This window comes from Hibiscus syriacus, unplaced genomic scaffold (assembly GCF_006381635.1).
Source record: "Hibiscus syriacus cultivar Baekdansim isolate YM2019G1 unplaced genomic scaffold, ASM638163v2 tig00014304_pilon, whole genome shotgun sequence".
In the NCBI taxonomy this organism is placed as follows: Eukaryota; Viridiplantae; Streptophyta; class Magnoliopsida; order Malvales; family Malvaceae; genus Hibiscus; species Hibiscus syriacus.
The window spans coordinates 534414-594731 of NW_024062321.1; the positions used below are offsets into that span (position 1 = coordinate 534414).

General features: G+C 35.0%; 9 protein-coding genes and 2 pseudogenes across 16 annotated transcripts; 3 read left to right on the plus strand and 8 right to left on the minus strand.

Moving 5' to 3' along the window:
• Positions 1–12169: 12169 nt before the first annotated feature.
• Positions 12170–12724, minus strand: LOC120207100 (transcription factor EGL1-like). Its single transcript, XM_039206623.1, has 2 exons — positions 12524–12724; positions 12170–12412 (listed from the first exon to the last, which is right to left on the minus strand). Exons 1-2 carry the CDS (start codon positions 12634–12636, stop codon positions 12205–12207), a joined length of 321 nt encoding a protein of 106 aa, XP_039062554.1. The 5' UTR covers positions 12637–12724; the 3' UTR covers positions 12170–12204.
• A 1330-nt stretch (positions 12725–14054) lies between these two features.
• On the minus strand, positions 14055–22013 carry LOC120207093 (transcriptional regulator ATRX homolog). Of its 4 annotated transcripts, none has more exons than XM_039206612.1 (9): positions 21897–22013; positions 18084–18233; positions 17122–17184; positions 16264–17022; positions 15981–16112; positions 15810–15893; positions 15393–15452; positions 15212–15298; positions 14055–14674 (listed from the first exon to the last, which is right to left on the minus strand). In XM_039206612.1, the coding sequence occupies exons 1-9, from the start codon at positions 21927–21929 to the stop codon at positions 14261–14263; spliced, it is 1782 nt and encodes a 593-aa protein (XP_039062543.1). In that variant the 5' UTR covers positions 21930–22013; the 3' UTR covers positions 14055–14260. The 4 variants fall into 4 exon arrangements, with proteins under 4 accessions (XP_039062543.1, XP_039062542.1, XP_039062539.1 ...); XM_039206611.1 differs by lacking the exon at positions 21897–22013 and having other exon boundaries at positions 14055–14358; positions 14509–14674; positions 18084–18476; XM_039206608.1 differs by lacking the exon at positions 21897–22013 and having other exon boundaries at positions 14055–14433; positions 14509–14674; positions 18084–18476.
• LOC120207098 (LIM domain-containing protein PLIM2b-like) lies at positions 18205–23055 on the plus strand. 2 transcript variants are annotated; one of them, XM_039206621.1, is made up of 6 exons: positions 18205–18233; positions 21897–22095; positions 22203–22293; positions 22376–22398; positions 22489–22578; positions 22726–23055. In XM_039206621.1, exons 2-6 carry the CDS (start codon positions 21961–21963, stop codon positions 23011–23013), a joined length of 627 nt encoding a protein of 208 aa, XP_039062552.1. In that variant the 5' UTR covers positions 18205–18233; positions 21897–21960; the 3' UTR covers positions 23014–23055. The 2 variants fall into 2 exon arrangements, with proteins under 2 accessions (XP_039062552.1, XP_039062551.1); XM_039206620.1 differs by lacking the exon at positions 18205–18233 and having other exon boundaries at positions 21863–22095; positions 22726–23051.
• Positions 19515–20687, minus strand: LOC120207010 (annotated as a pseudogene).
• Positions 23056–26163: 3108 nt separating the features above from the next.
• Positions 26164–50185, minus strand: LOC120207097 (general transcription factor IIE subunit 2-like). 3 transcript variants are annotated; one of them, XM_039206617.1, is made up of 8 exons: positions 50174–50185; positions 46295–46300; positions 35413–35417; positions 35260–35264; positions 27985–28312; positions 27023–27154; positions 26803–26919; positions 26164–26631 (listed from the first exon to the last, which is right to left on the minus strand). In XM_039206617.1, the coding sequence occupies exons 5-8, from the start codon at positions 28249–28251 to the stop codon at positions 26290–26292; spliced, it is 858 nt and encodes a 285-aa protein (XP_039062548.1). In that variant the 5' UTR covers positions 28252–28312; positions 35260–35264; positions 35413–35417; positions 46295–46300; positions 50174–50185; the 3' UTR covers positions 26164–26289. The 3 variants fall into 3 exon arrangements, with proteins under 3 accessions (XP_039062548.1, XP_039062547.1, XP_039062549.1); XM_039206616.1 differs by lacking the exons at positions 35260–35264; positions 35413–35417; positions 46295–46300; positions 50174–50185 and adding an exon at positions 28581–28644 and having other exon boundaries at positions 27985–28288; XM_039206618.1 differs by lacking the exons at positions 35260–35264; positions 35413–35417; positions 46295–46300; positions 50174–50185 and adding an exon at positions 28481–28573 and having other exon boundaries at positions 27985–28288.
• LOC120207094 (inositol-tetrakisphosphate 1-kinase 1-like) lies at positions 30304–41549 on the plus strand. The gene is made up of 2 exons (XM_039206613.1): positions 30304–30313; positions 39968–41549. Exon 2 carries the CDS (start codon positions 40158–40160, stop codon positions 41268–41270), a length of 1113 nt encoding a protein of 370 aa, XP_039062544.1. The 5' UTR covers positions 30304–30313; positions 39968–40157; the 3' UTR covers positions 41271–41549.
• On the plus strand, positions 30756–31853 carry LOC120207096 (E3 ubiquitin-protein ligase Os04g0590900-like). Its single transcript, XM_039206615.1, has one exon. The coding sequence runs from the start codon at positions 30899–30901 to the stop codon at positions 31844–31846; it is 948 nt and encodes a 315-aa protein (XP_039062546.1). The 5' UTR covers positions 30756–30898; the 3' UTR covers positions 31847–31853.
• On the minus strand, positions 32208–33103 carry LOC120207020 (annotated as a pseudogene).
• On the minus strand, positions 48457–50080 carry LOC120207095 (thioredoxin reductase 2-like). The gene is made up of 2 exons (XM_039206614.1): positions 49042–50080; positions 48457–48635 (listed from the first exon to the last, which is right to left on the minus strand). Exons 1-2 carry the CDS (start codon positions 50063–50065, stop codon positions 48577–48579), a joined length of 1083 nt encoding a protein of 360 aa, XP_039062545.1. The 5' UTR covers positions 50066–50080; the 3' UTR covers positions 48457–48576.
• Positions 50186–50391: 206 nt separating the features above from the next.
• LOC120207025 lies at positions 50392–52209 on the minus strand. 2 transcript variants are annotated; one of them, XM_039206550.1, is made up of 4 exons: positions 52108–52209; positions 51315–51497; positions 50751–50960; positions 50392–50666 (listed from the first exon to the last, which is right to left on the minus strand). In XM_039206550.1, exons 1-3 carry the CDS (start codon positions 52171–52173, stop codon positions 50757–50759), a joined length of 453 nt encoding a protein of 150 aa, XP_039062481.1. In that variant the 5' UTR covers positions 52174–52209; the 3' UTR covers positions 50392–50666; positions 50751–50756. The 2 variants fall into 2 exon arrangements, with proteins under 2 accessions (XP_039062481.1, XP_039062480.1); XM_039206549.1 differs by lacking the exon at positions 50392–50666 and having other exon boundaries at positions 50711–50960.
• A 2100-nt stretch (positions 52210–54309) lies between these two features.
• LOC120207101 lies at positions 54310–57432 on the minus strand. Its single transcript, XM_039206624.1, has 4 exons — positions 57313–57432; positions 56960–57136; positions 55018–56337; positions 54310–54677 (listed from the first exon to the last, which is right to left on the minus strand). The coding sequence occupies exons 1-4, from the start codon at positions 57325–57327 to the stop codon at positions 54645–54647; spliced, it is 1545 nt and encodes a 514-aa protein (XP_039062555.1). The 5' UTR covers positions 57328–57432; the 3' UTR covers positions 54310–54644.
• Positions 57433–60318: the final 2886 nt, after the last annotated feature.

The following is a 60318-nucleotide window of genomic DNA, read 5'->3' on the forward strand; positions in this document are numbered from 1 at the left end:
TTTGAGTTGGATATCCTTCGTCGTGAAGTTGAAATCCAAGTAAGTAGCATTGTTCCAAGTCCAATATCCTCCGTCGTGAAGTTGAAATTGGCTCTGGAACCGGGAAATTGTTTGTTGACAACCAGCCTTCCCTTCGTTGTGAAGTTGAACTTGTGTTGTCTCGAGTCCAATATCCTTCGTTGTGAAGTTGAAATTGAATCTGAATGAAATTTTGTTGACAAGCAGTGGTCCCTTCGTCGTAAAGTTGAACTTGCGTTGTCTGGAGTCCAATATCCTTCGTTGTTGAAATTGGCTCTGAGATTGGGAAGTTGTTGTTGACAAGCAGCGGTCCCTTCGTCGTGAAGTTGAACTTGCATTGTCTGGAGTCCAATATCCTTCGTTGTGAAGTTGAAATTGGCTCTGAGATTGGGAAGTTGTTGTTGACAAGCAGCGGTCCCTTCATCGTGAAGTTGAACTTGCATTGTCTAAAGTCCAATATCCTTCGTTGTGAAGTTGAAATTGGCTCTGAAATTGAGAAGTTGTTGTTGACAAGCAGCGGTCCCTTCGTCGTGAAGTTGAACTTGCGTTGTCTGGAGTCCAATATCCTTCGTTGTGAAGTTGAAATTGGCTCTGAAATTGAGAAAGTTTGTTGACAAGCAGCGGTCCCTTCGTCGTGAAGTTGAACTTGCGTTGTTTGAAGTCCAATATCCTTCATTGTGAAATGAAATTAGCTCTGAAATTGAGAAGTTGTTGTTGACAGGCAGCGGTCCCTTCGTCGTGAAGTTGAACTTGCGTTGTCTGAAGTCCAATATCCTTCATTGTGAAGTTGAAATTGCGTTATCTGGAGTCCAATATCCTTCGTTGTGAAGTTGAAATTGGCTCTGAAATTGAGAAGTTGTTTGTTGACAACCAGCCGTCCCTTCGTTGTGAAGTTGAACTTGTGTTGCCTCGAGTGCCACGATATCCTCCTTCGTGGAGTTGAAATCGCAGATGGCCCCTTCGTTGTGAAGTTGAGCCTTGACTTGAATATCCTTCGTCGTGAAGTTGAAATCCAAGTATTGTATGTTGCGGGTGGACACAATTCCCTTCGCCGTGAAGTTGAAACCGTGGAGACCCCTTTATTGTGAAGTTTGGCTTCGAGCTAGATATCCTTCGTCGTGAAGTTGAAATCCACTTTCGAGCAAATCGTGTCGCTTTGAATTCAATATCCTTCGCCGCGAAGTTGAAATTGACTCTACCTAAAACCTGAAAAAGTTATGCATATATGTGATGCTATGGATGCAATGCTCTTAGGTGTGCCTAAAATGCATATGTAACATATGTTATCTTAGGGCTCTGGAGAGAAATCTCGATCTCCAGTTGCCTATCTGGAATCTTTATTCTTGAATCTTCAAATTTTGATCCCTGATCTTGAATTCTTCAAATGTTCAAATCTGATGTGCACATTCTATTTTTGATTTGAGAAATGCTTCTCGACCATCTCAAGTATGCCTGAGCTGAGTGTAACGGTTCAGATGATGCTTCAAAAGAAGTTGTCTTGAAAGAGATAGAATTCGTTTCAAGGGAAACGATCTCAAAGATATATGTTGTTTCATGAGAAATGGTCTCAAGGGAAACAAAATTATGTTTTAAGGGAAATAAATTTGAAGATTTTGTGTTTCAAGAGTAACTGCCTCAAGGGAGACAAAATTTGTTTTAGGAGAAATAAATTCAAAGATTTTGTTTCAAGGGAAACTGTCTCAAGATAGAAAATTGTTTCAAGAGAAACTGTCTCAAGAGAGACAAAACTTAGTTCCAAAAGAAACTGTCTCAAGAGAAACGGTATTTGTTTCAAAGAAAACATATTCAAATATTTTGTTTCAAGGGAAACTGTCTTAAGAGAGACAAAATTTATTTCAAGGGAAACTGTCTCAAGATAGACGAAATTTGTTTCAAGAGAAACTGTCTCAAGAGAGACAAAATTTGTTTCAAGGGAAACTGTCTCAAGAGAGACAAAACTCTTCTAGTGAAAACGATCTCAAGCGAGACAAATCTTGTTTTAAGAAAAACATGAGTGAAATAAATCTTCTTTCGAGTAAACAGTCCCAAGTGAGACAAAGTCTGTTTTTAAAAAAGCAATCTCAAGTGAGATAATCATCTGCATTAAATGAGATTGTCTCAAGCGAGACAGAATTTATATTGGAAATGTCGAATCTGAAAATGAATGTCGATCTTTCTATCTGTCGAGTTGGTTGAAGTGTAGCTTCTTGCTGCTGAGCTAAGCAACCGACATCAATCTGTAAAGGTGCTTTTGAATCGAGTATCCTTCGTCTTGAAGTCGAAACTTGACTCTAAAATCTGCAAAAATTATGTATGTGGGAAAAATGATGCTCTAAAATGTATGCATAAGATGCATATAACATGAATTGGTTATTTTATCTCTTGAAAAGGCCTGATAATTCGCATTAGGATGTTGAATCCCCAAAGATGCCCAAAAAAATACCCCAATATTTCATGTTGAATCTTCAAAGATGCCCAAAATGTTCCTCATTTCTTGCTTCAGCATTGATTCTGAGCATGAGTTTTGTGTCTAAGAGTCACATGTCATTTACCAAGATCCACTCTAGAGAGACTGTCTTGTTTGAAAAAAATGTTTTTCTTTCTCTTTTAATATCAATTAAAAGAGTTTCAAAAAATGTTTAATCCCAAGTTTTAAAAATATTTCCCCTTTCACGGTTTTACAATTGAGACGAATCATAAAGCTAGAGTTCATTGGATATCAAAGAATTAATTACAATGTTAATCCTTCAATAAATTATAGCTATTTGACAAGTGTCAAGATCAAAGCTATCTTTGAGAGATGGTCAAGTAAGGATAAAAAGTCTCAGGTCATTGTGTTTGGTCAAAGGTTTCGCATTTGATGCTCAAAGGTTTGATATTTGATGCTCAAAGGATTGATGGGGTAGCTTGCATGCTTCTCTACTGGAAGTGTTCTCTGACTCCCAACCTTCGTTGTCACACTCGGATTGTGCGATGCCTTATCAAGGAATTTGTGTGATCTCTTCAGTTGCACAATTTTTATATTCGAGCCGCCTTTTCAGGTTTTCAACTCGAATCCTCCTTTGGGTTTCAAGACGTTATTCAGGATTTACGTCTTGAACCCCCCTTTGTTATTTTTCTCTACCATACATTAATTACATTGTTTTTTTTTGCAAACAAAGATTAATCCTGATGGGCGGGATGAAATCTGAAGATAGTCTCTTCTGTTTAGAAATCCATGTATGATTAGAAGGGACTTTTAAGGAACGTAATGTAGGCCAGGGTTCGTGGTTATGAAAGAAAATGATAAATATGCCCAAATAAGTGTTTCAGGGTATTGAACCAAGGATCAATTCATTCTGATGCCATCGATCTTGTCTTGCTCAAAATGTCTCTTTCTCTTGATGCTCTATGATCTTTGAGTGAAGGGATTCAGTGATTCGGGAATGATTGTGCTTGATCAATCTCATTGAAGCTTGATGCACCATTTGTCTTTAGGGAATTTTTGCATGTGTTTTTTGTTCCCTTTTTTATTTTTGTTCTTGTTTTTTCCTTTTTTGCTTCTTTTCTTTTTTTCTTTTTGCCCTTTTTGTTCTGATTGAATCATCGCACTTGGCATTTGGTTCACCTTTCGGTATCTCATCTGAATCAATGTCTTCACTCATGTGAGCAGATTTTCTCCACCTTGCCCCCCAGTATGGAGGGTGATCCTTGGTTAGGGTTGAATCAGAAGAAAAAAAATACTATAGGCTCAAAAGAGGACGCAAGGGATATATATTTTCTCCTGTTGTGAAGGGATAAAGAAAGAAAGCCGTTCATCATTTCATACATATAAGTCTTTACAGAAGAGGTATCCCCAGGGGGATAGAATTTTAGGATTAATTATATTCACATGAAAACAGTGCAATTAATGCATGATATAATTATTTCAAATGAATTGTTTTTTCTGCTCCTTGCTCCCATCATGTCTCAATGTTCAGGCTCCCGGCGAGATGCCCCAAATTATCTTGGAAGAATGCTCATGTTCAAAAACAACTCAATGCCTTGAGTTTTAATGGTAAAAAAGGTTAATTTTGGGTCTAAAAGACAGTTGTGTGATCTTACTCAAAGAAAGGTATGGGTGTATCATAAAGGTAAAGGCAATGTTTCAAGAATTTAAAGGGATGTAATGTCAAATTTGGTCTTTTTGATCAGGGTATTTCATTTTGGGGGTTTGAGACAGGATAAGAAAGGTCTAATCTTGTCATATGTCAAAAATCTATAATTCTTGAAAAATTAAAAGAATCCTTAATTCATTTAATATTCGAAAAATTAAAGATTAAAATTTGTTCAATTGCTCCACCTTAGAAAGTAGCATAATTCAATCGTTTAACAGATTAAGCGAAAGATCAAAGACGTGTTCAAACAAAACAATCCTCTAAGTGCAAATGGTATATGCCATGCCCCTTCTTCGGCAAGCGCCTTAGGTTTCAGAGGAATTTTGGGGCTTCTTACGTGGTAACAGCTAGCAGCTTCAACATCGTGGCCCTTAGGATATGGGGATTCTTTTCTTAGATCATCCTGGCAAGCTTTGTCCTACAATCAGCTGATCAGGCTCCTACTGTTACAATCTTGCTTCCATGTGGTTAAATTTGCTTCATCGAGCCCTTCACGACTTAATTTCATGTTTGTGAAAATGCTTAAAATGTAGATGAAAATGCAAAAAGGCAAAAATGCAAAATACAAGAATGCATGAAATGTTCGAGGCATTGATCCAGAAAAGTGTCCATTATTATAAATAATCCTTATTCAAACAAAAATGTTTTATCTTGTAAGAGACATAAAAACAATAAAAGGTATGTTCGGACTAAATCTTCTAGACATCCATCTGAGATACTTTCTTCCATGACTCGACTGCTTCTTTGATCATCTTCTTATAACTGTCACCGTGATACATAAACTCTGATATAGATAATCCATATTTTGCTGGGACAAACTGATGTGCCCCATACTGTCTAAGTGCCAACAACAGAGCATACCCAACTGCACCTCAAAGTCCAAATAGGGTCATAGTGTCAGAATTCCCACACTTGAAAAGAACATCACTGAGGAACAACCAGGGGGCTCTCCAGGTAATATCCCAGTCCTGAAGATGAGTGAATACTTTCATCCATTTCTCTTTTGAAGCGCCTTCATGTCCTGTCATGGTGATGAACTCTCTCAAAGGTGAATACGTAGTGCTAAATCTACAGTAGGCAACCCCATTAGTCTTCCAAAAGTGGATGTGAATCCAGACTTGAAGGAATTGAACACATCCAATGAATCTACCTCCGCCAGCTCTTCGGCAATGGTTGAGAGACCAAAAGGTCTCGACTGAGATAGTCGGTGCTGGGTTGACTCGTTTCGGAAGTTGCTCAACAGTTCCACCACGGCTGCGTCAATGCATCCCAAAACCTTCGAAAAGATGATCAAGCCATACAGACCTAGTGCAAAAAGGTCTATAGTCTTCCATTCATCAGGTTGGTCCTTCATTAGTTCCCTTATGTGGATCCACTCAATTCCTTGCCCGTTACCTTTGTTTCGGAGTCGGTCAGTCACCCATTTTTCATCAACTCCTATAATCTTAGCCAGTCCGTTCTTGAAAGGCCGACTCTTGATGTGTTTGATGTAGGCTCGCTCCAGTTTAATGCTTTCACAGTGCAATAGTGTAGTATACTCCTCGATGGTAGGTACCATGTCCTCCTGGTTAAAAGTGAAGCAACTGTATCCCAGGTTCCAAAATTGAACCAAGACTCTGATTAAGGGATCATCGGTTTTAACATGAAGCAAAAGTGCAATGTCACCATACCGCTGACTGAACTTCTGTTTCCGATCATTCTTCCAATTATCTCAGATGTCTCGAAGTTCTTGCACATTATTCTGTTTTTAGGCTGATAGAGGCGTAACTAACTAGCTCTGACACATAGCTTCCTTGAAGACTATCTCTCTTTTCCTTCTGAGTCTTCTCGGACCATAATCGTACCTCGGAGTTTTTAATCTCTTGTATTACAACACCTTTATCCATTAATTCAGATTATTTTGTGTAACAATACCTTTTTAGGGATCAATAGCCTCTTGTTATGATGCAAATGATGAAAAACAAAAAAAAGAGGACAAAAAAAAAATTAGTGAGGTAAATCAAAATAATAAAATGAAAAATCCTACCCCACATGATATCTACCCGAACATGCTTAGTATCCTACTCGGACATGATCTCTATCTCGCATGCTAATTTCAAACAAATCCTAACCGCATATTTCTAGTTCACATGCTTTGAACAGAAAGTAAAGCATGAAATAATTCTGGCATCCTAGAATTGAAATGAGGTTTTGGGGTAAGCTCTAATTCTTCAAAGTCTCCCGGTTTAGGTGCTAAAAAAACGGTACCCGAGTTCTCCTTGCTGGTGCCCCCTTGGGCTTGCCAGACCCTTAGTTCTAAACCCATCACAGGCTTGTGTGGACTAAGTTAAACTCGAGAGGACACATTCCCTTATGTCTATGCGGAGAATAAATTCACACGAAGACAGGTATATGAATCCCGAAGGCTACTTGCTAGGCATATGCGGTGAATAAATTCACACGAATGCGTCGCTTTCACCCCCACTTAAAACGGGTTCGGAGCTCGAGTTTATAGCCTTAGATGAAAAAAGACTTTAAGGGCTGAAATCATTGAGAAAACGGTTAGTACAACTATTTACTCGAAAAAATATAATCAAAAGTAAGCAATAAGGATCGAAATGTTACCTTAAAATTTAAACTTACCCTTTTCGTTAAAAAGACAACTGAAAATTACCTTAGCCTGACTCACTTGAGAATCCCCAGCGGAGTCGCCAAGCTGTCGTAACCGTCTTTCGGTTGGTTCCCGAAATTGGGCTTCGACTTAGAAAAATGTGGATTGGAGTCGCCACCGATCATTTATTTAAAAATAAATGGGTTGATCGGATACCCTATTTCTACCTGATCTGCGTCTTACCAGAAATATGTCGGGCTCGGGAGTCGGTTACGGTTAAGGAAGGATTAGCACCCTTGAACCGCCCTTTCGGTACTACGTAATTTCCAGTTGTCTTAATTAAGAAAAATTACAAGTTAAATTAAAATGTAAAGTTTCAATCCTAATTACTTACCCTTGATTAATTTGAAAATATCCTTTAAAAAGAATCGAGAAATGTGTTAGATAAACAATGTAAAGAAAACAAATAAGATACAAGGGAAAAAAAATAATAAAATAAATAAGTAAAAAATAATAAAAGTAATAATTATATATAGTAATATTTGAAAAAAGAAAAAAAATATAAATATATATATATATATATCAAAGTATTAATAAAATAATAAGCTATATATACACTAAATACTTAAAAATAGAAAATCTACCCTCCCAATTCACCGAAAGTGGGGGGCTTTAGTAAGAAATAAGACAAAAAAAATGGACCATCTAGGTTAGTAGTATATAATATAATGTTTAATAATGATAATGATAAAGACACAATATTTTTTTCAAAGAAAATATAATATAATAAATGAATAAAAAAACAAAAATAATATAAATAATATAAAATTATAAAGTTATAAGATATATTACATAAATAAAGAAATAATCTAATAAAAATAATTAAGAATATATATTTAATAATAGGTATATAAATAAACTATTAAAAGTATAAAAATATACGACTAGATAAAGATAATTATAATATATATATAGTAATATTAGACTTATAAGTAAAATATTAAATAATATATATATATAATAATAATAAAATAGTAAAAAATAAATGAAAATAATTTTATATATATATACATATAATAATAATAACATGAATAATAAAAATAAATGAATAAAATATTCATATAATAAATAAAGGGACTAATATAGATTTTTTTAAAAAGTTCTTCCCCTCCTTTAACCGAAAATCAAACCGGTTTTTAAAAATAAGCCTCGGGGTAGATCTAGGTTCGAAACTTCGAAACCCCACCCATTTTGGTCATCGGCGCAACCCACGTTTTGGGTTATTCGAACCAAATCTCAAGAAAAATAACGTGCACATGCAAAAGAAAGAAAAAAGAAAATGCTACCTTTTATTTATTTTTCGAATCCTTTACAATAGTTTTACCTTTGTATCTTCCCGTGCTTTCCTCTATGTTTTATGTGTAAATCGTCCGTTACAATGGTGAGTTACAATGGCTATTTATAGTGCTTGTGGATCCTATCTTTAGGAATTTAAATAATAGTAGAACTCTATCCTATTTTTAGGAGTTTGAATCCTAACAAAATTTCATCCTATTTTTAGGAGTTTGAATCCTGAAATTCTATCCTATTTTTAGGAGTTTGAATCCTAGTAGGACGAAAAATGTGTGTTGACACCTTGCTATTAGAAGGGACTAATGATTTGAGAGTCGTAAATCGTTCATTTATTTTTTTTTGGTCGCCTCCTCTCCAACAAGATGTGATTTCCGCAAGTATCGTCTGCCTCCGGTCTCCAAGCTGCATCTCCAACATCATTATCATGTGGAGATTGAAGCAATTCTTTATCAGGCATCCTAGGAACTTCGAAAAATATCTTCTTCGGTAACTTTTGAGGGGTTTCATCTTTTAATTTCTGAGATTTCACCAAGCCGTTTGTTTTCCAGCTGACAAAGCTCGATTCCTTATTCAAGTTTCGGACGTGCAGTCCCAAAATCAACTGGTGCGAGGTCTTTAACAGGGCCGACAGAACGGTTCGGTAATGTAGATCATCATTTACAGGATCTAAAGTGGCCAGTTTTGTTCGACCGCGCACTCTCCGACTTCTTTCAACCCGTTATTGTTACCATTTTCACCCTGGCACAGAGGAACATTGTAACAACCCGAAAATTTTAAAATAATATTTAATTGGGAATTGAGGTTTTAATTGAGTAATTGGTGAAAATTTGGGGACTAAATTGGAAGTTTTTAAAACTTGAAGCTTGTTTAAGAGTTAAAGAAAATTCAGGGACCAAACCCTGAATTTACCCTAAAATGTTAGGTAAGGGCTATTATATACGTGAATTGGTTTCTGATTTCAGAAACCAATTCTTCCCAAATTCCCTCTCCCAACCTCAACTGCCGACGATAATCCCGACGCCGTCCGAATTCCGATCGTCATTTTAAAACCACCATCGTGTTCATCATCAAGCGAGGAACAAACCCTTCAATTTAATTGAAGCGAAACGCTGCCAAACGTCGTGAATTTCAAGTTAAAGCATCGACGTTTTTTTTTAAGCTCAATCGCCTAGAAAATCCTAAATTCATCGCCGATCGTTGCTCCTTTTACGACACCTCCCGCACCATCGTGTTCCTTGTGCCGTTCCGAGTCCGCCGGTGTCATCCTCGATCTCCGTTGACGGCGGCGCGTGGGGAGGTGGATCAGTCAAAGATTCGGCCGAGTCGAAATCGAGCTCTCCGCCGTTCAAAAATTTGAACCGATCTTTGTAAGTATCTCGAAATCGCTCAAAATAATTTTTAGAAATTTTTCCGTGATTTTTAGAGCCCCGGAGGACGTCGCACGCGCCCACACGCGCCGCCGCAGGCGAGTGAACGCTGGAAACCGGTTTTGACCGGTTTGACCGGTCACGACCCGTTTACCCGTTTACCCGACCCGTTGACCCGACCCGACCCGACCCGTTGACCGTTGACCGGTGCTATTCTGGGAATTAATTCGGTTTTGGTGTTATTCTGGGAATTAATTCGAAATGGGTGCTATTTTTGGTAATTTTTTAAAAAGGGTGCTATTTGTGTAAAATGTTTGACAGTTTGTTGACTTCCTTTGACCAGAACTTTGACCGGCTTTGACCAGCTATTAGACGACCTTTGTTTTGACCAAGATACCTATCCTGATAGTTTTCGACGTTCCGAATCCGTTTTTGGGGTCCGTTTTGCTAAATTCAAACCCGAAAGTCTCCAAATCGTCAGTCAACCCCGTTGACTTTAATTTTGACCAAGAATTCGAAATTTCGGAAGGTCATACTTTATATTTTTTGACGTCCTGAATTTGATTCCGAAGTCCGTTTTGCCAAATTCTGACCCGAAATTCCCGAATCGAGCTTGTAAACCCAAAAGGCTTAATATTTTAATATTTTGATTATTTAAATGAGATTTGGTCAAGGATTTATTCAATAAAATATTTTATGAAGGTACTCGTGTTTCACCTGAACAAGGATCAATTAGGTCCGGTATTATCCGTTCGTTAGATCAGCCTGAACCGCGTACTACGAGAATTACCCGTAGGTTTCTGTATATATTAAATAATATTTAGATTATTTATATTAGGATTCCAATATGGATTTTTCCAATTCGTAGGATCTAGCGCTGCAGTAAACGTGATCGACAGACCCAGCAATAGGCTTCCCTATCTGATTTCTCAGACTGTTACAGGTGTGTTTCCGACAGTGTTAATTATTTCTGTTTTAAAATATACATCTGAACATTATGTATATGACATCTGATTTGCCACATATTTCTGAAATGAATTCTGGTTACGGTATTTTATACCGATCTTCTGAATATTGAATATTCGATATCTGAAATTCTGTACTACTGACTTGTCTTCTGATTTCCGTATTTCTGTATATTATTGTTAAGCATGAACACTTTATGTTTTAAAGATTTAATCATTGTTTTCATTCAAATACATTCTGAACATCTCCATCATTGGGGGGTATCGTTGAAGGAAGTATATCGTAGGTTCCTCGGCTTTGGCTCAGGGCCTTATTTGTTGTGTGGGCTGGTGTATGGTTCTGGGGAACCTACACATTCTGTTGTGATGGGCTGGGGGTAGTGTTCATATTTTTTTTTACGACATGATTGCATAAACCGACTTTACTGGAATATTTTATCAGTATGTTTTTATATACACTGTATGGAACACACTGGGCTTTTAGCTCATTCTGTAGTTTTTTTACCATTTTTCAGATAACAGCAGACCATAAGCTAGCAGATTTGGCATCAGGAAAATCAACTACTTTATTTGTACGAACATATTTTCTATATGTTTTTTCGGTTTGTTTGGTGACATGTATTTTATTATCGTTTTGGACATATTTGTATTATTAATATTATGTTCTATATTATATTTATCGTCCTATAAGTGGAAAAAAAAAACCTCTGAATGGGATATGTGACCACTTAGGTTTGGGTCTAACTCACAGACCGGGTCTAGGGGGGTTACAAACATCTCCAAGATCCGCCAAGGTTTGAGATATGAAGTCACTGGAATTCAAGGAATGGAGATCATCCATGAATTGCCAACTTTGTACCTGAGAAGTCCTATCATTTATCCCATCAATCATAAATGGATCTTCTGCTGGTTGGTTTGGCTCGATTCCATCTGAACTGTTGATCGGAGAAACCATTTCTAGTTGCTCACAGCCTAAAACAGGACTCAGTTCAGTATCGAGAGCCGAACAAGCAGGATCTTTCTTGTTCCGAATTGTTGCATCAACTCGTATGGATTTATTTGGAACAATCGTCTGTGGAGAATCCAAGAACAAACTTTTAACGCGATGAATGAGACTGAGGTCTTCCGGTACCTACAGAATGCAATCAACATAACAGCATGCCTTGAAATAAAACTGCATCGAAGCAAACCTTCCCATGGCAATAAACAAAATTAAAAGTATAGCCGAAAAGTTACCAAATCTACCACACCAAGCTCAATTACACCTCCCGCAAATGGAAAGCATACTACTGTCTGCAAATCAATACAAACGTTAAGGATTTCAGAACCATGCTACTGTCTGATCACTTGTAACCTATGTTCGTTTTCATATCGGAAAATGAGAATAAATTAAACAGACGGTGAAACTGGATCAACACTGAATAGACGCACTCTGAGAGAGCCGGTTGACAATATTTCCAGGCCATGGAAACAAAAACCGAACCGACATTTACAAGCTTATCAACTGATATTTATAATCTAGCCAAGAATCGAAGCACGTGAAAATGAATCTACCTTTGCAACCAGTGAACGACACCACCTTACTCTCTGCATACTGAGCATTGCAAAGCCAAAAGGATGACCACTTGACAATGTTCTTCCAGGCAATCTAACAACAATTTAGACTATGAATCAACAATCATAAACATTGAATGTTTTCAGTTATTAGAGAGATTGAAGAAAGATTTCCCTTGGCCGATATCGAACACCAACGACATACGAACTAAGTAATACCACTAGGCATCAGTGAGATCTTCTGGAGATAATGCAGCTGAAGGTCTTCTAGCTTGAGGGCTGCCTTCACCAGCTGAAAGGGACTCATAGAGTTCTCTCAGCTGCTCACTTCTCTGCAAACCTAACTGGTCAGCTTTGAGCTCCAAAGGTTGAACTGTTTTCCTTGTCCTTATATCTCCATTGTAATAACCATCTCCCCACTCCAAGACCCTGATATTGCTCACATTGACAGCAAGAACATGGAGATTCATGTTTAAAAAAGACAAATACCTCAAATGCTTTTAGGGTTTAAAGATGGGGCAAAAAGGGAACATTTTGTACCCTGGCTGACTAGCTGATATGGACCAGAAGATCCCATAATTCCATTGGATGTTCCTCACAGCAAGAGCAAGCTGTTTCCTCAAGCTCCCTTGATTTTGGAACCAAGTAGCCATTGGAAAGATATCTTTGGTTGTGGAAATTTCACAAACACTTTATCAGCAAAAAACATGAACTTCAGTTGAAGCTCGTGATTCTTTTATCTAACTACAATGCTCTTGTTTTGTTCATCACAAACAACCCAGAGATCCAAACCAACAGTTCTTTGTTCTTAAAACCATAAAGATGGTTTTTTATTCTGGGGGTAGCTATGAAGCTAGAAAAAGCAGATGAAAATGGGGATAGATGAAAGTGGGCCAAGTTGCAATTAAGTTACTGTAGTTGAGTAAAAACACCAGATCAAAGGAATGAAATTTAGGGTTTGATTCCGTGAAGAAACAAAAGTTCATCGAGTCATTATGTGTCCATTAAACATTTTTCAAGTTGTCGTCATGAATGACTTCATGGGAATGATAAAGAAGAGACAAGGAACAATTATTATGGCACGAGGAAGTGTGATTTACAACAACAAAAAATACAATAATTTCAATCCATATCAAATCTCTTTCAACCAATCTTCAATGTTCAAGCACTCGGTGACTATCTAGTGGTGGATCTAGAAATTTAAGAATGAGGTTTAAAATTTTAATTTTATTTTCTTAAAAATAATAAGTATGTAAAAATTATAATTTTTCTCCCATAACACATTAAACTAAATTTAATAATTTTTTCAAAATAATAAGATATACTTGACCCCTATAGAGATTTAGTACATCCGCCATTGGGGCTATCGTGTTTATAATCATTATGGGATGATCTAATTTTCGACCCATGAATTTGTTAAGTTAATACATTTTGATGCTATAATTTTGATCACCTTTGTTGTAATTTTGTTCAATAATGATCACCAAATTTAAAAATTCTTTTTTTTAAGATTTGATATTCACAGTCGGAGATTTTTACCGTCACAAAAAAATCTCAATAAAGATTTGACATTTACTTTAAATTTGTTCTATCTACTTTTGTTTCTTTTGTTAGTTTCATGTTTGTAAACTTTTTTTTCCTTGCAGTTTTTTAGGTTGTGTTATATTTTTTTTTACAAATTACAATCTTATCATGTTATTGGAGATTTTTTAGATTAATCCCGCTAAAATTTGAGAACAGAAAATGGTTTTGCCGTTCTCCAATAATAGGTGCAAAGTGAATTTGAAGGGGGTTGGATTGACCGGCTACCGATTGCCATTGAGATTAAGACTATTGAATATGGATTGTATATTAAATTTAGGTTACATATTGGATTTAAATTTTAACTAAATATATTTTTTATTTTATTTTGATTCGATCTTGATGAATGAAATTTTAAATCCCAAAAAAACTAATATTTATAATAGACATTTTTAGTTATCTTTTGGGCATAAATAAATCCAAAGTAAGCACACAAAAATTTAAATTAGACATAAATTAAATTTAGACTGAGAACATATATAAAAAACAATTCTTAATAAACTAATTTTAAATTCCAAGGTGGGCACGTGTCCACCTGAAAATCATATAGCTCTGCCACGGTTTGAGAATATAAACCAACAACTCTTGATGAAGCTTATCACTATCCTAACCTTCATATAAATAAATGTAAACATTTATGACTATATACTTCCAACAGATATGCAAACATTCAACTGTACAAAAGGTCAAATTTCCCTACTCCACATTTTTTGTAGATTCTGATTCGCGGGGGCTAACCGGCTTCTTCTCGGGAATTTCAGGCTTCGTTGTTGCTGGTTGTCCAGAACCAACACCTTTAACAGAAGGGCTAACTGGCTTCTTCTCGGGAATTTCAGGCTTCGCTGTGGCTGGTTGTCCCGAACCAACACCTTTGACAGAAGGGGTAGCCGGCTTCTTCTCAGGAGTTTCAGGCTTCACTGAGGCTGTTTGTCCCGAACCAACACCTTTGGCAGAAGGGCTAACCGGCTTCTTCTCAGGAATTTCAGGCTTCCCTTTGGTTGGTCGTCCCGAACCAAGTCCTTTGGCAGAACTTGATGATGGCTCTATTGTAAGTGAGGATGCCTCGTCCCTAGAAGCATACCAGGAATTTCCACATGCAATACATTCCAACTGATGCAAATGGAAGTTTAAGGTTTAACTGTTAAAGATGAAATTACCTAGAATTTATGCATGCAGTTACCTCGAGATTTCCAGAAAATGTGGTCTGATATAATACTTGTGTCCATCCATTTCAGACAAGAAAAAATTATAGTACCATTTTGTACGTCTGGTATATACTTTTTTCTTTAATAAAAAAAAGATATATACTTTGTCTATATTATGCTCTGATAAAAATGTAAATTCTATCCAAAAACAGTTTCCTTACTTAACATGGTTAGTGAACTTTTATGTCGGAAATCTTGTACAAAGACGAATGCATGATCAAGTTGACAACATTGTGCATATGGATCACAGATAAATGCCTGTAGTTTTGGTTATTAGTATCTTGTACATAAACAAGTTCAAAAACTAGTGCATGTGCATGTCTAGCTAGAGTGAAACACAATCAAAGTACGAGCTCAATCAACTTAGCACACCATCAGAGCAGTCCAAGCTTACACTAAATTAGTAACAGTGATGGAATCAGAGATGAAGATATGAGATAACCTGGTAGCGGTCTCCATGTCCTGCTTGGATAATGTCTCTTAGACAGACTTTAAATTCATTGCATCTTGAGCACCGGGCGTCAGTCATCTGCTTTAAGAGTAACAGAACAATCAGTTACATATCAACCATGTTAACAAAGATGTTATCGGATTTTTTGTATGAATTAGGTAGAGAGAACGACCTGCATGCGCTCAAATTCATCAGGCTCTTTCTTGGCTGTCTCTTCAGCAGTTAAACCCTCCTACAGTTGAAATCATTAATCAAGTTCTATTTCCAAATTGTAAAAGGCATATTTAATTGAATTTTTTTAATTTGTCTAAACATAAAAGAAAGAATTACTAAAAATGATAACAAATAAAAAGTTTGCTCCATGGTGGGCTGCCCCCAGAATCCAAGTAGAGCGGCATAAATGAAATTAGTCACAAACAATTGTAAGGTTAAATTTAGTCAAGTCCTTGTGATATTAAAACCAGTTAGTAGGTAATAAATGGCCAACAGATAACCAGGTTCAAGAACCAACATATTTCCACCTGCATGGGGTAGCTATCACTCTTTTAAACTGACATGAAAGAAAATTCAAAACCCTAATAAACTATACCTTTAACTCAGCAGGTGTCATGTTAAGTATTGTTGAAGGCTCTAATTCTCCATTTAGTAGTCGTCGAGCTAGCAATGAATTATTCTGGGAAAAAGAAACAAGAATCAACATCATACTAAATTGAAAGAAGGGAAGATATCTATATAGGCTCATAAGCAGAAAGCACTCGACCTTCAGGTTGAACATAAGCTGCCGTAACTTCTGGTTATATTTCATGTCAGGTGAAAAAGCATCATATGATGCCTTCTCAAGTGCAGTTACAGCGGAAATAGCAGCATCTGGCCACTGAAAAGACTTGTCACCCTGCAAAAGGAGAAGGGCGATAAATATTCTGCAAATCATAGCATCTCTTTAAGCAACTATCAGTCATTTCCTATTGATCACCACATGGGTAAAAAACAAAAAAATAGCTCTACAATAAAAGTTAAACATAGTCAAGAAAGCCACTGCACACATTTGAACTCTTCTCTTGAGATCCATTTGCAGTTCCTGAACTCTTAGTGTCTCTTTCAGGTTCCAAGCTATCAGAACCACCTTTTGCTTTGTCATCAAGTTCAGGAGAACTACACACGTATTGAACAGCTTGGAGAAGCCTCTCCATCCACTTATCACGATGGGTTACTCCGGTTAGCACATTAGCTTTTGACAAAGTTGTGTAGTATTCACTGGTATTACTTGTACAGCTTCCAGGAGTTTCAGCTTTCAGATGTTGATCAGACCTAGGAGTTCCAGTTCCTTCATCACTCCTAGTAACATCAAGAGGTGAAATATTCTTTTTCCTGAGAGATCTTTTTGCCTTTAGCTGCTCTTCCTGATCAACAACTGGAGCAGCAGCATCAGTCTCAAGGTCAGGGAGATCTCCCAAACGTGATAAAGTTTTCTGAACAAGTAGATCGATCTCATGCTGTTTACTATCTTCATAATCTTTATCAGTTAGCTTCCAAAGCTTCCGCTCTACAGTGTCATAAACTCTCTGCACAATAAAGCCCGGATGCTGTTTCCGTTTTGGATGTTGCTTATGTATGGGAACAAAGTGCACCACACACTTGTGCATCACAGATTCTGCAGGAACCTCATCACGATGGAAGCTATAGAACAGCTCTCTGGTATCACGTGACTGCCAGCTTCCACCACCTTTTTTCTCAGCTTCTTCAGGGCGATAAAACCACTGACCGGTAACCATAATGCTCCCATCTTTCGTCTGACTAATGTCCTACAAATAGATAAAAGCTCCATTATTTGCAAAGGAAAAGACTAAAAAGTATTTCGAAAATAAAGAAACTAAAAATGTATTACCAAACAATGCAATTACCTTAATGATGGCCACATAAGGCTTCTGCTCCTGATCTTCAGGAACTAAAAGAACTGGATCCTCCTGTAGAGGAACGCTAGAAAACATAAGTAATGACATAAAGGTGAAAAGTCACAAATTGGTAAAATTGACCATTTAAGTGAAGAATAACATTACCCAAATCCCCAAACTACAGCTGCAAACAAAATAAACCAGAATGTCACAAAAATAGACCACTTGAATATTCAGTAACAGCTTTTCTCAGATCAGTTCAACATCCATACTCGTTTTTATGATTCATAAAATATTAATTCCAACTTCTACTAGCATAAAACTGCTATAGGTGAACTTGTAATGAACCAAAAAACCAACAAAATAAACATAATTCATAAAAATTATACTTATTTAAAAGGGTAACCAAAAAACATAACAATAAAACCGAAGTTAAAACTCATTTATACCAGGAACCAGTGTTTCATTTCAGCTTTCTTTGCCCAAAAATCACTGAGAATCTATAGATACTATTGTCACTTTCCACAACTCAAAATCCCTAAGACGCTAAAGAAAGTATTATCACTCTTCACAAACTTGGAAACATCTATAATCAAAACCCATAATTGCCATAAAGAAATAATAAAACCAAAAGCATTTTACATTAAACTCTTCAAAATTAAAATTGAAAAAAGTGACCCAGGGAAAGCACCTTCAGCCACTCAGAGGAAGAATCACTTTATAATCGTTGAAATCAATTATGAAATCTGACAATTATAAAAACAATCAACAAATCAGATAATAAATTCATATAAAAAAAGAACCAACAAGCCAAAATGTTCAGAACCCTAATTCCCACTAAACCTATCAAACCAAGCCGCACAAAAACAAAACACAAGCTCCTAAACAGAAACCTCTAAATTCAGAATCCAAACACTAAAAAAAAGAAGCGAAAGCCCTTAAAGAATCCAAAATGAAAGTAAGAAACTCACGAGATCATATCGATTTCCGTCGAACTCAAAAGCTTCATAATGACTCCTCCTTCCTCTTCCTTTCCCAGAAACCCTAATAGTATCCCCTATCGGCTTTGCATCCTCCTGAAGTGGCTCTTCCTCCTGTTCTTCTTCTTCTTGTTCTTCTTCCTTCGTGACCTCGTCCTTTTTCTTCTTCCTCTTCTTATTGTCCCTCTCGTCCTCTTCATCGTCCTCTTCAAGCAGCTTCATTTTCTTCCTCTTCCTTTCCGGCCTCGAATCTTCCGATCGGGACCGTCGGGGAGGTATCGGAGCTTCGTCCTCGTCGTCGCTAGTGGACACCTGAGCGAACCTTCGGTTTCCCATTCCGGACCAAAGCTTTCTTCTTTTTGCGGGTATTTCGTGAGGTTTTTAAATGTCGTGCTCAAACTTTGATGAAGGCTTATATAGGAAATCGATTTCGATTTAACGGAATCAGGCTTGATTTCTCTAATATATTACCATAATACCATTGTTTCAAACTCCATTATCCATATTTTTTTAACTCGTCATTTTTATATAAAAAATTATCGTCTAAGATAAATGTTAACGTATTAATTGAGATATGATAAAATTTGATTTTAAAATCATTTAAGTTATATGTTGTGGATCGACTCTCCATTTACATTATATCGTTAAGATAGTGTTTGAAATATTATGTTGTCGAATTAGTGCTTAAAAGCAACGATAATGTTAATAGACAATTGAAATGTGATTTTATCATGTATCGGTAAGCAAATTAACGTTCAACTCATATGATAATCATTTTTAATGAAAAATGACGAATTTAGAACATATAAATTTTATAATTTTTATGAACTCAACAAAATAACGTCATATAACCAAAAGATTATTTTTATAATTTTTAATAATAAAAAAATTCAATAAAACAACATCCTGTAATTAGGGAATCATTTGTGTCCTCTACATAACGTTAGGAGCGATGGATGTGATTGTCAATAACGATACATCTATATTAACTTGAGCAAATAATAATAGAATTAAATATATTATAAGACGAGAATAAAGAAAAAAATTAAATTTTGAAGTAGTAAATGAAGAAAACGTAGATAATCCGAATGTAAAACACATCATAAATTCTTATTATATACTCTTTTATACTACATTCAGTAATATACTTAGACGGGACGATCACCTCTTGAAAATTTAAAATTATCTTATATTTTAATTTTTTTTCTATTTATTTTCTATTAAAATATGTTTTTACCCTCTAAACTTTTATAAATTTAAATTTAACTCTTAAAATTTTATAAATTTATATTCGTCTTGTAACATAAAATGTTACGTCCGTCCACACTTACTCCGAGTCCAAACAAAATAGCTAACTATATGACTTCGAGTATAGAAAACACCACAAGTTCATTGTATACGTATTCGGCATTTATTTTGAGTCTAAACAGAATAACTAACTAAACACCACAAGTTCATAGAAGACACGACATGATCATATTTGATTTCCATCAGGCTCTTGTGCACTTCATCGAAGTGAGGATTTGTAGCATTTCTCGTGCTCTCCATCCACTGCTGAACTTTCTTCTAAGGACCCAACAGCCTGTTCCGATCCGCCTCGTCCAGAAGCTCGAGTTGCATTATGCCACAAACGAGGCTAAGATCGGCGATCGATGGTTGGTTTGCACGAGCAAAAACGGTCCGTTACCCTCGACCCAAAACAACTCGATCTTCGATAGAGCTGCGGACAGGATCCACAACAGAATTCTGAACAATTGTGACTGTAAAACACAAGCATTAATATACATAAACACAACACAATCATGATAGAACTATAGGGTTCGATCTATTTCAGTGTTAAATTATTATGCACCTGAACCACGGCGTAAGATGGAGTGATGCCAATCCTACACCGAGTGTATCTTGCTTCTCTTGATAATATCAGACGGATACCTTGAAAGAGAGTCACAAAAACTCGTTACGATCCGATTCGACTGCACAACTTTCTGACAGTGTCGAGTTTGTGCTTGGATCGAACTTTGAATCGGATTGACACCGACTTTTCCCAAATAAATAGGAAAATATCTACACAGATTCAAATTAAAACAATTTAAATCAACACTATAAAATGAGATGACACGGATTAATTAATAACAAAATATGAACCAAATAAATCACTCGTCACTTTCGGTCACACGAGAACAGGGACGGACACAGTGTCAGGTGAAGAAATCTGAACAAGCGACTGCACTTACCAGTGGTCAGCAACTCCAGGATATGAACAAGCAAGATAGATAAGAATGGCATGGCTGCAACAAACAACAACCAAAGTAAATAGACAAATAATGAATCATAATGGAATCTTTGAACTAAGGGGTAGGATAAAAGGGGTTCTTATTTACCTCTCAAAGAGCTTAAATTCTACATCAACAATGGCGGGCAGCTGATTCATGGGATTAATTTCTGCAAAGAAACCATTGGGAGAAAAAAACCAAAAACAATTTATAAAAAGGAAGATGATGACATAGTTCTAAAAAGGAAGAAAAAGTACTTGCAGAAGATGATGACAGCTCGAACTGGCTGAGATAGGCGATCTGAGTAAACATTTAGCTTCATGTCTCTATACTTTCTTCTGTGTTTTTCTCTTAGCTTCCTTCTTTGTTTAGCCTGCTATGCTTCTTAACATCCCAGCTTCTGATATTTTAGTGCCCGGGTATAGACCTCCAATAATAGGTATAGAAAAATTAAATTGGAAGAGCGAAATTTTTTTTTTGTTTATATATAACTTTTTATTATATTTAATAAATTATATAATAAATATATGAAATTTTATATAGAATTCGTCAAAAAAATTATTAAACACCTAATTATTCATGCAGAATAATCATGATCCTCAAAAGAGGTCCAGAATTAATTTTAACTTTCCCTACTTGTTTAAAAAATAATTAAATATAATTAAATGAAAAATAAAAAAGTAATTTAAAAATATCACCGTTGAGGAGTGGAACATAGACACATAGTGGATTAGTGGTGCCATGTGGGGGCTATGGCCCCCACAAAAAAGTTTGAAAATTTTAATTTTAGATCCATAAATTTTTCAAAAATATTAATTTGGCCCCACAAAGTTTTTATAAATTCATATTAAGTTTTAATATTTTTGAATGTTTTTAATTAAACACTTACTATAATTTTTTAAAATTCTCATTAAATCTCTCAATTTTTTTTAAAAAAATAGTTAGATCCCATTTTTTTTTGAAAATATGTAAACTGAATACTTCAATTTTTTTGAAAAATCTTAAATTAAACCTCTATAATTTTTAAAGTTTTAAATTGATCCCTCAAATTCTATGACCAAGTTATGCCACCGTATACATGTAATGTATAAATTGTTTGTGATTTATTATAATTATATACTTCAAAAACTATTAAAAAAATTAAGGAATTTCAAATTCATAAATTTCTTAATTATAATATCTTCTACCAAATCAAATATATATATATATATATATATTGATGGGTGAAAACTGGGTCAGCATATAAGTTTCCATGCCCGTTCTTCCATGAAAACAAAACCCTATTCTTGGTGTGTTATATAGGGATGTACCTTTCATTGCGTAACCTTAACACTCGTCGATTCATATCATCCACTTAATTTTAAACCCTAGTTATTGCTTTTAGCATTTACTAATTAAGGAAAGTTTGAAATTAACATGCATGCAATGGCCCTGAGTTGAATCGGAATCCTATATCAATGGTTCGAGGTCGAGATCAAACAACTCACTCTCGTTGTCTTCCACAAACCCTAATTCTCCCTCTTTTTCTTTCTTCTTTATTTTGTTTTCCTTCTTTCTTTGCCATCTGGACCTAAGGTTTTCTTATCAAGAAGGAGATGGCATTCAGTGGGACAACAGAGAAATGCAGGTCTTGTGATAAGACTGTTCATTTCTACGACATGACATCTGCTGATGGAGTCCCTTATCACAAGACTTGCTTCAGATGCAGCAAATGCAATGGACTCCTCACTGTACGTATACGTATAAATACATATATACATACACACGTACGCGTATCGTGTTTATACGCGTCTTTACTACATGAACGAACAACTTAATTAACACCTATTGTGTACAGGTGAGCACCTATTGTGCAAGGGATGGTGTCCTTTATTGCAAACCTCACTTTGAGCAAGTCTGCAAGGCGATTGGAACTTATACATCCAAAGGTGACAAGAAAAAAAATGGAATGCATTGATATTTAACATTCACATTTGATTCTCTAATGATGTTTTTTTAATGATTTTTCAGATAAACCTAAGCCAAATGGACTGGTAAACTCGAAATTTCCTTAAAAAATCGTATTATTTACGATGTTGATGTGATTATTCATATGTTCGAATTGTATTGTTTTGTTTATACAGCAAAGGGCTCCGAGCAAAGTTGCAGCCATGTTCTCTGGCACTCAAGAGAAATGTGGAGTCTGCAAGAAAACTTGCTACCCATTAGAGAAGGTCTACTAATTAACTAATCGTATTTTTCATCTTATATATATATATATATATATATATATATACATATATATATTCGTGTCCGATTTTCGTGTCTAACGTATTTTGAACATGTTCGTGTACGTTAATGAATCCGGGGTACATTAACAGGTGACTGTGGAGGGAGAAATATATCATAAAAACTGCTTCAGGTGTGCACATGGAGGTTGCTTCCTTACAACATCTTCATATGCAGCATTAGACGGCTTCCTGTATTGCAAGCACCACTTTTCACAGTTGTTCAAGGAGACAGGCAGTTACAGTCACCTCACCAAGACGACCTCGATGAAGAAACCTTCCTGCGGAGAAGCCGATTCGGAGTCGAAAGGGGACGATATCGAAGGGACGAGCACGGAAATCGAGGCTCAGACTGAAACTGCTGAGGAGCATGACCAATGATGGGAATGCTTAAAAACTTGAACCTTTCATGGGACATTGTTGAGCTTTAAAATCTCAGTACTTTGGTGTTTGATCTCACTATTATCAAAGGGAAACCAAGATTGTTGTATCCCTTCGAATTCATTTGTGTGGAGCTTTTTACTATGACAAGGTACGTACGCAATATATTATGTTAGAGGGAACAAACTTGAAATTTTAAAATTTTAAGAGAGGCGAATTTAAATTTATAATTTTTCAGAGGACAAAAACTGATTTTCAATAGAAATATATAGAAAAAATCTAAAATATGTGACAAATTTAAATTTTCAGTGGAAATAACTAGGGTTGGGCACGGGATTCGAATCCGACGTGTTCCAACCTAACCCGATCAGATTGGAATTTTTTAATAAAAAAATCAAATTCAAATTGTGTCGGTACTCCTCTTTATATTATTTTTTCCAATTAAATCCCTATTTATTAAATAAAATTAATAGTTTTATATTATTTCGAGTCTGATTGGAATCAGATTTTATCTCAAATGCCAGGTCAAGTTTTGGGTCAAGTTGAAGTATAAAATTTTTAAGCCGAGTCGGGTTAACCCATGCCCATCCTTGACTTACACCATCTAACTCCACGCAGAAACGTGATTGTGTTCAGACAGACAATGTAATGACGTCTTTTCAACACATTCCAACTTTGTCATCTAAGTAACATTTAAAATTTAAATTCGATTCTAATTACTTTATATACAATTAAAATTGTAATCAAATAAATAAAAGAAACAAAAATCATATAATTGAGTGATTTTAAATTTTAAAAGAATATGTTTTTATATTCGATTATATATATATATATAATGGTATAATGATGATTAAATCACACATTCGAATGTCTTGGGAGCAATTACATTACATGTTATGGAAAAAACTATTTAGTAAAACAGCGACCAATGGTGCCTGCCATTTGTAAATGTCGGATTTGGTCACATGATGAAATACATTAAAGATCGATAAATTATGTTTAAATAAATAAAATAATCATTAAATTTATTAAACTATTAAAAAACTATCATCAAATTTATTAAACTTTTATAAAATGATTATTAGATTTATCAAAATTTTACTTATTATAATATCATATGATTATTTTGTAACAATCGATCATAACATAACCTATTCTCATGTATTTGTTTGATCATCTAACTGTTTTTTTTTTTGAAAAATTAATTAATCAAAATAATCATGTAAACATAATTCAATGATCTTTGATATATTTAATTTTTTTATAAAATTTAATTTAATCTTAATTATAATTAGAGTGAAGAAGAGAAGTACTTACGGTGGATGTATAACCTACGACTTAAGAGAATACAAGATAATAAAAACATACAACTTGACCAGTCGACCAAATGAATAAAAATAAATAATTTGACCAACCGACCAAATATATTATAATATACTTTATTTTAATTTAATCCTATAAATAAAATAAAAATCCAAACTGTCATCAACACTGATCCTATTAGTGTCAAGTCAACGCATAGAACGGTTCTTCAGGTTAACACTCAACCAGACTCAAAAGGACCAATTTAGTCTATCTTCACTGTTTCATAATGGGCAGATTCAGCCAAATTTGAAGGGCATATCTGCGAGTACAAGTAAATTAATATAACTAGTTTCGACTTACGTATATATATATGCATACGAGTTAGCTTGATTCATTGATCCATATGAAAACACTGTCCACACCTTCATCTTCAACCTCCAACCCATATCCAGAATCATCTTACGGTTCATCTCCTGATTATCATCATCATCAAAACAATGATCATCTTCAACCTCAAGTTCGTGTTCATCTTCCTCACGATCACACTTTCCTCCATCAAGCTCTCGAGTTGTCGCTACACGGCTACACCCATCGAAGCCTGATAAATGAAGCTGAAGGAGAAACAACAACGGCAAGCTTCTCGACATGGCAGCATTTCCCGGCAGCGAAACCACCGGAGAGTCGACCGGTTTATGAAGTTTCGTATCGGACAGTTCCCGGAGGACCAAACCCTCTCCACAACTGATTAGATGATAATAGTTCAGTTCTTGTTCTTTTCTTTCCATTTCCTTAGCAGTCATGTATATGTATTTACAACAGACACCGTCGTTCACGGTGGTTGGTGGTGGTTCCGCGCCGTGTAAGGCGGTGGAGCTAGGAGGAGGTGTCGCTTACTCTTCGTTAGTCAAAGGTGGGAACATGGTGATGACGATAAAGAAGAAACGGCCACCGACTAAAAGTGGACATATTTTGAGGAAGAATCGTACTTGTAGATCTTCAATTTTTTTTTTAATTGTTTTAAAGGTCAAACCCACGTTTTGGTGGCTTTCTTTGATGTTATTTCCATGAATAAATAGGATGAACTTAAACCTATATTCATTATGTATACATGCAACTGTTATCAATAAGATTAAGCTCTATATTTATTTTTATAATTTTTTTGGGTGAAGAAGGTATGAATTTATTACACAAGGAATACTATCAATGCATTATTAAAAATTCACTTAAACCTAGTCGGAAGAAAAGAGTATAGTTAATATATAAGTTATGTTGACAAACACCCAAAAGCATATACACATATGCTCAGCTTGGATTGTTGAAAAAAATAAGTAAAAACGTGGTTTATGTGCTTAAAAAATTAATGTGACTCTCGTATTATTTTTTCTCTAAACGTGGTTTAATGACATGACGGTCCACAATACTGATATGATAATCAAGGGTGATTAATAACCTGACAGATAACATGACAAATGAGCTAAATTAATAACTTAAACATACTGGATGGACTACCACACATACAATTAAACATAAAAAAATATTGATCAAAAGACCACATTTAAGTTTATTTTTTGAGTTAAAGTACCATGTCAATTTTTTTTCTTCGAAAGTACATAGTACTCCAATGTTTTTTTTGTCAAAATGATATTTTGATTCGAATTATGAGTGTTTTGTATGAACATATATCTAAAACACAAGATATGAAACAATGGAAGTACAAACCACTCCATCTTGTACTCATCTTTATCGTGTATAGTATATTATAATGTTCATGTCATGTGTTAATAAGTATTTATCAAGTTCAGGTATGAAGAATCAAGTTTCAAAGCCTGCAAAAAAAAAAGAATCTAACAATAAGAAAATGTATATACTCTTATTATTACAAAACAGATCAATCTTTGTTGCTAGCTTGGTGTATGTTTATGTATAAATGCAAGCGAATTCGTAGAGCCGTTCATCAATCCCATTCTGGGTTCAGGAATTTTTCAGACTCTGAAACAGTTCAGGAAGATGGGCGTTGGTGAGTTTAGCCTTTTTGGAGAACTCCTTGTTCTTCTGCTTAGGCTTGGGCTTGGAGGAAATGCCCTGCACTTGGGCGGCAGCTCTTCTTTTCGCTGTGTTCGTGGCGGGTTTCATTCCATTCTTCTGGAGATCCTTCTCGATGTCGATCATGTCTCGTGGCAATTCGATTGACCGGAATAATTCTTTGAGGTCGTCGTCCACCTTGATAGGTACTCTCGGATCATTTGGGAAGGCAATGTCTTCCTGAGAGTCAAAATTCGATAACAGCCAGATCTGACCCGCAGCTTTCAGAGCCTACAAAAAGAACAACAATAAGCATATTTGCATGTTTATGTAACGTATTCCACATGACGTGCTACACTCGTTGCTTTTACGAAGTTCAATTATCTAACAAGATCCGATATGGAAACTTAAATCTGACATAATAGTAGTAGGAAGCGAAGGAAAATATAAACTTATTTATACCTGCAAGTCTTCCATCACATTAGGATATGCATCCTTCAGATCAATTACAGCAATACCTTCAATAAATTTCCGAATCAAAACAAGAAGTTCGTTCTTGTTCTTTACGTCGTGCTTAGCCTGTAAGGATTAACATATGGCAATGCTTGATATTATATACATGCTGAGAACAAAAAAGAGCAAGCCTATCATAAGGTCAGAACATCAACCAAGTAAACATCACCTTGTAAGAGAAGCGCTTTCCATCAAAATTTACTTTAGGATTTTTCCTCAATCCCTCAAAGACATCTCTGTTGCCGTTGATGTCAACATAACATGCTTCATTGATCTGTTCGGGTGTGTAAGCTTGCCTTGTCTGCAACCATCAATGCATATATTACAGCTTAATTAAGATTTTCAGCTCCTTACAAAGCACTAATTGCTAATTCCCTTTTAAACAACATGATAGTAATGTCAGCAGAAACAAGCATGTGAAAAGTCCATATAAACATCAACTAGCACTTTTTCAAGATCTCGAAAAGTGAATACACCATCAAATCTCAAGTCCCTGGCCGTTCTTTGGTGTAAAATCAAACCATCAATATCACTACTCGAGGATCAATAATATAATAGAATCCCACCCCAGAGCTTCCCTTAGTAGACACAATGAATAATGTTTCTGATAAAGTAAAGAACACCGACCCGTTTCAACTTAAAAAGGTTAGAAAGGAATATAACAACGATCCTTTAAGGACCTACTGGTTACTATTCCAAACTCTGACCTCGGAAAAACTTGAATCAACTACTCTAAAAAATTCTAAAACATTATTGAATTTGCTCAAATTACCAACCATGAGAGATGCAGGGCAAAACTATCACAACTTCAATGCGATGAGACTAACAGTAGAAAATGGCAGAGACTGTACAAAATAATCAGGACCAGGACCAGGAAACTTTAAAAAACTAAAGTTTACAGAAAACCAACAAGAGGATTTCTCGTTCATCACTTATTTGTATGACCATTGCCATCGATTTCACATCAAAAGCAATTTTGCTGCATGACAGATTCATCCTCCGAATCAGCAAAACATGAAATTACCAAGGATGCTCGAAACAACAAAGATCATATACTCATGTTAACAAGGTGAATACTCTGATTATAGCATCAAACGCATAAAAGATTAAATCAAAAGGGGTTATAAAAACCTGAAATAGAATGTCAATAACACGCTTCATCTGAGCTCCAACAGGAGCTTTCCTGATGCTGTTAATATGCTGGAGCCTCTCAGTATCATTGGAGAATTTGATAGGCGCAGAAGGCCTTGCATTGGGCAAGGGCGAGGCAGCGGCGGGTGCCGATCTCGGGGTCGCGTTGCTCCTAGATGATGACGATTTGGCGGCGATGTTGGAGAGCATCGACTGACACTTCTCCTGCTGACGTTTAAAGCTATCCAATTTCTCTTGCAAAGCCATAGCTCAAGATCTTCTCAACCGTCAGAGCTCCCAAATCCTGGATACGAAACAATTTAAAAAAAAACTCAAAAGGGCTTGCTGGTATGCTATGTGATTAAAAAAATTCGACAAAATCCCATTTTTTATGTTACAAAGCTACCATAAATCAAAATTCCATGACCCAACCAGATAAAATCCATAATATAATTGAATTAGCAACATGAGCATCTATAGAAAATAAAACACTAACTTTTTATCAGCCAAAAATTACGATTTGAAACGCTCTTTTCATTAAAGGAAAGCAATAATTCAATCAATAGAAGATAGTAAAAGAAGAAGGAATCCAATCCTTCGCGTTTGTATGCCTTTGCTTTCTCTTCTCTCGGTCGCTTGGGGTTTTTGGGTCCTTCAATTCCCCTTTTGTTTTACATCGTTTATTATAAAGTAAGGAAGAGGTCCTCGAAAATAAATAAGTAATAATGTAGGGACGTGATCGTAAATCCGTTTCCACGACGAAGAGCTTTCCCTGAAGTGCCCTTTACTTTTATTTACTGGTAAACTACATGTTTGGTAACTGAACTTTACTCTCTCTTCTATTTCACTTATTGTACTTTTAATTTTTTTAATTTATTCACTAAAACTTTATAGATTTGGTTTTTCTTGTCACTCCGTTGTTAAATAATTAACAGCATAGTAACAACAAATTTAATCTATAAATTTTAGTGAGTAAATTAAAAAATTAAAATTTCAATGATAGAAATAAGAGAGAGAGTAAAATTTAATTACCAAATATGTAAATTATCCTTTATTTATGATTATTTTTACAAAAACATTTATTTAAATTTAAATTTTACGGTTCAAAATTTTAAAATAACCCGTGACCATATAATTTATTTAAAATTTAATTAAAGGTAAAAATATGGTAGGATTTGATTAAAAAAATTAAAGGTAAATTGTATAAATGATTACTTAAATTTGAGTTAGTTTTTCTCTCTATCATCGATGTTTTAAAAGTATCGATTTAATCACTAATTTTATCGATTTATAATAAATAGATCATTCGACTTATAGAAGTAATTATTGAGGTAACAAGCGCGTTATTCTTTTTCATTGGTGGATGATAGCTTATTTGTTGACTTTATTGTGTATTTATATGTTTGTAACTAGGATTGTAAATAAGACGAGATAGTTTGCGAGCTACTCGAATTCTTAACGAGTCGAAATGAGTTACTTGATGCCTAAATCGAAAATGTTATGTTGAACTAAAAAAATATATATTATATTTTAATTTTTTAAAATTAAATTATTTATAATATTAACATTTATATATTTATTTTTTTTTAAATGCAATATAAGGATTTTATGTATTTAAGGTTAAGGTTCGAGTTTGAAGCGAGCTCAAGTTATAGCTTCAATCGACTAAGTCTGAGAATATTTCGAGTTTGAGTTTTTTCGAGCTCAAGTCGAGTTTTATTTTTTTTATTTCTAGTTTAACTCGAACTTGATAATTTTAAATTCATGAGATTTCAAGTTAAATTGAACTCAACTTTAAACCTTTCGAGTATTCAACAATACTTTATAATTTAAAATAATTTAATTTTAAAATTATTAGTTTTAGTTCGTTTTAATACCTAAGCTTTTAATTTTTTCAAAACCATGCCTAACGTTTAGTTTTTATTTCATTTTAGAATCCGACCATTAAAAACTTAACACATTTAATACATAAACCATCAATTTTGGTCGGTTTTAGTATCTGAACTTTCATTTTTTTCAAAACATAACGTTAAATTTTGAATAGTGTTCTAAAATGAAACAAAAACTAAAGTTTTTAACGGTTGATACTAAAATGAAACAAAAATTAAACTTTAAATATAATGTTGGAAAAAATAAAAGTTTAGATACTAAAACAGACCAAAAAAGATAGTTTAAATACTAAATGTGTAATTTACCCTTAATATTATTTGAAGACATGTATTCGTATTTAACATTCATTAAGAAGTAATATTGGTGAAACATGATGATGTTAAATACATGTTTACCAATAACCAATTAGTTTAATTGAATGAGGTATTAATTTTTTTAAGTAAGGTTAGGGGTTTAATCATGACGATTACGAATAGAGAAAACTGGGTTGAAAGAGTCATTTTTACCTTTATAATATCCAATTCAAATTAATCGATCAATAGATTATATACCAATAATTATATATATATATATATATATATATATATTAATACTTTCTATTAATTTGAATCGAATATTACAATTTATTTAATTAATCGGATAATACAATTCATTTAGAGTATTGGAATCAGCCTGGGGATAGACAAAGACAACTGGGGTGGAAAGTAGAAATGAAAAGGAGAGAAAAGGCAAAAACTATCTGTTTGGTTGGCGAGAAAGTGGTTTCTTGATCGTAGCACCTTGACTAAATAAAGCTTCTTCTTCATTTGACTAAAACTGCTTAATTCATTTTCCTTTCCTTGCTTTACTTTCGATGTCAGCCCCCTTTGGCTGCTTTTAAGGAGGCGCCGCTCATAGGCTTCCACTCTGTTATGCACCGCCATTCTTTTTCTAATAACGTGCTTGTTTTTTGATCCTTTGCTATTTGATTGTTGTTGTTGTTCGGATCCTTTAGTAACCCGAAAAAGAAACCCCGGTGCCATACATGAACACCCAAGACTGTTCTCAAGGTTTTTGCAGCTTGTATTGTCCTCAATGGTGCTATATCAACTTCCCTCCTCCGGCTCCGGTAGAGTTTACCGGTGATGATTCGGGCCGTAACTTCTCTCCCCTCATGATCGCGGTCATCGGCGTTCTAGCCTGTGCTTTTCTGCTGGTGAGTTACAATCTGATATTGTATAAATACTGTGGGAAGAACCTGGACTCAAGTCGAATAAGAGAGAATCGTGGCGGTGGTGGTGGTGGTGATGTGGTGGACGACGATCACGATCCTTCTACATATCATTCGTGGCAGCCTTCGACCGCCGGTTTGGACGAGGCTGTCATCAACTCCATTACGGTTTGCAAATACAGAAAGGGTGATGGCTTGGTCGAAGGAACGGATTGTTCTGTTTGCCTCGGTGAGTTTTTAGAAGATGACAGTTTAAGGCTGTTGCCTAAATGCAGCCATGCTTTCCATGTCCATTGCATTGATGTGTGGCTTAATTCTCATTCGAATTGCCCTTTGTGTCGCACTAATATAATCTCTGTTAGCGCTTCACCGCTTCCGTTGCCGCCTCCACTCACCGGATCCGCTCCCGATGTAGCCGCTGCCGACGATATAGGCAACACCCAGTGGAGGAACGTCGTGATCGAGATTAGAGAAGAAGGTGATCAACAACATATTAGAAGATCGGTTTCCATGGACCATTTACGTCAACCCCAAGTTTCGATCGCCGATATTTTGCTCATGGATCAAGAGGAAGAGTGCCAGTTCTCATCCGGTATTGCCGGATCATCGTCGAAACAATCCACAGAATCCGGTAAGTCAAGCAATAGAATGAGGGTCTTGCATCGTGCAATGAACCCTGTCGCAATGAAGAGATCATTTTCGAGTGGTAGGTTGTTTCTTGCTAGACAAGCAAGAGTAAGATACCCTTCTTTTCCCCTGTAAAAGTAAACCCTGCTACCATAATTTTGTTAGCCCAAGTGAGAACTGCAATCTTCATCTGAAATCAAGAGATATCTCGATGCTTTTTTCGAACATTGGTCGTTTGCTTCCGCGATCATAAAGAACATGTGTAATCTGTTTACGATTTGGGTCGACGTTCGATATAGTATAGCAAATATCATAGTTTTTGTTTGCGTCGGGACTCGATTCCATGACCTAATACATATACCACAGCCTGCAACTTCATTCTTCATCTTCCACAACATAAAAACTAAAGTTGAAGCAATTAAATGGAAGACATTTTGGTTGCAGTGAACTCTATGTAGAACTTCCTACCATAATGTCAAAATAAATCCCTAGAAACTTAAACATTGTCATCTCCTCGGTGTATCACCGATGTTTCACCGAAACGTTGGTTCCTATGCTTAGGAGGGGCTCGCAAAATCTCCAAATGTGATACAGCTTCTTGCGATCTTGTGTCCCCTTACAATTTTTGTTTTGATATGTTCAGGCAATCTCAAAGTATATCTATCCTCTTATCTAGTCCTAGATATGGAGTGCCCGGTTGAACTCGATCTCGAAAATTTTGGGACCCTTTGGCTGTCGTTGTCTTGTATTCGAAGAAATCGGTGCTTCGTCTTCTCCATCACCAACTGTGACGCCATCGATATCTTCTCTAATGTCAATGCAAACAACATCTTGTAATGGACCCTGATTTGCTCTGATTTCGTGAATGGAATTGCTACAAACAATCAATGGAGACTTGTCTAATGACTGCCTAGGTTCATTAAGCTCCCCGAGACAAAACGGACAAGTCTTATGCGATTCGAGCCATAGGTCGACACATTCTTTGCGGAAAACATGGCAACAAAAAGTCGAAGCATATCGTTGTCGTCGAACTCTCCTAAGGAAATAGCGCATTCTAGGCGTCGAACTCTCCTAAGGAACTAGCGCATTGTAGGCCATACTTCTTGAGACAGAACTCTTTGACGTCGAATAATAAAACGTACGGAAAGCTGCTATTAGTTAAGGATCAAGTCCGGTATTCATATCGGCACCCGCCGCGGCATCGACTGCGCCTGAAGGATTGTGCGGTCGACTCCACATACTAACAAGGCTTTGCAACATGCACCTAAAGAAGCATACCATGAGAAAAGCAATCGTGAACAAGACGAGCAAGACTACTGATATAATTATAGCCAACGGCGGGGCGGTGTTCAATGAGGAATATTCTTCGGCATGACTATAAAACGTCGACATTGAATAAAGAGAGTGGCGGTGGCCGGAGTGTAGATGGTTTTGGCCGAGTGTTTTCGCATTGACGAGAGACAATGGGGTTGACTTCTTTTGCTCGGTGGTTGTGTAGAGCGAAGAAAAAAGCTTGGCGACATTGACATTGTGTGTTTGGAGCATGAAAAAGGTGGTACAACTTAATTTGGAAAGTTAATTTCCTGCCAATTTTCGTGGAAAATCAAAACTTTTAAAATCCTTCATAGGCATGTAAATGAACCAAACACTTCGCGAAACGTTCGTGAATCTTTTGACGAGAAATTCATTTATTTATTAAACGAACGAACATGAATAAGATTTTATGTTCGTTTAATTAAATGAACGAACATGAACGAACACGAACGAATGTCTCGTTCGTTCATTTACGTTTGTGAACATTCGGTAATCCGTTCGTTTATGTTCGTTCATTTATGTCCATGTATGTTCATTTATCGTCATTCATTTATGTTCGTTTATATACAGCCCAATCTCCATACCCATTTAAAAATTAACACACAATCATTAATATTTTAAAACCCAAATAATTTTAAACTTAAATCAATTAAAGAAAATATAAATCACACCCATTTAAAAACCAAATAATTTTAACTATAAAGTTATAGGTTACATTAATGAATAAACAATTTTATGTGGTTATTATTGTTGTTGTTTATGTTCGTTTACGTTCATTTATTGTGTTCGATTATGTTCATTTGTTATGTTTGTGCATATTCATTTATGTTTATTTATTGTTTTCGTTTATGTTTGTTCGTTTGTGTTCGTTTATCATTTAAATTAATAAACACGAACAAGCTAAATTCCTTAATGAACAAACACAAACAATAAATTTTGTGTTCATTTATGTTTGTGTTCGTTCATTTATTCGGTTTAAGTTAAACAAACGAACGTGAACATACCCCGTTCGGTTCATTTACCCTCCTAGTCCTTGAATTGTACAATGTCCATCCTTTTAGAGTTTTAAAATTTTAGTCTTTTATCTTAGTAGTAACCCAGAAATATAAGAATATATGCATTAACTATCACTTTTGTTTCATCCTATTCTAATTTTAATTAATCAATTTCCAAATATGGCATGCTCTTGATAGATTTATATCTTATAATTGAAATGATTTTATTAAAACAATTTCAATTAATTTAACGAATTTTAATTTGAAAAAAAATGATAATCTTAATCATTCAATATTTGTGTTAATTATAGTGATAATTTTAAGAGTTAATTGCATCGCATTTCCTTAATGTATGATCCTCATTTTAAATTAGTCTATAAACTTTTAAATGTTTCAATTTTATCCTTAAACTATGACTATCATTTTAAATTAGTCCTCAAACTTTTCAACATTTCATTTTCATCCCCAAGCTATGACCACCATTCTAAATTGGTACCCAAACTTTTTGAACATTCTAATTTCATCCCAAACTATACATATATACTAATCACATCTATTTTTAATAAAATTGTTAGGCCAAGTTATATCATTATATGTTTGGAAAAAAACAAATTTTAGGTTAAATTGTAATTGAAACTAACTACATATTTGGATGAATTTAGGGATGAAATTGGAATATCCAAAAGTTTAGGGACTAATTTAGAAAGGGAGTCATAGTTTGTGAATGAAATTAGAATGTTTAAAAGTTTAAGGACTAATTTAGCATGAGAACCATAATTTGATGATGAAATTTGAATATTCAAAAGTTTAATAATCAATTTAAAATGAGGGTTATAGTTTGGAACCATATGATGTAATTAACTCTAATTTTAAGCATATTAAAAATAAATAAAGTATACAAATAGTCCTCTAACTATAGAATATTGCTTTAATTAATGTCCCTCGACTATGAAAGTTATAAAATGTTTCTTTGACTATAGAGTGTTACTTTGTTGAGTCTTTTGACTATCAAAAGTTACAAAATAGTCACCTGACTATTATTATGTTCTAAACTCGTCATATTCTGTTAAAAAATTGACAACTGCCTAAGCTGAATATTAATATGATGATTGAAATGTGATAATCATATAAGATTCTCGACAAGATTTTATCATATTACAATCAGCAAGTTAACGTTCAACTCATACTACTGTCAAATTTTTAACAAAAAATAACGAGTTTGAAACATAATAAATAGTCGGTGTCTATTTTGTAACTTTTGATAGTCCAATGATTCAACAAAGCAACATTATGTAATCAGATGATCATTTTATAACTTTTAATAGTCGAGATGCTTAATAAAAAAATACTATATAATCGGGATTAATGTACTTTACCCTAAAAGTAATAAACTTTTACTCAAAAAATTGATGTTTCATGCAACCGGAACTTTCCTAAACACGTGGCAGCACCGCCTTACGCTCTTCGCCAAAGCTAAAGTCCGTTCTCACACGTGTCACCATCTTCTTCTCTCCTCTCGTAACCATGTATATATTCACGTAAAGCTCCCATTTCAATGGCGTAACTGAAAACGAAAAGAATGGAAAGAAGAAAAAAAGAAGACAACGCTTGTTTCAGCTATCAAAGCTGTGATTTTGAGAGGTGGTACGATTCCGGTCACGTCACCGGGTCTCTCCGGTTCTACTTCGCCACAAGTTTCCACGCTTTCACGTCAAAGTTCATTTGCCGGAATTTACTCCGGCGAGAGAACGTCCTTTGGCTCGCCCTTGATTCATTTGTTTTCCCCTATGGATTAACGGAGGCCCAAGGAAACTCAGCCGAACTTAAGGCGAGCGCTGTCCGATTCCGACATTGTGCGATCGGTGCATAGGGTTCCCGTTGGATCTTGGGGGTTTTGGGCGGGGATACCGGAGGAGCAGTGCGTGTCGGACGACGAAGTGGATAGGAAATTCCGAGCGTTGGTGACCGGGAATGGAAGTGATAAGAAGAGTTCCTCGCCGGAAGTCAGGATCTCGAAGGAGGAGATTGGTCACTCGGGTGACGGTGTAGGGAACAGCGGGAAGACCGGCGGTATTCACGGCAATGATTCGTACGGTCATAAGATCCAGATCGGTGATTATTATAGAGAAATGCTGAGATTGAATCCTGCCGATTCGCTTCTACTCAGAAACTACGGCAGATTCTTACACGAGGTAAATATTTTATTATCAATAATAATATTACGCCTAATTATTGTACCTAATATTTTGGGAACAAAATTTTTATTTTAATTAGATTTAAATTTATAAGTGGAACACATCAAAATATTATTTTAATATTTATTAAATAATTTGGTTATTTAGTATTTTAATTTCTAATTTTATTATTCTTTTAGATTTTTTTCGTTCATCAATTAAATTAAAATCATGATATTATAAATTAATCTCTCCATTTTATATTTTAAATTTGATCCTTTGATTATGTCTTTTATAAAAATCAATTTATTAGCTTTTTTATATTATCATCGTTATTTTATCCTCAATTCTTTTATTTTAAAAAATAACATTATAAATATATTATTTAATTTTATATTATAATAATTAATTTATTAAATAATACTATAAATCTTACTTACACATATAAAAATATAAAAAAAATATTTTATCATATATGATTAGATATAATCATTTAAATTAAAATTAATCAATATCATGACATTATACATAATTATTTTTAAATATAATAAAAATTTGAATAAATATATTAGGTTCGACTCAGCTCAAATTTCATACAATTGATTTGATTTCAACCATTCAAAGTCATAAAATAGTCACTCGATTATTCATTATGTTCTAAATTCATCCTTTTATGTTAAAAAAATTAATAATATTTTGAGTTGAACATTAATTTGTTGATTGTGATATGATATAATTTGATCCCAAAATCTTAAATGACTGTCATATTCTAGTCGTAATTTTAACGTTCAGCTCAGACAACTGTCAATTTTTTAGTGAAAAAAACGAATTTGAAACATAATGAATAGAAAAATAACTATTTTATAATTTTTAATAGTCGAAAAACTTAATAAAACAACATTCTTTATATTGAGACTTAATAAAACAGTAATCCCAGCCTTTTAATTTATCACAATCTGATCCTCATTTCATGTGGGAAGCCGAGGAAGACGATAACGAAGAAGACGAAACGGGTGACAAATTCGGATTTTCTCCTCCTATAATCCCAGCCTTTTAATTTATCACAATCTGATCCTCACACTTTACGAATAGTGACGAATTAATCCGGTTATTGATAATTATTTGTTTTAAATTCAATAACTCAATCATGAAAATTAATTGCGTTTATCTTATTGAATTGATTTCTCAGAATTCGTAAAGTATGAGAATTTGATTCTGATAAATTAAAGAGATTGATTTATTAATTTTTATAATTTAAAAGGGACCGATTTATCAATTTTAGATTAACCATAGATTAGATAATGTTTTTGTGCAATATTATATTAATGATTTAAAAGAGATTGATGGATTTATATTTGATGTATTACTGATATATTTTTTATATTTTCAATAAAATTAATAATTTTATTATTATTTATTTATTTATTTTATTTATAATATAATAATTAATATTTTATTTAATTATTAAATGTCAAATTTATGATGTGAGAAAAAATGATAAAAGTAATATATATTAACTGGTTTAAGTGAGAAAAGAAAATAATTTTTTTAAAATATATAAATTTTAATAGTAATATATGGAGAATATGTACGTATTATTAATAAATTAAATGAATTATGAACTCATAGTATACTTCTTACGAAGAGTTTTAATTTATATCATTTTTTGGTTATACATATTATTTATAACATTTTTTATTAACAATCGAAAATATAAATTTTATAATATTTTCGATTATACCCATTCTAAACTATTATCAAATTCAAAATTTATATTTGACCGCTCAAAATTAATAAAATTAATACTTTTGGTAATAAAACTATTAGTAGTACATTATTTATACATTAATTGTTAAAGTATTTAAATTTAGCTTTTTAATTATACATTTTATGAAAGATTGGAAATAATACCTATACCTATACACCCAAAATTACAACAAAATGTTTAAAATTATAACCGTAACTAAACACATAATTATGATATTTTTCTATAACTATTGAACGAGAAACTAATCATTTGAGATCAATGACCAAATAAAGAAAAAGTTAAAAAAGTCAATCAAAATAATCGAATAAAGATAGACACAAATAGATCAGTTTGTATCAACAAATAAACAACAAAAGGGGATGAAAACTACTGAAAGACCACCGATAAATCACGTATCCAGTAATCTGAGGGTCCAAAGTAGAGAAGATCATCAAGATAATAAATAAACGTCATTTTAATCAATCAATATGTCATCTAATCCAACCCTGAAGAAATATAAAAACAAAAAGAATGACCAAACAACCGAAAACATACCAAAAGATAGAAGATGATGGGTCCTAATGACATAAAAACGTAACATAAAAATAAAATTATTAAAAAATAATAAATAATTATATAATATAAAAATAAAAGATATATAAAAACAAAAATAACAAAAGTAGAAAAGGGAAAACGGCCCAATAATAATAAAAAAACGTGGGGAAAACCCTTTGGTGTAGTAAATTTAATTTTAATCCTAGGCACATAAATCACGTCACTGTTTAACTCGTGTAAACATGTATTTCAATATATAAGATGGTAATCTTTTAAAATAAAATTCTTATAATTTTATTACATTTTAATATTTTTTAAAATTTTTTAAAATTTTTAGTGACTTCATGTCACCTGATAAGAAAATGGCAAACATTCCCTTCTTAGCTTGGCAAAATTGTCCCAATATCGTAAGCAGCTAATTATTTAGCTCAATACGACACCATATTTTATTTTGGAAACTGTGATATTTATCACAGTGATCTAGAACTCCTCATATGAGCACGACGATCTCTGATAAAATATATTTTTATTAGAATTTATCACTTTGATATGATAAAATATAATAAAAATATAATTTTTTGAATTTATCATCTCGACACGATGAGTTTTAATAAAAAAAATATTATTTAAGTAAACTTGTTATGTAGATGTGACAAGACTCTTAACATTGTGGTCGTGGGATCAAGTCTCACGGTGGACAATTCATAATTACTAGAGGTCTTCCACGGAAGTTGCTCTCAACCTAGTGTTAGGGGCAACCTACTACCTTACCTCCCTCTTACTCCATTATATATGAGAATATGATTAGCTAAATTTTAAGGAAAAATAATAAAAAGCCCAATTCAAACTAAAAAATATATACCACACTGTCCAAATTCGTCCCACACGGTTCCTTTGGATTGTGCGGCCCGAATTCGCGTATCACCTAAAGCAATATACCACGTGTTCCACTTGTATACTAAACTTGGTTACTTTATCATCCCCTCGTTTGCCCTAAATCGAGTCTGATTATGCGTTTGATATTTAAATTATGATTGATTTATTTTAGTATTTAAATTTTTATTTTTTAAAATTTATATTTAAAGTTTGGTTTTAATTTCATTTAGTATTTCGTTTAAAATTTAACGTTAAATTTTGGAACAATTCAAAGTTTAAGTACTAAAACAGAATAAAACTGATAGTATAAATATTAAATGCATTAAACTTTTAATGATGATATACTAAAATAAAATATTAAGTATGATTTTAAAAAACATAAAAAATTAAATACTAAAAAAAATTAAAACTAATAGTTTAATTACTAAATAGATAATTTACCATATATATACACCTTTCCATATCTCTGCTTCGCTGTCCCCAACCAAATACCCCGCGAAAATAAATAAATATATAATTTTTATTTTCCCAAAGCTCTATAGAAAAAGGCCAAAGAAAGAAATTTTTTTTTTATGATTTTTAAAAATAAAAAAAGGAAAAAAACTTCCAAACAAATTGAGTCTTTTCATGAATCATAATTTCGTTTTGTTTGTATCTATCGGAAATCCGCAATGCGAAGAAACGAGCGTTTCGTTTTCTGAATCGAGTTTATCAGAGGTTAAAGAAAAGGAAGCGGAAAGGAGAGGTTTTTCTTCGACTGAGAGGAAACGCGGAGAGAAAGAGCAATGGCGGGAGAGGGGAGAAGATTCGGGATCGGTTACGCTTTGTTGCCGAAGAAAGAGAACAGCTTCATTCGAGAATCGCTGGTGAGGCTGGCGAGTTCGCGAGGGATCCATCTGGTTAAGATAGAGATGGGTCGTCCTTTGGTCGATCAAGGGCCGTTCGATTGCGTGCTCCACAAGTTGTACGGCGAGGATTGGAGGGTCCAGCTCGAGGATTTCCGTTCCCGAAACCCTAATGCCGTGATTCTCGATTCTCCAGCAGCAATCGAACGGCTCCACAACAGGATTTCGATGCTCCAGGTGGTTTCCGAGCTCAAGATCGAGAGTCAGAGCGAAACCTTTGGGATCCCTAAACAGATTGTGATTTACGATCAAGAAACCCTCTTCGATAACCAAGCCTGGGAATTGCTCAAGTTCCCCGTTATTGCCAAGCCCTTGGTGGCTGATGGAAGCGCCAAATCACACAAAATGGCCCTGGTGTTTAACCACGAAGGGTTGAACAAGCTTAAGCCCCCGATTGTTCTGCAGGAATTTGTTAACCATGGAGGTGTTATTTTCAAGGTTTACGTGGTTGGGGAATACGTGAAGTGTGTTAAAAGGAAGTCGTTACCAGATGTTTCCGAGGAGAAATTGAATAGTTTAGAAGGCTCTCTACCGTTTGCTCAAGTTTCCAATTTGGCCACTCATCAGAAAAGTGATGATAAGTACTACAAGATGATGCATTTGGAGGACACTGAATTGCCGCCACAGAGTTTCATGGCTGATATTGCCAAGGGTTTGAGAAAGGCAATGAATTTGAACTTGTTTAATTTCGATGTGATAAGGGATACCCGATTCGGGAACCGTTATCTTATCATTGACATTAACTATTTTCCGGGTTATGCGAAAATGCCAGGCTATGAAACAGTTTTGACTGATTTCTTTTGTGACATGGTCGATAGGAAGGAAAGGGAAATGGTAGTGGAGAAGGATTTGGTTGAGGAGTATTGCCAGGAGGTGGCGGTAGCTGCGACTGATGGAAGGCAGGTCTTTAGTTGTGAGAAAGAAGTAAGAAAAATTGTGACCAATTCTTGCTGTAGTGATGGGGAAGAAATGGAGAACTCTATTCAAGCTTGACTAAACTTTTAGGGTGCTCGATGAAAGCTTTATCGTAGTACTAGCTTGTGGAGTCAAGCCGATTTCACAATCTCCATTTTTTTAGACATCGGTTCATGGAATGGTGAAATAGCTAGGTTGGATACTTTGAGTTTAGTTGTAGCTTTCTTGACAACAGTTACATGGTGTTCTCAGTGTTAATCATGTATATTCTGTCCACCAACTTCTGGAGATAGGTACTTTTCGAAACTCTATGACGATTTAGGGAACTTTAAGTTGTACTTTGAGGCTTTGAAGTTTAATTTGTGGGGTTTACCATATAGTTTCATTTAGATATTCTTGTTTTTTTTTTCCAATGATACTTTCATTTTAAATGTTATTTCTTTATATTGGCACTGGTTAAATCATGTGCTTCTTTAAATGTTTGATTGAATTTAGGTTTGAAGAATTGATTGATATGTTTCCCTTAGGGTTTTCGTCTTTGAATATATCAGAATCTTTCCAAAAATGGTTATAAAAAAAAGATGCAACTGTATTCCCTTTTAGACTTTAGATAATTAGGCTGCTAACTTGCTTTATAAGATGGATACACAATGATGGCATATTAATGGATAAGTGATGCAGTTATTTCCTGTAATGATAGATGAGAGCTATTAGAAAGGAGGAAAGATTTTGATTCACTTTAGGGATTAAATTTCAAATGATTTCAACAGCTACTAACTCGGAACTAGGTTATCTTTGTTGCATGAACTGATTTCTCAAAAAGGATGTTGGTAACACGGAATCCATTGACACGTAAACCATTCTGGTTTTATGTAACTGTATTTTCCTTTGTCCTGTTGTTGCATCCCGTCTTTATGGCATCCGCGATGCCGCTAGGCGTAAACGACAAACCATTTTATAAACTGCTCCGGTTTTGTATGTTCCAATTTCCTCGTGCGCTGAAATCCTGTTTGTGTTCGTGACTGTCCAATGCGACAACTGTGATTGTACTTCGTTGTTTTACAATTTTGTTAGGGATTTTGCTACCTCATGCATGTACATTTTACTAGCTCCGAGCGATACTATCTGCAAACAAGCTCTCTGGGTATGTTTTCCTCTCGGAACTTAAGTGTCACGTTGATGCTAAAAAAGTATGAATGAGTCTCCGGTGTACATAGAAATGCAGTTGCTTGAACTGAATGACCGCTTAGAAAACGAAGTCAACACGAAAGATGAAGTTTATAGGAGACTTTGGTGTGTCCTTTGATTATCTCATCCCTAGACTTATGCTCTAACTGAGGAATTCAATGTATACTCAACGATATGAAAAGTTGAAAACCATGTAGGATGATTATAAAAGACAGTAACAAATCAGAACGAATAGTGGTGAATTTGACTCGAATATCCCTCGATCCAGCAAGTGAACATGCGGTGAAATATTAAACAGAATTGGCATTGATTCTTCAAACAAGTTTGGGCACTTCTAAAGAAGAAGAAAAAAAGGAAACTCAGTGGTGGCAACTGAACCGATCTGAACCCCAAAAAGAACCAACAAAACCAGGAGGGTACCTATCAACAAAGCTTTTTCATAGCCCAAATGCTAAAATCACACAAGCTTTTGATCTAGTAGTGACAAATTCAATATATATATATATAAACAGATTTTGCAAGATCAAAGTTAGAACCAAAAGTATTTCCATGCATCCACATTTCAGAATTTGCATTTATATACAGGCAGACCTTCCATACAAAACATGAACTTGAACTACAAAATATCTATCATATAGCTTAAACTATTCCAATTTACCTGCCTGCATGAACAGTTGAACACCTTCCATACAAAAGCATGAGCTTGAACTACAAAATACCTATCATATAGCTTCAACTATTCCAATGCCTGCATAACAGATTTACCCCATTTTCGCTGTGCAACCTCCATAAGGCTAAGACTATATAGACTTGTATCTTCCTCGGTATCGCTTTCCAGAAGACGCAACAAATCCAAAACAGTTGGTCGCCGTAACTTCTGCCTCGCAGAACTTGTACCGATATTAGAATGGACTGGTTCACTTCCATTAACCAATGAAGGCAGCGCCTCCAGTCCATTGTCAGCTCTCTCGTCCGGTTCCTCATCGACTCCAACTCTCTCATTAGCCACCAGTTCCTCATCAGCACTTTCATGATTATCTTCCACCCTCAGAATGGCCCAGGATGGCAACACCCGTTTTCCCTTGGTTTTCACCCCAATTGCCCTCGAATTGGAACCGATCTCACCGTTGCATCGAACCTGATCAATATCCCCTGCAATGTTCCTATTTTCCCCGAAGTTTACTTCACCGTTGTCAGTTTCGAGCGCCGGTTCTGGAGAACCACCGGGAGACGGAGTAATATTCCTCAATGATACCAATAATGCCACAGTATCACTCATTTCCAGAGTTTCAGTCAGCGAAGATTCTTTTCCCGAAACCCAAATTTCTTCAGATTCCACTTCCATAAACCCCAAGTCCGTATCTCTCCACAAATCAACGACACTCTCGCCGTCCACCTCCATGGGCACGGTTTCACGATCAAGACTACTCCCGACCATTCGAGCATCGCTGTAGTTATCTGAGGAAGAAGTGGACCTGAACTCAGGAGGAGTGTGGTAGGTCTCCTGGTCTTCGGCAACGCTAGATTGCTGATTGGGCAGTTCGTCTTCCGGTGAATCGGGAGGGGACAACATTTTGATGCCGCCGTCGATTTCGACCGGAACATCAACCGGATTCCGATCAGCTTCGTCGGAGTTATCAGAATCCGACATTCCAAAATACGGGCAGTTTCGCAACTCGGACGCCTCAGGAGATGACATCTTGCATTCATCGAGTAACCAACCAAAAGGATCGTCGTCTTCGTCCATCTACGATTTCGATTTCTTTTCAGTGAATAAAATGATTTTGGAATTTTGAACCTAAACGAGAAGAGAACAATTCTTGTTTCCTATTCCTCTAACCAAATCGTTTATAGCGTGAAGGGGAAGCTCGGTTAAATTCTTGGGTAAATTAAGTATTTAGTATCTAAACTATCAATTTTAGTATATTTTAGCACTTAAACTTTCATGTTATTCAAAATTATGTCTAAAGTTTAGTTTTTGTTTCATTTTAGTAGTCGGTAAACACTTTAGTTTTTGTTTCATGTTAGTACCTGTTTGAATTTTAAGTTTTGAAAAAATTGAAATTATAGGTACTAAACTGGACCAAAACTGGTAATTTAGGTCCTAAACATATTAAGTTTTTTAACAGAGGGTACTAAAATGAAATAAAAACTAAATATTAGGTATGAATTTGGGAAAATTGAAACTTTAGGTACTAAAATAGATCAAAACTGATAGTTTAGGTGTTAAATGCATAATTTACCCTAATTTTTTGGTGAAAGTAACTGGTAGGTCCCTTAATCATAGGGACTATATCAATTTAGCGCTTGAATTATTAATTGCATCAATTTAATCCTTCTATTACAGTATTAATGATAATTAAATAAGGTTCAATTTCTAACTATTTAACATTCATATTTAAAAAATAATAAGATTTGTATTTTCTTTGTTCAACTTCAAACAAAAGATTTTCATTTACAAAATTAGAAAAACTATATAAAAAATAATTAATTATCATTAAAAAATAATTAACATTTTCTATATAGGAGATTAATATTTTATAAATAAATCGAGAAAAATAGAGATTTAAGTGGATGCAGAGATTTTCGGACAGAGAGACCCAGAATTAATATAAGTTTCTTGTCTAAGATTTAATGAGCATATATATACTCAGAGTTTATAGCGTTAGTGGATACAAGTTTTTTTTATTAATCATTAGTATTCGATTTATCGATCGATTAATTTAGATCGGGTACTATAGAGGTGAGGGCGACCCTCCAAACTCAGTTTGCTCCATACGCAAACGTCAGTATTTGAATCCCTAGCCTTTGTTTAAGGTGTTGAGAATTTAGTGAGAAAGCAATCAAGTCATGTATATTGAATAGAGAAGATGAATTGTATTTCTTGATGTGTTTTACAAAGGCACCAGGTTATGCTTTATATAGCTTTTACAACATAGCTCACTCACTTCACGCATACACACGTAATTAAGTAACTAACTCTCAACAGCCCTTAACTACCTTAACTGCACTCAACCTCCTCAACCTATAAGCCTAACATTCTCTCTATTCTCTTTTCCTTCTCTTCTATTGAAAAGATGAACAATTGAATCGAAAGTGCTGATGCTTCCTTCAGTTCACTTGAATCGAAAGTGTCGATGCTTCCTTTCGTTCTTCTTGAATCGAAAGTGCCGATGCTTCCTTCCGTTCACTTTGAATCGAAAGTGTTGATGCTTCCTTTCGTTCTTCTTATTCACCTTCATTTCTTCCTTCCTCACCCTCTTTTACAAGGTTCATTGACATATTTTTTATGGACTCTTAGCTGTGAAGCTTTCAAGTCCCATGACACTTTGAGATAGAAGCAACAAAAATGAATACAAAATTAAACTTCTATTTACACACACAAAAGGATTATACTACTATGCAGAAATAGCTGCAGTGTGGTACTCTCCACATGAAACCTGGGTAATATTCACAAGCTCAGGAGCCTCGTCAAGGAATTTTGCACATGCATTTATCACAAGAGCCCCCTATGATCCTTCGGAAGTGACACCTCTGCCTAGCTGACGATACTCATTATAGCCCCAAGCTTGTAGTAGACCTTCATTTAATAAAGCAACTACATGTGCTGCTCCACAGGACACTTGATGGATGATCGTGTTAGGAGCAAATGCACCCCAAAATAAACAAGGTAAATTTGATCCCTGATTTTGTCCCCAAATCCAGAGTCTACATGTTGAGATGGTCCCATCATTTTCCTGAGGTTCTGCAATAGTTGCGGTACAATGTGCTCCACAAGATACAGATTTCACAAACTCTGTCTGCAATTGTTTTACTTTCTTTGGGTGTTTCCTACCATTCTCAGTGCCATCGCCTAGCTGTCCAAACTCATTAGCACCCCACGTGAATAATGACCCATATGAGGCCACCGTTGCAGTATGCTCACAGCCGCAAGCAATATCCAACCAGCGGGAATTTGTCCCCGTTGGACACCCAAAAAACTTCTCCAAGAACCCAACGGAATTTGCTGGATCCAAGCTGGCAGTAAACGATGCTGGTTTAGCAGCCGTTGCCGCTGCCGAAGACATTTTCTCCTCCTCTTCCATGCAGCGAAAGAAAAAAAAATAAAGTTAAGACCGTTTGGCGAGTGATACCATGTTGAGAATTTAGTGAGAAAGCAATCAAGTCATGTATATTGAATAGAGAAGATGAATTGTATTTCTTGCTGTGTTTTACAAAGGCACCAGGTCATGCTTTATATAGCTTTTACAACATAGCTCACTCACTTCACACATACACACGTAATTAAGTAACTAACTCTCAACAACCCTTAACTACCTTAATTGCACTCAACCTCCTCAACCTATAAGCCTATCATAAGGGACCTAATTTCTCATTTCGCTAGACCAACTTATTTTCGGTTATTTTGATACAAGTTTTGTGTGCATTTTATTCTCATCTGCCCATAATTTTTTGTTAATTTTTAAGTAAATTTCTATATTAATTTTTTTTGTAATTTACTATCAATTACTTATATTATTACGTACCAACTTTCATTAAGAATTCTAGGGTAAATTACACGTTTGATATCTAAATTATCATTTTGATCCGTTTTAATACCTAAACTTTAAAAAAAATTAAAAAAATTAACTAAAGTTGAGTTTTTATTTTATTTAGTACCCGCGTTAAACGGATAAGAACTAATAGTTTAGGTACTAACCACATTAAGTTTTAAATGACGAGTACTAAAATGAAAAAAACTAAACATCATGTATGATTTTGAAAGAAAAAAAATAAAATTTTAGATACTAAAACAAATCAAAACTAATAATTTAAATTCTAAATGTGTAGTTTACCCATAATTCTATATACTTTGATTCAAACGCCCTCATGCTTGTCCAGCATTACCTCATTTTCTTCTATTTGTGTTTTAGGCCCTTGTAGTCATTGTCATTGTTTAACCTCAATAATTTTTTTCCTTTTATATGTCATGTTTGTTTATAATTTTTTTAATAAAAAAAACTCGTTTCCTCGTTTGAAAATCCAAACCCCATTAAATTAATGATTTATCATATAAAAATTAAGCTTTGGGGCCAATTGTAATGGTTCTAAAACAATGCTCTAAAAGCCTAGGGGCAATTCTATAAATAATGCATATCAAACCCTAAACGAAACAGAGTTAGACAACACCACATACACAGTCTGATTCAATTGCATAACTTCCAAAGCAGTAATGGAGAAAACCCCTCGGTTCAAGCTCGGATTTTGGGTCGTCCTATTGCTTATTTCATCTTGTTAGTAATCTTCTTACTGTATTATTTTTCGTTTTGATCTAAGATTTTCGTGTCCGGTGATTACATGAACTCCAATTATATCCGGAGTTGAAATCATGGCGAACCCTAGTTAGTATTGTTCTTCTCATGTTATCGGCATTAACAGTTTGATGAATTCAAGTAATATGGTGGTGTTGGGTCTCCTGCAGAGAGGTTGGGGTATGTGATTGTCCCCCATGTTGTTTGGGGTATGTGATTGTCTCCCATGTTGTTTGGGCAGTGTTGGGTCTCCTGCAGAGAGGTTGGGGTATGTGATTGTCTCCCATGTTGCTTGCCTTGTCCTTGCGATGCAGCCACCGAAATTGATGCCGTTGTTGATCAAGTACTCGCATGTTCCATCCACGTCGAATGTACAAATAATAATGCCAATTCGGCCATAATTTTTGCTATGCTACCGGTGTTTGTACTTGTTCCCACGGCCAAAACTAGCTTTGCTATAGCCTATAATAATAATCGACGTCGACTACTGATGTCACAATAGTGCATGCAGCATCAATAGGGCCTGGTGTTACACTAAAATAAAGCACTGCAAAACTCCATAAACTCGTTCGATGATGTTTGTTTACCTAGTAAAGGATGCTTTCCTGACTTAACTAGTTTTCAATCCACAGTTCTGCATATCCAATCTCAACAACCTTTGCTACAACACAATTGAATAGAGAAAAAATGCAGGCATAGGATCAATCCAATGTAGAAATTGTGTTCTTTACTGACATAGCAGAAATGATAATGCTAATCCAATTCCAACAACCAGATATCGATATCAATAACAATGGCAGTTCTAATATTGATCCAGAATAAGATGAATCTAGACCTGGACAAAAAAGTTGGTTCAAATCAAACAGCTTTCAAATAAAATCCCAGGTAGAACACTGATCAAACGATCAATCGCTCGATGCAATCTCTTGCAAGTAATGTTCAGCTTCCAAGGCAGCCATGCACCCTGCAATGTTGCAGAACGAAGTTAGTTCAACTCAACTATAAAACCGAGTACACACACAGAGCAAATGCAGATGGAATTGCCTAAGTTCCTTTTCTCAACACCATTCCGGTCAAGGGTAAAACATGTCGCCGCTTCATAGAGGGTTGAAAATGATACTTACAAATATCTCACCGGATAATACTATTGAGAAGATTCAAATCCTGATGAATACGAGTGCCAAACGAGTGCCAATTAATTGTCGAATCAACCGAACCAATATAGAATGGCCCAAGTTTCTTTCTATATAGTTCGCAACACAAGTACTTGCAGTTTCATTTTCATGGCAGGTATTTCTAATTTAGCAGGGTAATGCAAAAAAAAAAAGGGGGAGCTTGATGACAATCAAAAGAAGAATAAATTGACTAACCAGTGCCGGCAGCAGTAATAGCCTGCCTGTACTTCTTATCCTGCACATCTCCTGCAGCGAAAACGCCGGGCACGCTGGTCTTGGTTGTACCCGGCTGAGTGAGAACATAGCCATCTGAGTCAAGCTGCAGCTGGCCATCCAAGAACTTAGTGGCCGGCTCATGCCCGATGGCAAAGAATAAACCGGAGACTTTCAAATCGGAAACCTCTCCGGTGAGCATATTCTTCACTTTGAGGCCACCCAAGACCCTATCCCCGTACGCCTCCACGACCACCGAATTCCATATCACCTCTATCTTAGGGTTCGAAACGACTCTGCTTTGCATAATCTTGGATGCCCTAAACGAGTCCCTCCGATGAATGACATAAACCTTGGAACCGTACTTGGTGAGGAAGGTGGATTCCTCCATGGCGGAGTCGCCTCCTCCGATCACGGCCAAGGGCTTGTTCCTGAAGATTGGCGCCGCCCCATCACACACCGCGCAAGCCGAGATTCCTCTGTTCCAAAATCCCCCTTTCCCATCACCTGAACCCTGGAAAGTGAGCCGCTTCGCCACGGCACCGGTGGCCACGATGACCGAGTCGGCCAGGACGGTTTTCGAACCGGAGAAGATCTTGAACGGAGACGAAGAGAAGTCGACTTTGTTGACGGTTTCAGTGAAGATCGTAGTGCCGAACCGGAGCGACTGCTTGCGGCACTGGTCCATAAGCTCCGACCCCATGATGCCGTCCGGGAATCCAGGGAAGTTCTCGACATCCGTTGTTGTTGTCAGCTGGCCGCCGGGGGCAATATCGTTAGCCATCCAGCCCTCGAAAAGAATAGGCTTCAGCTCAGCACGGGCAGCGTAAATGGCCGCCGTGTGGGCGGCCGGACCGCTGCCAATGATGCAAACCTTGGTCCTTAGAGGAGTCTCCGTAGCCATCGGAAAAGGTAGTGCTGCTGCGGAAGCGGAAATGACGCGGTGGCGGAGAGCTTTTCTCAACAAAGCCTTCAGCCAAGCACTAGGGTTGAAAATGTAATGCATCTATCTTCCTTTTATTTTGCTTTTAAAGGCTTTGGATTTTTCTTCTATTTTTTATTTTTGAAAAAAATAGGCTTTTATTTATGTATGAATTGACGACGACAAATTCACCTTTGCTTTGTATGAATTGAAGTATGAACAATTTGAATGGACAGACAGCTCATGTTTCACTCTGGGTATTTGGAATGTAATTTATGTACTAAAACAGACTAAAACTAATGATTTAGATACTAAACGCATAATTTACGGTAAATTGAATTAGAATGATTAAAGGAAGTCTTTCGGTCCGAGAAATTGGTACTTGCTAAATTCATCCAAAGAAACATTGATTTCTTGCTTTTGAAGAATATACACTACGGATGGAATAAACGGTACTTTTCCTTTTGGGGCTGTTATGCTAAAACAAAGGATCGCAAACAACAGTTCAACCTCAAATCCCTGCAACATAACTACATCCAAGCATTTATTCAAAGAAGAGAAAAAACTAACTACATCTAATCACATTAGCAATTTCCCGGGAACCCGAAAAGCAGTCAACAAGAACGATCGTCCATGGCCGGCCAGTAACGACAGCGCCGAATGTGGCCGACTTATGTCATAGTACCTATGCATTGAAGGCCATAGCGAAGGTGTTAATACAAATGACATGCAAATTATTCCGAGTTGGACTGTAATCAAGATTCGATACCAGGCTTTAGATCCCGGATGCATTGCATTCTTCGAGGAGATTCAGCAAGTTGTGTTCCGGGGCACTTAGAGATGGTAAAATCAAGCGACCCGAGTGGATTGGTTGGGGTTTCATTCCGGTAGCCTCGGATTCGGTGTCTCCGTCCTTTATAACCGGCAACTCGACTCTCCTTACATTAGCCGACAGTTGCCCCTTCCAGATTCTTCCATCCTGATGACAGAAAAACAGTATATGAAACTTCGATTTCAAGAAATGGTTGGTACAACTGCCGATCACTGATATACGAAAAGAACGTAGAGGTCAATTGTCATCAGCCTCTGGGAACCAACACTGTCATAATCATTCCATATTATAACCATGCATACCAGAAAATAATACGAATCTCGTTTTCTTCGCACCGCCCTCAGCAGCGGTTACGTTAATAGGTGCTCGAGCCATATTTCGATGTATCGAGAATAAAAGTCTTCAGCCATCGCTAACTTCATTTACTAAACTAAAGCAATCCATAGCAAAGAATGCGGTTATGAAGCTAGACACAAAAGGCAAGATGCCTCAGATGATTACGTTTAAAATTGAAGGTTCGGGTAGGGGGCACTGAATCGGTCGGTCACCGTCCAAAGGCTCGATCGGACGTTCGACCGGCTTAAACTCAACTGCTACATCAATTCCATGGGCAGTGGCCGTCGCACTAGCAGCATCAGCTGCAGTGGCTACATCCGGATTCGGGGGCATAACATCTCTTTCATCCTGCACCTCCAATGGGGGAAATCACCGGTCATATGCAACAAGAAATAAACTACTCAAATCATAGGGCAAAAGCAAACATCAAGGTTCAGCAAGATCAGGCATAAACCGAAATCGTAAAAACAATTCGTTGTTAATACTCGATAATCAGACCGGAAAGCTTTCGCTTTCACATAATTATTTTGCAAAATCAAGAAATTCAAGCAACATGAATTGAATAGCCAAAAGAACTCAAAATTCCAAAACCATGCACGGATTATCCCAAACCAGGTTATTCATAAAAGAAATCTGGGTTTGCTCAAATTGGTCAATTTCTAGGTTTCAATTGCAGAACCGCTTCCTCTTTGTATTCATCAAATTACACATACGGCACATGATGAATGAATTCTATTAAGAAAACCCAAAATCCAGGCAACAAAATTACCAAATAATCAGATCGTATGAACAGATCAATCCAAAATGAAAACCAATTAACGACGAATCATCAATGAACTCATCCAAGAGAAGAAAGACCCAAGAATACCAAAAAAGAAAAGAAAATAAAAAACAAAATTCTAGATTCAGATGCTACAGAATCAGCTCAAATGAAATTGTAAAAAGGGAAACTTCTTACGAGGGAGCTCTTGGAGCGTCGATGGGCAGACCTGCCAACAGAAAATCTGGAGAAAATCCCAACCATGGTTTTTGCAAGTGGCCAAATGCGGGTAATCGTTGATATAATATACTAGCATTTAGACCAGCTGTGGGCCTAACTAAGGTGGTCAGGTTAGCTTAGTTGTTGTCTATCTCTCTCTCTCTCTCTCTCTTAATCTTCTTGTTCACGGTAACATTTCTTTTTCCTTTCTGAACTGGAAATTGCTGTATTTGAAGGAAGATGATAAGAACATGGATTTCAGTTCTTGGCTGATTAGATAGATTTATTTTTCAAATGTGGAAAGATACTTGAACCAATGCTCCTACTGTTGTTAATTGATAGTGTAAATTAGGAATTAATTATCTAAATGATTAAAAATTATCTCAATAATTAAATAAATCGTTATTATTCTTGTTTCTAGAAATCATAAGTTCGAATCTAATTCTTTAAATTATTAAAGCTAATTAAAACATATACTATGACTTAATCAACACATGTAAGTAAATCAACAGCCATAGTCAAGAAGCTTCAAATCTTCAAATTACACTATCCGACATACACTTTAATCATAAAATCGATATTTTCTTTCATAAATTAAAATCTTTTAAGCCATCCAACAGATAAGCTTTGGGTGCAGTTGCCTGCCATGCTCCACCTCTTCTCTCTGCTCTACTGGCTGTCGTTGTTGCTGTTGTGGGGATCATATGGTTTAGCAGCTTCTACATAATGGGGTTTCCCTTCTCATAGAATGAGGATTCAAGTCTCAAGCCTGTAACTTTGGGTTTATTTTTATGACATAGACAACGGTTTATTACTTTTGCATCCCTATTTTTTGGATAAAAAACAGTAAAGGTCATTGAAGTGTGTAAAAATGATATTTTTGGTCAGAGATCTTTCGAATGTTACAAAATATTCATTAAACTTCTTAAACAATTACAAAATGATCCCTTGCAATGTAAAAATAGCAATAAATTTCAACAAGTTTAAGGACCATTTTGAAACTGTTTGATAAATTTTAATGACCATTTTGTAACATTTGAAAGGTAGCTGACTTACAAAGATCATTTTTACATAGTTAAGTGACCTCTAGTTACTTTCCCCATTTTTTAAATCCTTCTCAGGATCTCCAGCCACTGTATATTTAGCTGGGAACTGATGGATTCAATGTGACATTTACATCGACAACCGTCATTCATGTTTTTAGGGATGAATATGCATAATGGTTTGGTATAATATTAATTTAGGTCCTTTTTAGTTTAAAAACTAGTTAAATAAGTCCTTTGATTCTCCTAAATTTTAGATTTGAATATTTAATAGATTCTTGTTCTTTTTATATAAAACAATTTTACTTCTCAATATTTAGTCGTAGCTTCATCCCTGCATGATATCACGTCTTTACCGAGTTGATGAACAAATGATATAGTTGAAACTAAAATAAAAATTCAATATTATAATTGAAGCAATTAAAAGTTGGGTAAAGTATACAAATGGTCTGTTGACTATAGGGTATTGCTTTACTAGGCTCCTCGACAATCAAAAGTTGTAAAATACCCCTATGACTAAAGAATGTTGCTTTATTAAGTCTCTAGACTATTAAAAGTTATAAAATGGCTATTGACTATTTATTATGTTCCAAACTCGTCTTTTTTCTGTTAAAAATTGGCGGCTGTCTAAATTGAACGTTAACATGATGACTGTGATATGATAGTCATTTGAGATCCTATGATTATATTTTATCATATTACAGTTAGCAGGTTAACGTTCAACTTTAAATATCATCAATTTTTAAACAGAAAAAGATGAGTTTGAAACATAATGAATAGTGGGGTGATCATTTTATAACTTTTAATAGTCGATGGACTCAACAAAACAACACTATAGTAGGAGAATTATTTTGTAACTTTTAATAATCGAATGACTTAATAAAACAATATCCTATTATAGAAGGACCATTTGTGTACTTTACCTAATAGTATATCATTGTAATTTGCCCTAAAATTAAACAGTGTATAATATCTATGGAAATGCGATCCACTAATATGTAATACAATATTTAAATAGAATAATTACATGATACGTTTATTAGATATTTGAGTAAATTTCAGAATAAATAATGTTCGATTTTAGTCATCAAAGTGTGAGTAATCTGGAAATTCAATAATCATGTTGGTGACCACGAGCACCATTAAAATGATGATAAGTTTATTAAAAACATAGATGGAATATATTCGACATTTAAGCAGAAAAGGCAATTTCGAATGATAGACGGAACAGAACCGAACAAGCATTCATCGGAACCGACTCGATATACGCTCCGGTCCTAGCAAATCGGTGCAAAATCCTTAACCATGCCATACAAGGAGGGGAACCAAGAACAGTGATCAAATATAGCAACTAGTAAAGCTGATTCAAAAGAGTTGGATGATATATGCCGCCATCAGAGACAAAGAGGCTGCACCAGTTTTAGCCGCGTCTGTTCAGCATCCCTGTATTCATGCACCGAACATCCAGATCCGTTACCGCCACTTCTTTTCCGATAACGATATGAGCTGCAAAAGAGAACACGACAGACAATTATTCGGTATTATGGTAAACGAAACCAACTGTAGCTTTTCTGAACAGAACTCAAAGAAGAATGCAGCTCGAGAATTTTGCATGCATGCGAACTCGTGCACACCGGAGATAATAACAGATCAGTCTATGTGACTGGATATTCGATGTTAAGGAAAATGCAGGAAGTTCGGAACTTTGTTTTAGTCAACACAGATTGACCTACCAGTTCTGTTAAGTCTCTAAGCAACCAACTCGCTTACAAAAACAGAGAAAAATACGTCCTTTATGTTAAGGTGAAAGTGGTAAGAACTAAAAGTGTGACAATTGATAACCAACCTGGCGAGCCACCTGTGCTAGTCGCCGACTGTCTCTAGATGATTCAGCTGTCAATGATGATTTTTCGGAGTCTAGAGAACCATTTTGTTTATCCTCCTTTTTAGAAGTGTCCTCGTCGAGTGAGCAATCTCTGTCGGGGCTGCTCAAAGAATCCTTCTTCCGCTTTCTTTTGAAAGTGTACATGAGAAACTTACTATTTACCGTTTGAGGAGAAGACCCTTCAGTTACTTCAGACACTTTAGCATTCAGGTTTACAGCTGAGACGTCCACCGTCTCGAGCTCCAGTTTGCAAGATGCAATCCCTAAATTCCCGGTCGATCCACTGACCAGACCTGTCAACTCTTTTTTGTCTGTCAGCAATTTATCATTGTCTTTGCCATTACGGAGATCACAAACATTCACAAACTTTGAATCATCCTTGCCAACTTTTTCATATCCCGATTCAGTAACTACTTCCACTACACTCGAAGGTGAACCAGGGACGAAAGGAGAACGAGAACCCTGAGAAGTATCATGATTAGTGATCGTAGAATCTTCACCCAATCGAACATTCTCATCAGCGACATGTGAAGAACTTTCAGGGCACAGTAGATTAGATTCTTGGCATGTTGCTACAACCTGATCAGGCATATCCATAGGTGAGGGAGCTCTATTTTTCTTATATCTAGATGCTCTTTTCCTTTTCCTGCGAAAAGGACTAATGGGAAGTGATTGAATGCTGTTATGAACATCAGTTTGCATCACTTCGAACTCATCTATATTTTCCTCGGATCGAGAAACTTCTGTGTGCATATCCTTCCCTTCTTCATGTTCTCTAGGGTCTTCACTCATTGCATCATCTACTTGCCCGGAAAGAGATGAATTTTCATTAAGCAGACACCTTTCCAGTGCACGAATCCTCTGAGTGCACCCATTTCTATACAGATCAGGCTCTTTCCGTCTCATTACTATGGAGGCGAATTCAGGGTTACAAACGTAGCAATTGTCCTTACAAGAACACTTAATACCCAAATTTGTTGAACTCTTGATGTCAGAAACTCTCACGATCTCAGTTTGTATACCAAGTTGAGAAGATATGACAGACCCGGAATTGCTGATTGTATTTCCATTCGATATTTTCTCACAAGCAGCAACATCATGTTCTGATTTTTGTTCGCCCGAACACCGCATCGGGTTTTTGGTCAGCCTCTCCAACTCATCTTGTGCTTCTCTCAACTCTGCTCTAAGATCTCTTACTATATCCTCAGCTTCCCCCAGTTGTGCTTCAAGCTCTTCGATTCTTTTCTGTTGATTCAAGGACATCATCTCCGCTTCATTAACCTACAACCATGGAACAGACGGCAAGTACTGTAAGAATTGGCTTGATGAACCGACTACTCATTTATAAAGGTTTGAGCTTATCTATGCCAAATGTCTCACACAGTTATAGTTGAGTTTGAGTGATGGGGCACAAGATACGTAACAAACCAAACACCAATATAAGATATGAAACAAACAATGTCGATTGTCTTCTCGAATCTACTTGAACTAATAGCCCTAATGCACACTACTTTAACAAGCACGTTGGCCGGTTCTTATGCGCATAAACCAGTGGGTTTTCATGAATGGACGTGTCTTTCTCACCCTATAAATCTTAGGGGTTTAAGAGAAAATCAGTTAGTGCATGACCTCCCATCAAAGCAACACATTGAAAGCAAAGCAAACAGAAATGTTAACAGAAAACAATCGTATAACGAAAAGGCAGTCCCGATTCATGAATTGCATTCTTTCGAGCTCACTACGCCATGAGTAACACTCATAATGCTTGGAACGATGAGCAATCTAATCAAATAGATGAACAAGAATAACATATTTAATGCAATGCAATCAACTATACAAATTGAAACAGAAGGCAACCAAATAAATTGATCAAACATCAACCGCCAAACAAACAAACAGCTACCTTAGCATCCAACATCTGTTTCAACCTAACCAGCATATGCAATGCCTCGTCTTTGGAGGCGAACAGCTCCTTCTGGTACCGGTGAGCCTTCCTTTCCGACACCATTATCCTCGCCGCCGCCTCTTTAGCCGTGTTCAAAATTATCTCGGCATAAGCCTTTTTCAAAGCCGTCAATTTCTGTTTAATACCCAGAAATCACCAAAGAAAACCCACATCAAATATCAAAATCAACTCCTTTAAAAAAAAACCCAAAAACTAAAACAGACAAAAAAAACAAAAGAAATATTCAAAATTAATTCTTTAAAAAAAGAACAAAAGCTAGATTATGCAGAAAGGTAGTGGAGTTACTTTACCTCTGAATCGGCCATTGTAGCAACTAATGCAACGAACTGATACTGTGTCGTTCCAGACCAAATTGTTAAGAAGAAGAAGAAGAACGACGACGACAGAAGAAAAGGGAGGTTTGTTTGGTTTTAGTTTTTTGTTTCTCTTTCCCTTGTAGCAGCAGCTGTCAGTTGGGAAATGAAAGTCCTTCGCTTTATTACCGAATTACCCTCTTCTGTCCTTTTTATTTACAAACACGCCACTTCATCTGACATAACGGTTGAACCGGTGCTGTTTATCAGACCAATTGTTTCCCCTTTTTGGTGGTTCGACAATCGGCGAGCGCCAACGAGGATGGCCCACATATGGAGAATTTGTATGACGTGGGGGAACCATAGATGAACACGTAGCTAAACGCACGTAATGGGATTTTGCGTTGGGAAGTGCGATCAATTTGAGGGATACGTTCCGTAGATAATATTATTTAATTTGATTTTCCTTTTCTGGTTTTGATATTTTTATTTATGATTATTATTTAATATATAAATTAATATATCATTAATAAAAGACAAAAGAACATTATATATCCATGTACTTTTGAAAAATATTAATATGAATTATATTTTTTTTCTTAATTATTCCAATTCATAAAATTAGCTTATTGTGGTCAAAAGATTGTTTTGTTGGTGTTGATAATTACGGTATTAATGTGATAATTTACGGTGTTAATGTATATTCTAATAAATGTATATGATCAAATTAATAAAATATATGGATGGTAATAATTAAATGTATATTCTAATAAATATATTTAACGTAAATGAGTTTTGGTATAACTGATTAAGATTTATGAATTTGATTTTGTAAGGTCAAGTTTGAATCTTATTACTGTCACTTTTGGTAGGTAATTTTCAATTGGATCTTATGTATACCCTGATCCAGGACTGAAGGAGCCACTAATGACCTAAACTTTTTTGTACAAAAAAAATATTTAACTACTACATCAATATTTAACGTAAACGAGTTTTGGTATAACTGATCGAATCTTAATAAGGAAACATTATGTATAGATTTTTAACTTAACTTACATGTATTTAAATCATTTTAACAATAATTTTTTTATTTAATGGTATCTAAAACCCTCAAACTTTTGTAAAAAAATTAATATGGTCCCTAAACTTTTTTATACTCAATGTAATCCTTAACTTATTTTTTTTAATAATTTAATTTTGTAGTATTTTTTTATATTTAATTTATTAAATATTTTAATAATTGTTTATATTTTATATTTTTAATTTAAATACGTTTTTTATTTAAAATAATAATAATTCCTCAAACTTTCAAAAATAATCAATTAAGTCCGTCTACCACATCATCATTCATCAAGTATTGTCACAATAATATCGTAAACTTTTACGTCAATATTGTAGATTGTCATGTAAGTTTGTGAATTGTCGTGTAAGCGTCGTGACAGTCAACTTTTTGATTTCTTTGTTCAAAAGAGTTAGATTAATATTTCCCTAAGTTTAACGATTACATTTTGTGGGGGGAGGATTCAGGAACTACTCTAATTATTTTTTCAAAAAGTTTGAGGGTCTCAGTTACCATCAAACATATTTTTTATGTTAATGATTCTTTTATGTGTTACTACTTATAACCGTGTTTTTGTGTATTTTAAAATTTTAATTAATGTATATGATCATTAACATTATATTTTTATTATAAACTAAAATAAAGTTTTTGTTATGGAATTTCTTATCACCTTTATTGTTTTATATATGTATAACTCATATGTTAAATTTTTGTAATGATTTTTAATAATTATAATATAATTTAATTATTTAATAACTATTTCTTTTTATTTCTATTTTAAAAAACTAGATACCAAATATGTTTTCTAATTTTTTAAAAAATTGAAAATGAAAACTATTTTCTAAAAATAAAAAAAAATATTTCCTACAACCAAAAGGACCCTCATTGAGTTGTTTCGATTGTATTATTCTATTGATTAAAGCCAAAAATATAATATAGGGTTAGGCCTGTAAATAAACTGAACGTTCAACGAACCGTTCGAACCGTTCGTTTGGAAGTTCATTTATTTATTAAACGAACGAACTTGAACATGATTTTATTTCATTTAATTAAATGAACGAACACAAAAAAGGGGTTCGTTCATTCATTTACGTTCATGAACGTTCGATAATTTGTTCATTAATGTTTGTTCGTTTATCCTCTCTAGACTCATTTGAAATATAAATACTTAATAAATTTAAGCTTAAACTCATTAATACTTTTAAACTCGATTAATTTTAAAGCTAAATAAAAAATACTCAAACTAATTAAAGATAATATATATCTTAAAATTATTTGAAAAAAATATTATCAAATATAAATTTGATTAATTTTATGTTCGCTTATCATTTAACGAACGAACACAAACAAGTTAAATTTCTTAAAGAACGAACATGAACAAGAAATCTCGTTTGTTTAATTGTTCGAGTTTGTTCGGTTAAAATTAAATGAACGAACATGAACATACATTTATTCTTGTTCGTTCGGTTCGTTTACAGGCCTATATAGGATAAATTACATGTTAATCATCTAAACTATTATTTTTGTTATGTTTTGGTGTATAATTGTTTTTTTTCAAATTATACCTAATGTTTATTTTTTTGGTTCGTTTTGATACCTAACAACTATGTTATATGTCACTTTTTATGTTAAATTATATTATTCATCACTCGACTATCTTCTCACTCTTATTTTGGTCACTGAGGTTTAATTTTTTAATTTAATCACTTAACTTTCAAATTACTCATAATTTAATCACTCTAACTTTCAAATTTAATTTTATTTATTTTTAATTATATGTTAATAAAATAAAATAAAAATCATATCACAAAAATTATTAATAAATAAATTAGAGTGATTAAAACATGAGAAATTTTAGAGTTAGGTAGTTAAATAAAAAAATTTAAATTGTAGTGACCAAAATAGAAATGAGAAGATAATTGAATGACAAAATGATAAAATAA

Bases quoted from the DNA above. Each gene is read 5' to 3' on its own strand.
- LOC120207100 (XM_039206623.1), bottom strand. From the start codon at position 12,636: ATGGCTACTTGGTTCCAAAATCAAGGGAGCTTGAGGAAACAGCTTGCT. The intron at 12,413-12,523 runs GTACAAAATGTT...GAGCAATATCAG, and splicing joins ATATCAGCTAGTCAGCCAGG to GGTCTTGGAGTGGGGAGATG.
- LOC120207093 (XM_039206607.1), bottom strand. From the start codon at position 18,428: ATGGGAAACCGAAGGTTCGCTCAGGTGTCCACTAGCGACGACGAGGAC. The intron at 15,894-15,980 runs GTCGAGTGCTTT...TCTTTTTCCCAG, and splicing joins AGCTTATGTTCAACCTGAAG to AATAATTCATTGCTAGCTCG. The intron at 15,453-15,809 runs GTATAGTTTATT...TTTCAACTGTAG, and splicing joins TGACACCTGCTGAGTTAAAG to GAGGGTTTAACTGCTGAAGA.
- LOC120207098 (XM_039206621.1), top strand. From the start codon at position 21,961: ATGGCATTCAGTGGGACAACAGAGAAATGCAGGTCTTGTGATAAGACT. The intron at 22,294-22,375 runs GTGACAAGAAAA...ATGATTTTTCAG, and splicing joins TGGAACTTATACATCCAAAG to ATAAACCTAAGCCAAATGGA. The intron at 22,579-22,725 runs GTCTACTAATTA...GTACATTAACAG, and splicing joins CTTGCTACCCATTAGAGAAG to GTGACTGTGGAGGGAGAAAT.
- LOC120207097 (XM_039206617.1), bottom strand. From the start codon at position 28,251: ATGGCTTTGCAAGAGAAATTGGATAGCTTTAAACGTCAGCAGGAGAAG. The intron at 27,155-27,984 runs GTTTTTATAACC...TGATGGTTGCAG, and splicing joins TTATTGACATTCTATTTCAG to ACAAGGCAAGCTTACACACC. The intron at 26,920-27,022 runs GTGATGTTTACT...TAATCCTTACAG, and splicing joins GAAAGCGCTTCTCTTACAAG to GCTAAGCACGACGTAAAGAA.
- LOC120207096 (XM_039206615.1), top strand. From the start codon at position 30,899: ATGAACACCCAAGACTGTTCTCAAGGTTTTTGCAGCTTGTATTGTCCT.
- LOC120207094 (XM_039206613.1), top strand. From the start codon at position 40,158: ATGGCGGGAGAGGGGAGAAGATTCGGGATCGGTTACGCTTTGTTGCCG.
- LOC120207095 (XM_039206614.1), bottom strand. From the start codon at position 50,065: ATGCATTACATTTTCAACCCTAGTGCTTGGCTGAAGGCTTTGTTGAGA. The intron at 48,636-49,041 runs GTTAGTCAATTT...GCAACATTGCAG, and splicing joins TATTACTGCTGCCGGCACTG to GGTGCATGGCTGCCTTGGAA.
- LOC120207025 (XM_039206550.1), bottom strand. From the start codon at position 52,173: ATGGTTGGGATTTTCTCCAGATTTTCTGTTGGCAGGTCTGCCCATCGA. The intron at 51,498-52,107 runs GTAAGAAGTTTC...TTGGAGGTGCAG, and splicing joins GACGCTCCAAGAGCTCCCTC to GATGAAAGAGATGTTATGCC. The intron at 50,961-51,314 runs GTAATCATCTGA...TTCTGTCATCAG, and splicing joins CCGAACCTTCAATTTTAAAC to GATGGAAGAATCTGGAAGGG.
- LOC120207101 (XM_039206624.1), bottom strand. The intron at 56,338-56,959 runs GTAGCTGTTTGT...CCATGGTTGTAG, and splicing joins AACAGATGTTGGATGCTAAG to GTTAATGAAGCGGAGATGAT. The intron at 54,678-55,017 runs GTTGGTTATCAA...TCTCTTTTGCAG, and splicing joins TAGCACAGGTGGCTCGCCAG to CTCATATCGTTATCGGAAAA.